Source organism: Macrotis lagotis, chromosome X (genome assembly GCF_037893015.1).
Source record: "Macrotis lagotis isolate mMagLag1 chromosome X, bilby.v1.9.chrom.fasta, whole genome shotgun sequence".
In the NCBI taxonomy this organism is placed as follows: Eukaryota; Metazoa; Chordata; class Mammalia; order Peramelemorphia; family Peramelidae; genus Macrotis; species Macrotis lagotis.
The window spans coordinates 231,767,041-231,839,129 of NC_133666.1; the positions used below are offsets into that span (position 1 = coordinate 231,767,041).

Genomic DNA, 72,089 nt, shown 5'->3' on the forward strand with positions numbered 1-72,089 from the left:
TTCTGACAAAGGAATCATTTCTAAAATATACAGAGAACTGAGTTGAATTTATAAAAAACAAGCCATTTCCCAATTGACAAATGGTCAAAGAATATGCAAAGATGAGGAAATCAAAGTGATCCATTGTCATATGAAAAATGGCTCTAAATCACTACTTACTAGAGAAATGCAAAACTTAAAGCATCTCTGAGCTACCACCTCATACCTCTCAGACTGACCAATATGACCAGAAAGGACAATGATAAAAGTTGGAAGGGATGTGGGAAATCTGGGACACTAATACATTGTTGGTGGAACTGTGAACTCATGCAACCTTTCTGGAGACCAATCTGAAATTATGCCCAAAGGGCAATAAAAATGTGCATACCCTTTGATCCATCAATATCACTTCTGGGTCTCTACGCTGAAGGGATCATGAAAAAGGGTGAAAACATCACTAGTACAAAAATATTCATAGCAGCCCTGTGTATGGCAACAAAGAATTGGAAATCAAGTCAATGCCCATCAATTGGGGAATGGCTGAACAAATTGTGGTATATGCATGTTATGGAATACTATTGTTCTATTAGGAACCAAGAGTGATGAGATTTCAGAGAAGACTGGAAAGATATGCATGAACTGATGTTGAGCTAGATGAGCAGAACCAGAAGAACATTGTATACCCTAACAGCAACACGGGGGTGATGATCAAACTTAATGTACTTGCTCATTCCATCAACCAGGGACAATTTTAACGTACCTGGGAAGGAGAATGTCCTCTATATCCTGAGAAAGAATTGAGGCACTTAAACGAAGACCAAAGTCTATTACTTCCATTTTTTTAAAGTATCTTGTGTAAAACCTAATTTTGCTATCTCTAATATTTTATTTTCTCCCCAAGGATATGATTTCTCTCTCAACACATTCAATTTCGATCAAGGTATAGCATGGAAATAATGTAAAGATTATCAGACTCCCTTCTGTGGGGGGGATGGGGGAAGGAAAGATAGGGTGGGGGGAAATTGTAAAATTCAATACCTTACCAAAAAACCTTGCAAAAAAACTACTATTGAATATAATCAGAAATCAAATAAAATATTATTAAAAAAGAGAGTGTAGGGCATAGTCAACAATCATTCATTCTTAGTAGGATTTTTAAGAAGAAAAAGAGAGAGGACATTTAAATACACTCAAAGTTTCTAATTTAGCCACAACTCAATGGAAGTAAAATCTAAAATATCATAATACTGAATTGTTCTGTATAGAACCTTAAATCATTCATAAATGCTACAGATGATAAGGTTTCTGTAGTCTTTGAAGACATACAACAATTTCCTCATAGCAACCCTTTGAAGTACAGTACAGAAAGATCTGATGATATGTTCAAAGTCACGTAATCAATATACTAGTATTGTTAAAGGTCCTAATATATATGCTAGGAACTGCAATAAGCAATTAAAGATACAAAAGAAAAATAAAACTATTTCTTCCATCACTGGATTTGCAATAATTCAAGAAAGAAGTCTTGTAAACATGTATTCATACAATAATATTATATGTAGCATTTAATAGAAGACAGTAAGTAATGTAGTAATTAAACACAGGGTAGTTTGGGGGAGAGCATAGAGCGTTCGGGGGATCAATAGGGACTGATTCAGAAGCTGATGTTCAACTTATATCTTGAAATAAGTAAAATTTTCTTTGAAGGAAGAGTCAGTAAGGAATTCATTTCCATCATCGAAATTGGCCATTTTAAAGGCACAAAGAAAGCTGATGGAATAAATAAACAGTCAATTTGACTTGAACATGAAATATGGGAAGGAAGCTACTCATAATAAAACTGAATTGATAAATTGAGTTAATGTTAAAGGCATTGAAAGCCAAAAAGAGGAGTTTATGTTTCCTAAGAAGCAATAGGGAGCCACTGATGCTTATTAATTGACATAATCAGTTTTGAATTTTTAAAATAATTTTTCCATTCCTTAGAGGTTGAATTACAGGGGGGGAAGGCCTGAGGCAGAGATATTAATTAGAGGGTTAATTAAATAGTCCTCAATTAAAGTGGTATCTACATGAGTAAAGAGAAGGGTTCTAATTCAAGTTATTTCATAGACGTAGAAACTTCAAGATTTGATAGAAAATTGGATATAAAGAAATGTCTGCCTCAAGTGTAAAAGATGTACCCATTTAACCCATATCCTTTAATTCCTAAGTCAATAGTCTGTCAACAGATGCTTTTTTTCCCTCTAAAAAGAATGATCAAAATAGTCACTTACCATCATATACTATTAAAAGTAAAACCTCAGTGTATATGTATACATGCTGTCTGGGTATGTGTGCAAATATGCATGTGCATGTGATATATATGGGAATATAAAACATTTCTGCATATATTTATATATGCTTATATATGCATACACACACATATATATATATATATGTATGTATATATATACTTCCATATGTATATACATATATATATGTATGTATATATATACTTCCATATGTATATACAAAGCTTTTATACTGAATGTGTTGAGCCTATAAAAGGGGGTTTTTTCAGCAGTGATTGGTGGTTAAATGGATAAATGGGAAAATATTTTTTATGCTAACTAGTAGTAAAAGATGAATGTCTATTGCAGTGAAGATACATCAAAGCATTTAAACAATTCAAAAATATTCAACTCTATGTGTAATAATACTTGATATTCAAATAATACTCATTTCAACTGTTTCAATTTCATATAACAAATATCTTATGCACCTAATGTGTCTAACAAAATAATCTTTGATCTACAGAATATTTTTATAATTTTCTATCATCATACTCTTCCATTAGAATGAGAGGCATTTATGAGAAAACAAAATGTATTTTGTTAAGAATTAACATTATCATAATGATGTATATTGCATTTTACCTGAAATGTATTTTAATTCCATTGTTATTAATCTTGAATTGGAAGATAGGAAACATTGTGAAGCAAATCTCTGATTGGCACTTCAGAATATAATCATTTTCAGCCCTAAGATTTTTAAATATAAATCTAAATGAGTTACAAATACTATTGAAATTATACTTTAAGCTATCATTAAAGGTGATATTCAGGCATTTCAAATACTTGACCCTAAAGTTACCTTTTGAATTTCCCCAGAATTGAAACTTAAGAGCATCTCTCTGTCCTTATGGCAATGGATATATTTCCATTTCAAATATACAGCTCTAAAATGGAGATAATCTCTTATATTAGATATGCTCAGCTTCACAAGTTAGTAACAAACACTGAATATAAGGATTAAAGTTTTCTATTAAGGGGTCTAAAAATATAGCATCATTGAATGGAAGAAAAAGAATATGAAAGTTAAGCTTATCATTTCTAAATCAGAGCTACTTTTACCTATTGTTTTCTATCTAACTTCAAAATAAGGTCAAACTTCTTTCATCCAGATTTTGCAGTTCTTTTAGTCATTCTTAGTTCTTCCCTCTTCTCTCTGCAAAACTATTCACTTGTCAAGTTAACTAGATTTTTCTGTCTGTCCAAGTTACTTCTCATATTCATCCTTCTTTTTCCATTCACATTCAGGCCCTCATAAGTATTACCTGGAAGATTATGATGGCCTTTTAATTCATATCTGGCACCAGTCACTCTTCCCACTAATCTATGTTCTACAAAGCTGTCTAATGTATTTACTTAGAGCTTTAACATCTGCTCAAGAAGTTTTAGCGACTCCCTATTGCCTCTGGGGCAAAATAGAAGATAATTTGCTCTACTTGTCACTTAAAACCTATATAACCTGGATCCAGCCTATGTTTTCTGGTTTATTTAACATTCTTCTACTATTACCCTGAATTTCAGTCAAATTGGCCGACGTACTATTCAGTATACACAATACTCATTTACCTGCTTTACTTCCTTCTTGGACCTCTGTTCAATTGTGTGCTACATCTCACCCATTCTGATCTTCCAGTTGCTAATATCCTGAACAGAATACATTTTTATCAGAATACATTGATATTGTCTATAGAGCATAAGGAACACACTCAATTCAGCACTGTTTAGATTGTTTATTATATGATGGTGTGAATATTTGAAGACTGAATTGTTAGAAAATGAATTTGTCACTTATTCTTTTGCATTTGTCAGCTTCCTTCATAGAAGTAACCACAGTTTATCATATAGGATACTGGCTTTTAAGCCTCTAAGACCTGATTTCATGTCCTGCCTCTGGTATGTGGTGTCAATGTGACCCCAGTTATCATGTTATCTCAGTGTACCATGCATCATAAAACTATAAACTGAAGGAAAAGTGTCATCATTAATATAGTTTCTTCCCTAAGAAATTGTTCATATCAATGGAAAAGTCCTATACCTATCCTACTTCAATTTTTTTGTCTCTGTCTCTATTAGCACTTAAAATGTCATACGATCAAGAGGGGAAAATGAAGAATAAGATATTCTCAGGAATCTGAAAGCACAGTGATATGTCTACTAATTCATAGGGCTTTTTAAAATGATGATAAATACTCTAGGACCAGTCTTGCTAGATTTGGATGTCTGAGTGTAGGGATGACAGAAGAACAAAAGACTACCTGGTAATTCTGCTGTATGTTTTGTTTGTATATTTGAGTGAGAGTGACAGAAGAGAGAAGAGTGAAACTGAACAGAGTTTAGTGGGATGGTAGTTTTGATAGTCACATAGGAGAAGAATGAAGAAATGAAATAGTATATTCTTAGGCAAGTATAGAACTTAGCATTTGTCATCATGCTGTGGAACTGGGTGTGAAAAAGGTACTGAACAGAGGTAAGGCTGTGACCTGACTGCTGGTGCCCGGAAGCAAATTCCAGTAGAACAAACTGTGTTGATGAAAAGGCTACAAGATAAGATTCGTTATCATAAAACATATCTGAGTCATGAACTACTGAGCTCCCCTGAGATTTTGTTTCAGGAAAATATTTCCTCAGGACAGATAAGGAAATGGTTTGCTCAATTGTTCTATAAATCAATAGACAAGAAAATATATGACATCCAGAAACTATAGGAAATTGACATAAATGTATATGAAAGATACTTTGGGCCCAATAAAGAAATATTCAAAAAAGTAAAAAAAATTCTTGAAGGACATATTAATATCTTTAAAGGTTTTTTTTAAATCCTTTAACAATAATAGAAAAGAAAATTAAGTCAAATTGAAGCTATCATTCATTAAACTATTAATTTAAAACTATTATCATTGTTTATTATTATTTTAAACTATTTACTTAAGCTATCATTGCTTTTTGCTGGGAATTTCACCCCCAACAGATTGTAATCCTTTTACATCCTAGTAAATGAGAGGGAGAGATATAGGTATTATGATGAATGTAGTAGGTGGCTTGTGTTTTTTATAAATCTGACTCAGTTCTCTGTATATTTTAGAAATGGTTCCTTTGTCAGAAATATTATTTATAAAAATTGTTTCCAAATTTGCTACATTTCTTTTTATATTGGTTACAGTGGTTTTGTTTGTGCAATAGTTTTTCAATTTAATGTAATCAAATTAGCTAGTTTGTTTTTAATGATGTTCTGCATCTCTTCCTTGATCATAGAGTGCATCCCTTTCCATAGATCTGACAGGTATACTACTCCTTGATCTTCTAGTGCTTACAATATAGTTTTTTTAATGTCTAAATCCTGTATCCATTATCTTGGTATAGGGTGCGAGGTGTTGGTCTAATCCAAGTTCCTTCCATACTAACTTCCAGTTTTCCCAACAGTTTTTATCAAAGAGAGAGGTTTTTTTTAGTTTTTTTTTCAAGGCAAATAGGGTTAAGTGCCTTGCCCAAGGCCACACAGCTAAGTGTGGGAAGTGTCTGAAGCTGGATTTGAACTCAGGTACTCCTGACTCCAAGACCTGTGCTCTATCTACTGCACTACCTAGCTGCCCCTAAAAAGAGAGTTTTTATACCAATAGCTGGACTCTGTCGGTTTATCAAACAGCAGATTACTATAATCATTCCCTGCTATTGCACTCAAACTATTCCACTGATCCACCACTCTATTTCTTAGCCCATACCAGACAGTTTTGCTGACTGATGTTTTATAATATAATTTTAAATCTTGTAAGGCTAAGTCACCTTCCTTTGTGCTTTTTTTCATTGAATCCCTAGAAATTCTTGACTTTTTTATTTCCCCATATGAATTTACTTACAATTTTTTCTAACTCATTAATGTAAGCTTTTGGAGTTTTGATTGGTAGGGTACTAAACAGTTTAGTTTTGGTAGAATTATCATTTTTCTTATATTAGCTCAAACTATCCATGAGCAGTTGATACTTGCCCAGGTATTTAAATCTAATTTATTTGTGTGAGAAGTGTTTTGCAATTGTATTCAAAAAGTTTTTGAGTCTGCCCTGGCAGACAGAATCCCAGGTATTTTATATTGTCTGAGGTTACTTTGAATGAGATTTCTCTTTCTATCTCTTTCTGCTGTATCTTGTTAGTCATATATAGAAATGTTGAGGATTTATGAGGATTTATTTTGTATCCTGTGAATTTTCTAAAGTTGCTAATTATTTCTAGTAGTTTTTAGATGATTTGGGGGGATTCTCTGGGTATACCATCATGTCATTTGCAAAGAGTGAGAGTTTTGGCTCTTCCTTCCCAATTCTAAGTCCTTCAATTTGTCTTTCTTCTCTTATTGCTGAAGCTAACATTTCTAACACAATAATGAATAGTACTGCTGAAAATGGACATCCCTGTTTCACCCCTGATCTTAAAATCTATCCCCATTGCAAAGAATGCTTGTTGATGGTTTCAGATAAATATTGCTTACTATTCTAAAGAACAATCCATTTATTCATATACTCTCTTGTGCTTTTAAATTGGTGCTGTATTTAGTCAAAAGCTTTTTCAGCATCTATTGATATAATCATATGATTTCTGATAGGTTTGTTATTGATATAATTAATTATACTAATAGTTTTCATAATATAGAACCAACCCTACATTCCTGGGATAAATCCTACTTGGTCATAATGTATTATCCTAGGGATAACTTGTTGTAATCTTTTTGCTAAGTTTTTATTTAAGATTTTTGCATCTATATTTATCAGGGAGATAGGTCTATAATTTTTCTTTCTTTCTCTGTTTTAACTGTTCCTGATTTAGGTATCAGCACCATATTGGTGTCATAGAGTTAGACAGAGTTCCATCTTCAACTGTTTTTCCAAAGAGTTTCTGTAGAATTGGAACCAATGCTTGATAGAATTCACTTGCATATCCATCTTGCCCTGGAAATTTTTCTCTCAGGGAGGTCAATGATGGCTTGTTGAATTTCTTTTTCTGAGATAGGATTTTTTTAGTTTTTTTTAATTTCTTCTTCATTTAATCTGGGCAACTTATATTATTGTAAATATTCATCCATTTCACTTACATTGCCAAATTTATTGGCATAGAGTTGGGCAAAATAATTCCAATTTATTATGTTAATTTGCTCATCATTGGTGGTGAGTTCACCTTTTTCATTTGTGATACTAGCAATTAGGTTTTCTTCTTTTTTTTAATCAAACTGACGAGAGATTTATGAATTTTATTTTTTCATAAAACCAACTCTTGATTTTATTTATTAGTTCTATAGTTTTCATGCTTTTGATTTTATTAAGTTCTCCTTTAATTCTTAGAATTTCTAATTTAGTATTCAATTGGGGGGTTTTTAATTAGTTCTTTCTCTAATTCTATTTGCATATTTAATTCATTGATTTCCTCTTTCTCCAATTTATTCATATAAGCATTTAAAGATATGATATATACCCTGAATGCCATCTTGAGTGTATCCCATAGGTTTTGGTATGTTGTTTCATTATTGTCATTATCTAGGATGAAATAATTAAGTCTTTCTATAATGTGTTGCTTGATGCACTCATTATTTAAAATGAGGTTATTTAGTTCTGGGTCTGTATCTCCCTAGCCCAATTTTACAAGTGATTTTTATAGCATTATGATCTGAGAAAGATGTATTGACTATTTCTGCCTTTGTGCAATTGATTATTAGGTCTTATGCTCTCAGACACAGTCAGTTTTTGTGTAAGTGCCATGTACTGCAGAAGAAGAAAAAAAGTACATTCCTTTCTCTATCCCCATTCAATTTTCTCCATATGTCTATCATATCTAGCTTTTCCTTTAATCTATCTATCTCCTTAACTTCCTTAATGTTTATTTGATGATTAGACTTATCTAAATCTGAGAGCAGGAGACTGAGGCCTCCCACTAGTAGAGTTTTGCTGTCTATGTCTTTCTTTAGCTCTTTCAACTTCTCCTTTAAGAATTTGAATGCTACACCATTGGATGCTTACATATTTAGTATTGAAATTACTTTATTGTCTATGGTACCTTTTAGGAGTATATAATTTCCTTACTTATCTCTTTTAACACTATCTATTTTTGCAGCTGCTTTTTCTGAGATGAGGATTGCTACATCTTCTATTTTTCACTTCAGCTGAAGCAAACCATATTTTGCTCCAACTTTTTTCCTTTACTCTATATGTATCTAATGCTTCAAATGAGTTTCTTGTAAGCAGCATATTGGTTTTTAATCCACTCTGTTATTTACTTATGTTATAAGAGAGAGATAATTCCAATCATATTCAAAGTTATTATTGCTATCTCTTTATTGCCCTCCATGTTATCTTCCCTCTGTTTGTAATTTCCCCCCTTTTCCCTTTATCTATATTCTCTAGTATTTTGTTTCTGAATCTCGCCGCCTTCAGTGTGTTTGCCCTTTTATATCAACCCCCTCCCATTTCTTTTCCCTTTACCTTTTCCCCTTCATCCTTCCCTTCCTTCTGTTAGTTCCCTTTTTTCTCTCTCTCCCTTCCCATCCCCCTACCCATTTCCTCCTTTTAATGCTTGAAAGATAAGGTAAGTTTCTTAACTTAACTGAGTGTGTCTAAGTTAACTTTAAGCCAAGTATGATGAGATGAAGATTCAGGTGTGTTTCACCTCCTCCCTTCTGCCCCTCTATTTCAATAGGTCTTTTTGTACCTTTTAATGTAATGAGATTTACTCCTTTCAGTCTTCTCCAGCCTCCTGTCTCCTTACTGTCCTCCCCTTTTAAGGAGGTATTGTTTTTAAATAATTCTGAGTCACAGAAAAGTCAAGAGTGCCCATCACTTCTGGCTAAGTATATTCTCTCCAAAAGAATTGTAAATCTTGAGAGTTATTAGAGTCTTTCTCCCAATTTCATCTTATTGGATAACAGTCTCATGGATAAGTATTGAGTGACTCTCAGTTCTCACTAAATATATTCTCTCTAATTGAGTTACAATCCTCAAGAGTTATGAGAATATTTCTCCCTGGTGGGGATATAGCCAGTTTTATTGAATAGCAGTAATTTTTTGCTTTACCCTTTTTTAAAACTTTTTCATGTGTCTCTTGAGCTTCTTGTTTGATGTCCAAATTTTCTAATTAGCTCTGGTCTTTTCATCAGAAAATGTTGGAAGTCTTCCATTTCATTAAATGTTCATCTTTTCCCCTGGAAGAAAAAGCTCAACTTTGCCAGACAGTTAATTCTTGGCTGCATTCCAAGATCCCTTGCTCTTCGGAAAAACTCATTCTAGGCCCTTCAATTCCTTAATGTTGATGCAGCCAGGTCCTCCATGATCCTTACTGTGACTCCTTGGTATTTAAATTGTTTCTTTCTAGCTGCTTTTAGGATTTTCTCTTTTATCTGATAGTTCTGGAATTTGGCCACAACATTCCTTGGTGTTTTCATTTTAGGATCTCTTTCCATAGGGGATCAATATATTCTTTCAATAACTATTTTGCCATCTAATTCTATGATATTAGGGCAGGCTTCCATCACTATATCCTGTAATATTAAGTCCAGGTGTTTTTTTCTCTTCAATGTTTTCAGGAAGGTCTATAATTCTCAAGTTGGTCCTTCTTGATTGATTTTTCATATCAGTGGTTTTGCTAATGAGGTATTTTACATTTTCTTCTATTTTTTCTATCTTTTTGGTTTTGTTTATTGAAATTTTATCTCATGGAGTCATTAGTTTCCCCATATTCCATTCTTTTTTTCGAGAGGAGTATTTTTTTCATTTAACTTTTGTAGCTCCTTTTCCAATTGTACAATTCTATCTTTGAAAGATTTTTCCATTTGCCCAAGTGTAGTTTTGAAAGAATTGCTTTCTTTTTGCATTTGCCCAATTGAGGATCTGAGAGAATTAGTCCCAGTTTGTATTTGACCAATTGTATTTTCCAAAGATTTCTTTTCTTGTTATGAGTTGTTAATTTTCTCTTGAGTTTCTTTTCCCAATTTTTCCTATTGATTTTTAAACCACTTCCTTATTTCTTCTAGAAACCCTTTCTGGGATGGACACCAATTCAAATTCTCCTCTGAAGTGCTAGATCTCTTTGGGATGAAATCTATATCTTCTAAGTATTTCTTCATGGGCCCCCCTTTTCAATGGCCTTTCTTCATTTTCCTAGGTTCTTGTGTAGGAGAGGAGCTGGCTCCCTGAGATTTGCTTTTGATGCTTTGTTCACTTGCTTTAGTAATCCAAGGGTCAGCCAATAGGGGTCAATGGTTGCTCTCTCTGGAGCATTTGAGGCCCTCAGCAACACAGGGAGGGGGAAGGAGGGGGAGCAGTGCTTAACTTTTGTTCTGGGAAGAGGCTCTGCAAAAATTATGGAGCTTAGGTTCCTTGCTGAGCTGGTCAATTTCCAGGCATTCTCTGGATCTCTCTATGTTGTAATTCACCCTTCCATCATTCCTCTCCCCCAGCCAAAGATTCTGTGGCTAAAGTTGGTCCTTGGTACTACTCACTAAAACCTCTGTGGCTAAGGCGAGTCCTCTGACTTTACCCCACTTCTGTCCCTGCACTGGCCCTCTGCTCTCTGCTACTGGTTCACCCATGGTTCCTTGAGTCAGACCTTGTTTGTAGTTGTTCTTCTTCTAGCTTCTCTTTCTGAGTTATGTCAAGCAAATTTCTGTTAAGAGGTTTCTTTCATGTTATTTTTGAGGGGGAGCCAGGAGTACTTAGAACAGTTCTTGTCTTCTCTCTGCCATTTTGACCGGAAACTTTGTGTTTTTCTAATAACTCTAGAAGATGGTAAGAGGGAACTAGATGTCATAAAGAACAGTGTTAGACTTGAAGTCAGGAATACTTGAGTTCCAATTCTACACCAGACTATTATTAGTTGTGTGATGTTGAATAAGTCACTTCAACTCTGTACCTCAGTTTCCTTATCTGCAAAATGAGTCATTCAATTCAATTATTTTTAACTTTCCTTCTAGCTCTAAAGTAAGGACCTACAAACAAAAGCCATTTTGGGTCAATAGTGTCAGGAATAGTGACACTATTTCCTTTTCCACAAGGTTTGCTCCTCTTTCTGATGGCTTGAAGCTGGGATAGAGTCAGGATAAGTCTTTTACCAGAAGGAGCAGTATCTGCTATTCCCAGGGCTCTTGAGTTCAGAATCCTGTACTATTTCTTCTGGGATCTGAGAGATTAAAGTGGCAGTATTGTGACCCTTTTGGCATGTCATCTCCTATCTTTTCATTTAGGTATCTTGTTAAATCAACTAAAAGAAACTGTCAACCAAATATGTCTATCAAATGCATGATACCAGAAAGCTTCAAAAGTCATTCCCCAATAACTAAGAAATCAGAGGATATGAGAAAACAATTCAAACAAGACTTTCAAATAATCAACAATTATTTGTGTTTGCTCCTAATCTCTGATAAGAGAACTTAAAATCAAAATAATTCTGAGATCTTATATCACATCAAGAAAATTGGGGAAAATTACCAAAATATAAATATAGTCAGTGTTAGTGGGCTTTTTGGAGAACATGTTAATACATTACTGGTAAAAAAAAATTGGGACATCTATTTTGGAAAATAATCTGAAATTATAAGTCTAAAGTGCATCTAACATTTTTGTCCTAGAAACTCCACTTCTGTCCAAATAAATCATCAAAAAATCAAGAACATTTAGAAAGATGTCATATATAACAAAAGATTCATGGTGACACTTTGTGGTATAAATAATTAAAAGTAAGGTAGATGGCTATAAAAGAAAATGAGATGGATAAATAAATTGTAGTAGATACATGCAATGAAAGATTATGTGCCATAAGAAATAGAAAATATAGTGATTTGAAAGAAATGTTGGAAGATATGCCTGAGCAGAAGACTGAATGAAACAGAAACAAAGTCATCATACACATCAACAATGTTAACAGAAAGAAAAACAAGATATAACTGAACATTGGGCAATTTAAAAAATTTTTCTTGACTAGAGGAAATATGAAAAGAAAAAATAGGCCTCCCTATACTGGTGATTTAAAAGTCAGTCACTATGTTGTAATATAGAAATAAAGGAAAAATAGATAAAAGATCAAAAAAGATGACAAATCTGGAACAATGGCATGATGCATAATGAGTTATAAAAATCTCAAATTATCCAGCAAAATTTTATATACTCCTTTAAGGGGAAAAATGGAAATTGGATGAAATAATTGACCTAAAATGGTAAATTTTGATGAGTTATCAGTATCATCTTTCCATGTAGGAATGGAAACAGTTTAATCTTATTAGGTCCCTGATTACTTCCATTTTCTGTTTACCTTTTTATGCTTATATTCAATTTTGTCAAATTTTCTATTCAGCACTGGTAGTTTCATGAAGAATGTTTAAAGTCTTTTATTTCATCCAATTTCCATTTTTCCCTTGAAGGAGTATATGCAGTTTTGCTGGATATATGATTCTTGACTGTGATCTTACTTCTATTATCGCCACTCTACACTGTAATATCATATGTTTTGCCCTTCAACCCTTCAACGTAGAAACTGCTAAATCTTGTGTTATCCTGATCATGATTCTAATATACTCAAACTGTTTCTTTTTGGCTAGTTGCAGAATTTACTCCTTGACCTAGGAACTCTAAAATATGATTATAATATTGCTGGGAGTTTTCATTTTAAAGTCACTTTCAGATGAATGGTGAATTCTTTCCATTTCTATTTTTCCATCTGTTTCTGAAATGTCAGAGATATTTACCTAGACAATTTCTTGAAAGATAATGTCTAGGTTATTTTTTTGATCCTGTCCATCAGGTAGTCTGATAATATTTAAAAGATCTCTTCTGGATCTATTTTCAAGGTCAATTGTTTTTCAATTGAGATATTTCACATTATCTTCTAGGTTTTTTAATTCTTTTTCATTGTTTTTTTATTGCTACTTGAATTTTCCTAAAAAAATTGGGTTCCACTTTTACAATTGTAACTTTTAAGGAATTATTTTTTTCAGAGAGCTTTTACACAACTTTTACCATTTGGCCAATTCTGGTTTTTAAGGTGTTATTTTCTTCAATATTTTGTTGTTTTCTTTACCAAACTGTTGGTTCTTTTTTCATGATTTTTTGCATCATTTCTCTTCCATTTTTTCTCTACATTTTTTTACTTATCTTTCAAAATTATTTTTGATTTTTTTTATTGTCTAAATCCAATTCATTATTTGCGGAATGCAAATTTAGGGGGTTCAAATGAATGACAGAAAGAATCCTCTGTTTCAGGAACAGTCAAACCCAGGGGACAGTAGGTACTCAAGAATGCTATTCTGAAGACTGAAAGGGAAATAACAATGAGGAAGAAACTTGAAATTTATCTGAAAAAATTAATGTGATTATTTAGTGAAACCACCCATAAATCACCCATAAAAGAAATGTTCAGAAAATGGAAGACAAGATAGTTTACAAAGGATGGATATAAGAATCTTGACATGGTCATGTAAAAATAGTGTCAGGAATACTAAAGCTCAAAATGAGCTGAGAATCCTTGCTTTCAGTCAACAGTTATGAGGACTAATAGAACTATCCATTTATTATTTTCCTTCTACTTAACTGATAATGAATTAATTATCTTTGAACTAGAGATGACAGAACACAAATATCTAACAGAGAGCTAAATATACAAAATTAGTAAGTAGAATTGGTAAAAGAGCATCCCACTGCTCTTGACAAATTCAAATCACCTGGTCCAGATAAACAAACTTTCTATTTCCTTGGGTACTGAAAATAATGACTGATATGATAGCAGAACCACTTTTACTGATATTTGAGACATTATGAATGACAGGAGGGGTATCATAATATTGAAGGAAAAAAGTACCTATTTTCAGAAAAAAATAAGAGAACAGGGAAAGATTTAAAACAACTAGTCCACTTTTATAGTTAATATCACTATGCCATCATACAAACAAAAAAAATTATATGATTTCTATGAAAAGATCTAAAGTGGGATGAAATAACTTAAGAAGAAAAGAATAATAATGTACATTGAGTAAAAATGTATCAATATGATAGAAAAGTAAGTAAAACAAAATAACTATAGGAAAGGATTTGGTAATAGAGAATAAATAAATTGTTATTGACATTTTAAAATTTTCTTGCTTTTCAATGAATATATAAATAATTCATATTTTATATAGATTCATAGATTTTTCCATAATTTATTTATTTACATATGTTTAAAGTATTACTAAGTTGACTTTTATAAACAATAAGTATATAATAGCGACCATTATATAATAGTGACCATTTTATAAACATTCATTAAAAAACAGTTTAATAATCAATTCATTTGACTTCTCTTTCCCTTGAAATGACTTGGACAAATTAATTAAAAGTAATTGGTTGTTTTTTTGTTACAAAGGAAATCTGCCTAGTATGAATTTCATTTTCAAAAATACTTATAGAGCTATAGCATAATAATGTCCTGAAAATGAAAGTCTTACCTGTAGGTTTCATATGGCTCAATGGGATGAAATATGGTAATAATGAAACTATACAGATATAGATATATAGATTTGTGTATATATGCATATATCTTTAGACAGTGGGGTACAATTTTATATTCTTTTCTCTTGTACAAAAAATTACATAGAAAGCTGTCTCACAAATATGTGCTGATGATCATGAAGGTGGGCAAGTGAGAGATTTGTGGGTGGTTTAGCACAAACTCTACTGCTAGAAAAACACTTCAAAAGACATGTCATACAGGGGGTAGGTCAGCAAATCTTATAAACCAAAGACAATAGTCCCTAATATGCCATTTTTATGGATTTTTTAAACAATTATTTTTCAGCTGAAAACTAATATTTCATTTATTTCCCACCTCAAAAGAATGACTGATGTTAGATTTCACCATGAAATTCTCAGCTGGATAACTATCTGACCTTCATGCTGGAGACAGCTCAGATAAAGCTCTAGTCTAGAGGACTGATATAGGGAGATTCCTTCTAAACTTATCATGGTAGTTAAAGGTTAGTAATGATTGGAGCACTGCCCCACTCATTCAGTTCATTATCAGGCACTCATCATTTCTTGAGGATGGAAAGCAAATTACTAACACCAGCATCATAGAAGAAAGTTCAACAATGTACTCCAGTGAATCTCTGTACAATAACCTTATTTTAGAGAGACAATCCGCCTTTCTGACTTTAGGGATAACACCATCCCAAGTTCCCAGAGGATAATTAGGTTTAATGTTTCCAACTTTATCTCCTTGGTTCTTAATTGATTTAAAGCTCAATTGCATTTGAAATATCTTAATGATAAAACTAGTGCTACTGCTATTTTATGTCTGGACTAACTAATTAATCTGAAAAGGAAGAAGGATAAATCATAGAGATGTAAGGGATACTGATGATCTGTGTCAAAATAAAGTGGATTCCAGTCTTATATAACCATCTGAAACTTTTAGGTAACATTTCTGTCAATGAACTTGAACAGGTTACTTGATTGGGAAACATGCTGGCCCTAATAAAAGCAGAGACTTGAAGAAAACTAAGACTGAGACTGAGTTCTCAGGCATCTGGCAACTGAGATTGAAGACAGTTGCCTGGCTTGCCTTGTCCTACTAAGACAATTTTCCCTCTGGAAGAATTTTAAATAGATCAGAATTTAAACAATGAGAAATATTAATTATAAGAAGAAAGTCAAAAGCTAGTTTCTGAGTATATGATAACCAGATGAATTGGGAATGACCAGTGGTAGAAATATAAGCAGACGTGAGATTTAGATGTCATCTGTGTACTACAATATGAGAGAAACTCCACATATATGATTTTAGGATTTAGTATTTGAATATTGCATTTAATTTTAAATCTTTATTTATTTATTAGCAACTGAAATAAATGGTGTCTGTTGTACAACATGGGTGGTGGGTATTTTATATTCTAATACAAATCATTTGTAAATAATATTAAAAATTTTCCTTCAATTACCAAACAAAAAATTGTAACAGATTTCATCTGAAGCATCAAAAGGACAACAATATCAAAGGAACTCATGAAAAAAAATGTAAAGGAAGGTGGTCTACCTCTACCAGATCTAAAACTATATTCTAAAGCAGCAGTTATCAAAACTGCCTGGTACCTGTGAAGAAATAGAGTAACAGATAAGTGGATTAGTATAGGTTCAAAAGAAACAGTAGTAAAGGACTACAATCATCTACTGTTTCACACATGAAAAGATATTAAGTTCTGGAATAAGAACTCACTATTTGAGAAAAATTGTTGGGAAAACTGGAAAATAGTAAGGCAAAAGCTAGGCATAGACCACATCTCACACCCTATACCAAAATAAGGTCAAAATGCATACAGGATTTAGACACAAAGGGTAGCACCAAAGATAAATTAATAGACCAATTGATTACTAAATTAATAGACTCTATCTTTAAGATCTTGGAAAGGGAAAACTTTATTACCAAACAAGAAATATCATACATTATAAATTGCAAAATGAATAATTATGACTATATTAAATAAAAAACTTCTTGCACTAAAAAATAAAAGCTGCAAAAATTAGAAGGAAAGCAAGAAACTAGGAAACAATCTTCACAACTAGCTGTTCTGATAAAGGTTCCATTTCTAAAATATATATGGAGATTTGTAACAAATTTTTATGTTGAAAGTCATTTCCCAATTGATAAATAGTCAAAGGATTTGAATAGACAGCTTTCAAAGGATATGAATAGACAGTTTTCAAATAAAAGTTACATATAATCATATAAAAAGTGCTCTAAATCATTATTTATTAGAGAAATGGAAATTAAAACAACTCTGAGGTAACACCTCAAATCTATCAGACTGGCTAAGATCACAGAAAGGGAAAATGGTCAGTGCTGGAAAGGTTGTGAGAGAATTGGGACATTCATGCATTGCTGGTGGAGTTGTGAACTGATCCTACCATTCTGGAGCATAATATAGAACTATGCCACAAAATAAAACAATTCATACCATTTAACCTAGTGATTCCAATTCTTTTTTTTGCAAGGCAATGGGGTAAAATGGCTTGCCCAAGGCCACACAGCTAGATAATTATTAAGTGTCTGAGGCCAGATTTAAACTCAGGTACTCCTGACTCCAGGGCCAGTGCTCTATCTCCTGTGTTGACCTAGCCACCCCGTGATTCCAATTCTTGATCTATAACCAGAATAAATCATAAAAAAAAATAGAAAAAGTCCAACAGGTTCCAAAATGTTCATAGCAGCTCTTTTTGTAGTGGCAAAGAATTGGACATTGAGGGAATGCCCATCAATTGGGGACTGGTTAAACAAGTTATGGTACATGAATATTATGGAATATTATTGTTCTATGACCGGACTCTAAAGAAGCATGGAATGACTTACAGGATCTGATGTTGAGCAAAGGGAGCAGAACCAAGAGACAATGCACACATTAACAACAACATTGTGAGATTATCAACCCTGATGGAAGCAGCTCCTCTCAGTTCAGACACCTAGGACAACCCTATTAGACTGACTATTGACATTGCTATCCCATCCAAAAACAAAAGTCCTTCAGATGAACACTGCATTCACTTTAAAAAATATCTCTTATGTATTTCTTTCTTTTAATACTAATTCCTCATGCCAAAAATGATTGATCTGTAAACATGCTTAATACAAATATGTATGTACAATATTAACCCTACTGTTCACTGCTTAGGGGAGGGAAGTTGGAAGGGAGAGTGGAAGGAAATTTTGCAATTTAAAAATGTACATAGGATGAATGTTGACAAACTTTTATAACATGTATTTATAACAAGTATTTTGTAACATGTTTAACATGCAAGATATCAATAAAAATAAAAGTAAAAAGCTCCAATTCTTTTTAATTTGTTTATAATTTGCAAAATTATTCTGAAAGCAGAATATATATGTATGTATATATACATATGCATTTATATATACATGCACACGCACAGATCTTCAGAGTGCAAATTTAGAATATGGTAAGTCTTTTACAAGTTGCATTTTCAAGACCATGTCCACTGTGACTTACATCCATCATCATTTTTAAATCATAAAATATTTTGATGCCTGACTTCTTTCCTACCATTGTTTTAAATAGAAAAGCATTTTGTAATCAATTGAAATTAAAGGACTATTCCTACTAGAAAAGAAGAAAGTTCTATTACTTTGGATGTTTTGGTATCCCCTAAAAAGATATAGATTTTTTATATCTTTTTAATGGCTACTCTGGGCTTCATTTAGAGAATAGTTATATGCAGGTGGTTTCAATGAGTATTCAGAAATTCAGTGGACTGTTAAGTGCTCCAGCTGCATAATTCAGTGAACTGCTTTGCCAATTTCTACACTGGTTTGACTGGGTATAATTAAAAAATGAAAAGTTTACATTCATTCTATTATTCTGGAGTTCTGTGATAGCATTTAAAAACACCCCAATGGAATGTCTTCCACAAATTATGTTAAAGTACATTTTTTCAAATAGTTGCTAATAGATTCAGGATCTAGTGGCTCTAAAATGCTCAAGCACCAAATGGCAGAAATCAGAAGAAACTATAAAGAGATTTCTGGGATCCCCAAGATAATTGCTGAAGAGATTTTGGAATTCCTGTTTTTTTTTTTACTGACTCAGAGTTCCAACCAATATAAGCATGAAAGTAGACTCATCTTTATGATTTTCCACAACATTAGCAGTAAATGGCAAATACATTTCAATACTGTGCTCATCTTCATTGGGCTGCAGAGGTATGTGCCTGAACAAACCTGTTTTTCATAGCTCTTCATATCTTTTCATCAACATGAAGGTTATATAGAGGTGATACATCATACATATATACATATTTACATATGGTGGAAAGTGCACATTGAGATAGGGGCACATAGCTAGATCCACTTGTTTATAAACATGAATAGCCCAAGACCCACAGTAAGTATATTCTTCCTAGGAGGCAATCATAGCAGGTCTTTTTGTGGATTATAGTTGTGAAAATCAGCCTACTAATTGTGCATTTAGTTGAGGACCTAAGGTTGTGTATCTGCTTCTGAAGTGACTGACTTCTCTGAAAACTATCAGATGGAATTTTGGAACCTGTGCTGCCTCTGGTGCCAGAGGATAAATTAAGAGGAGGAGTTGGCTGCAAGAACAGCTCAAGGAGGGGAGGAGGCACTTGAAGGCCCAGCTCAGGAGGAGGCAGCTGTGATAAGGGATCAAATCCACCCAGAAGGAGATGATGGTGGCAACGGCAATGGACTGTGCAGAATCACTATTCTTGTGAATGACCACCAGAGGAAGCAGCCTGGAACAGCCTCCCAGACTTCATCAGAAACCTGGAGAGGAGTTAAACCTTGAAGATGCCACTTCTTCTCCTAGGAGGCAAAACAAGCAGCCTAGTCAACCTAACACCCTCCTATTTAATTATAGAAAATCAATTAATTTTATATTATTAGTTATATATTTTATTTATATATATATATATAATTCATTATTATAGACAACATTAATTCATTTGAAACTAGATTATAAAAGGAAAATCAGTCTTTAGGGCAAAGCAAAAGCAGGACAATAGTGTTGCTAGCCAACATCCAAAGAAATTCAAAATGCATAGTGTATTCAAGTAAATGCTGATCAGGTGATTGACAGAGATCAAAACAGCAGGGAATTTGATAATAGAGGAAGTGAGTGATTGCTATCAAGGACTCCAAGCAGCAGCTATGAGGAGTTCAATCACAAGGATGCTGAAACAAGTGGAAGAAAAGAGGGGGAAATAAAACAGAACTTAGAGAAATGGGATGAAAGGCAGAGTATCTCATGACCCTACAATTGAGGAAGGAACCAAGTCCCTCGGAAACTGAAATGCCAAGATCAGAATAGAAGAGATGCTTAGGCTAAATTGATAAGGAACGAGTAAACTCTCATCTTTAGATTATAAATTCATTTCCATGTTCAGACTTGGTTTCAGACTTCGGATTCAGGAATAGGAATAAACATATAGAGAGGGTATAGGTTAAGTAAGGACTGAATAGCATTGGAAAGGCAGGGTATACTGAATAGAAGGCAAACCTCAAGACTATAAATAGTAGAAGAAATGTAAACCTCCATTGATAGAGGAAGTTTCCTCATCTGAGAATTCTTAAAACCAATGAAACCAGTTGGGGAATGGGAAGGCATGGGAAATCTTAAAGGACTTATGGGTAGGGGGATGCTTTAAGAATTGACTAGAGTAGAAACCTACAAACTATGATGTAAAATATAGATGATATAAAATCCAAGTGTCTAGGCAAGCTCACATATTGCATAATATTTGATTTAATTCTCTCTTATACTCTTCTAAAAACCAATTACGGATACTTTGTCCACATTTATTTGCAGTATTTTGCAATGGAAGCCTAGGTCATTTGCAGTGGATATTGCTTAAGAAAGATTGTTAGCAACCAAAGGGTACAGATTGCCCAATCATTGAAGTGATAGCAGTAGAAAAAGAATGAAAAAAATCCACTACATCTTCAAGAAAACCACTGAAACTTTCTGACAGCCCAATGAACTAGAATCTAAGTAAGATATATGAGGAGGCAGAACAAATACATACATAAAAGTCTTGAAGGCCAGAATTTATAGAAAAAACAAAATAGTATCAAAGTGGGGAATGAAGACTTTTCTTTATTGATGAATATGTTTAAGAAATGTTTACACTTCAGGAGCACTTTCAGCTTTTTTCCAAAGCATGCTCTGGTGGAATTCAGAGAAAGAATAGGAGGAGGTCATTTTTTGGCATCTTGTAGAATGGTCTGAAAATAAATGATAAAACTAAAAAAAAATACCGTGTGATATACATTGATGGTAGGTATTAATAAATTCTATTAAATTATTTGCTATAAACAAAATTTCTATTTATTATTGCAAAAAAAGGATTTAAAAGACAAAATTAAATGAGCCAATGGAAAATGAAGATAATATAGATTTATCTGAATGACTGAAGGAAAAAAAACACAGGGAAAATCATTTAGATCAGCTCTTTTTATTACTCTAATTTATAATTTACTCAGCAAAAGGGGCAGCAATGGTATGATGAAAAGAGAGTCGGCCTTAACTCCTAAACATCTGGGTTCAATTTCCACCTCAGACATATTTATCAGTTATGTGACCCTGAATAAGAGTCACTTAAATTCTCAGGTCCCCTAAGAACTCTCTAGGACAATAAATTGCAGGTGTGCATTGATAGAGGGAATTTCCTTATTTGGACTTACTTATACCAATTAAATCACAGGATCTATACCTACCTACTTCTTATCCTAATCCCTAATCCCACAAAATACTGTGTAATTTTACAATCCCAAACCATGACACCTGCTGTTATTGCTTTAGGGTTGAATGGAAAAGTCCATTCCCTAGAGAATAATATCTATTCCAGGACACCATTGCTAGCAATTCCGGTCAGCTGCTACCATATAATATTTTTGTTTTTAACTTTTGAATGGTATTTTATTTTATTTTATTTTTACCAAGTACCTACAAAGAAAATTTTCAACATTCATTTTTTGTAAACTTTTGAGTTCCATATTATTCAAACTCCTTTCATCCACCCAAATCAATGAATGATATGATAGGGGTTATGCATGCACAATCATGTGTGACATATTTCCATATTAATCATATTGTGAAATAGAATTAGAACTAAAAGAGGAAAAAATGAGAAAAATAACACAATTTTTAAAAAAGTGAAAATTGTATATTTTTGTGTGCATTCACTCATTTTTTCCCTCTAATACCATATGTTCTCACAGATTTTTTGTCTAAGCATACTGTCTGACTGGTATAATAATAAGAAGCCAGATTTCTGTGTGAGTCTGTGTGCATGTGTGGGATTACTATCAAAGTAAATTCAGTAGAAAAAATAAAACAACCTCAATAATTAATGATTCTAAATAGAATAATAGATATAGATATTTCAGGACTAGATTTAAAGCAAAATAACACATTTTTTTGCGATCTTAAGTTGACCAAAAAAAACTTCCCTCACACAAATCTTATGATGTAAATATGATTATTATTAGAAGCAGAATACTTTACTATAATGAACACTGTTAGAAAATATTAATAGCATAATTCAATTCAACAAATGTTTAAAGATTTGAATTTAAACTTTGTTATGATCTCAACTTCTTATTTTGAAATAAAGTAGCTAGTATTACAATGATACCAATACTTAGAGTCAGCCTCTCAAAACAGGCACATCAAAGGGATTATTTTCACTACCACCATTACCACCATGCCAAGAATACATAATTCAGTCACTTTTCTGCATATGAAATCAGAGTAATAAAATGCTGTGGTAGAATCAACACAAATAAATGAGTGTAACTTTAAGAATAATCTCGTTAAAAAACAGGCTTTCAGTGTAACTGTGGTATAAACTCATACTTACCATTTTGGCTTGTTTCTTCATTCTTTGTGTGGAGTCCTTAATTAGCTGCTTACTTCTCTCACAGAGAGGAATCCTAAATATTACCTCTAATAATGAGGTCTCAGGAAGATCATGCCTTTCCATTTGCTAGCTGATCAACTCATTTTAAAATTCCATAGTTTTACAGCTGGAAGGAACTTAGAGATCTTATAGCCCAACTACCACTTTCTTCAGATAAGGAAATGACATTTGAAGAGCTTAAATAACTTTCTTAAGATGTCACAGAGAACAAAAAATGAATGGCATTGCTCATGCTTTCCCATTTCCAGTTCAGCATCCTCCCCCCAACCTCCACTAGACAATATTGACTTATGCCTCTATGATTTTAATTGAATAAATACCATCATAGAAAGGAAATGGCAATTTGAGGGCAGAGGCTATTTCATTCTGGTCTAGCACAATCTAACAATAATCCAGTCTGGCACATAGCAGGTATTTAATAAATAAATAAAGAGATAAAGAAATAAACAAACAAACAAATAAATAAATAAACAAACAAATGAATGAACAAATGAATGAATGAATGAATAAAATTAAAATTTAATAAATATTTGTTGAATATAATTGACTTTAGTATCTCTATTATAACGATTTTTCCCCAGTTGAGAAAAATTCAAAATAGATCTTGCCCTGGTTGACTTACTATTTTGATTTTGGGCTATGTATCCAAGTCAGTAGTACATTTAACATTTTGTAGCTTAGACAATTCAAACCATCAAACATTAATGAAGTACTGCAATGTCATATTATTCTCTTCATAGGTAACATGTTGCCACCACATTTGGCAATATCTAATATTATGGTCTCTTTTGTGCTGCATATTAGACATTAAAATAGCCTGAAATGCAGTAAAGATGGGAAACAATTGAGATAGAATAAATGGATCAAGAGCTTGCCAGTACTTGAAGGGACGCAATTTTTAAGATTTCATGTGATTGGGGCAGCTAGGTGGCGTAGTGGATGAAAGCACTGGCCTTGGAGTCAGGAGTACATGGGTTCAAATCTGGTCTCAGACACTTATAATTACCTAGCTGTGTGGCCTTGGGCAAGCTACTTAACCCCATTTTCCTTGAAAAAAACTAAAAACAAAAAAAAAAAGTTTTCATGTGATTGAATCTCTACACTTCCCTCTTCCAAAGAAGGTTATTGAAAAATCAATAATGACCCATAATCCTACTTTCCCAAAATAGTCACAAAATATTGAAATAACAATTTATATACATTTGACTAGGGCATCCTCTGAGAAAGGAATAAGCAAACTTTTATAAATCATGTGAGCTACAATAAACTACATCTTTAGATACATAAATGATAGGAAAGTATATAGTTAAACTCATCAATACTTATTATTTGGCAATACTAAAAAAACAGACAATAGCAAAAAATGTACTCCCTCAAAAGATGACTCACACTCATCCACATGGTAACATCACAGTTCCGTTGATAAAGACAAGAGAAATATTTATGGTGGAGGGGAAACCTTGAATTATTTGCAACAAATGCAGAAAATAGAGAGATACATGCTTTCCTAGAAGGTTTGTCCTTCAGTTGAAATGCAAGAGGGGTTCTATGTAGGTAATGAGATCCTTCAGATATTTTGGTTTGCATGTACCATTTTGCTGATAGTGTCATCTTAGATCACATCAGAGTTCCTAAATGAGATCTATAGTCGCTCAAAAGTTGACACCACAAGCCTTCCATTGTCTAGGTTGACAACCTCATTGTCAACCTTGACTCCTGACTCTTATCTTTTATATCCAATGACTGTCAAATATTGTCTATAAAAGCATCTTTTATAAGGACTCTTTTATCTCTAACATTGCCACTACTTTGGAGAAAATCTCAATCATCTCAAGCCATCTCAAGACAATCATAATTGTCTTCTGATTGGTTTCCTTACCTCAAGTCTCTCCTTACACTCAGTTTTTTAAATGACTTTTCTAAAGCACAGATCTTACCATGTCACCAGGATCAAATACAAAATTTTTCTGACATCTAATGTTCATTTTAATTACCATTACATATTCTGTTTTTCCAGAAATACTGGCCTTCTTAAAATTCCTCTCAGAAGACACACCACCTTGCCACCTCTGTTATTTTCACTATCTAATATGACTGGGATTATCTCCCTCTTCATAGCCATCTCCTAGCTTTTCTGGATTCCTTCAAACCACCATTAAAATGCTACTTTCTACAATAAAATTTTTCCAACCCAACTTAATATTACTGCCTCCTTCCTGATTATTATTATTTCTAGCCTCTCCTATATGAAGCTTGTTTGTACATAGTTATTGATTATTTCTAGACTTTCATATATCTAACTGTAGTTAGATAGATATCTGATTTTCTCCATGTGAATAGATAGATTTAGCTTCCTATATATAGGAATATATATATATATATATATATATATATATATATATATATATATATATATATATATATATATATGTATACACACACACACACACACACACACATATATATATATATATATATATATGTAGCTTGTTTGCTTGTACATAGTTGCTTGTAAATAGTCTTCCCCATTAGATTCTGAGTTCATTGTGAACAAGAACCATGTTTTTCTCACCTTTCTTTGTATTGCCAGCACAGTGCCAGCGAAGTCATAATGATTAATAATTACTTGTTGATATAACTGGAAAAGAATTCATACTTACTATCCACAAAAAATAGAGAATAAAGGAGGTAAAGAATGTCTTTGGTTCAGTTAAATAGAAAACCAATAGATGCAATCAAACAGTAGATACATTTTGGAAAGCATTGAAAACATATAGATAAATATTAATAGAGCAGAATATGAAGGTAAAGCTGGATGGCATATGGGAATTTGTACAATGATTTTATTGACCTCAAACTTCTTTATAAAGCAAAGATTGTTCTTATAAATCCCTTTACTCTGTCGGTGATATTACTTGACTGTATATCACAGAATTCCACAGTCTCTGAATTAAAATTGAAGTCTACCTAACAGGCATTACAAAGTCTCATAGTATACAGGAGGAGGTTTGAGTATACTACTGAGAATTACATAGGAGAAGCAGCATAAAAGGTAGTATTGAAGAAGCATTCAGTGGAAAATGAGATGATCCAGAGAGGCTATAAGTAAAACAACTGGTTTGTAATACACACAATATCAAAACAGAATTAGTGTATTTTGGAAAATACATGGGAGGAAAGTGAAAGAATAGATCTGGCTGACAAAGAATGATTGACCATCAACCTTTTTGGATGAAGTACTCCCTTTGCTGGAGTCAGAGATGCTCCAAAATATTGAAGTCTTTGCTGTTTCCCTACACAGTAGGGAAATTGTAGCTGCAAAGTACAGTGGAACCTGACTCCAGGTCAAATTCAAACTTTGTTGCTTACTACTTCTTTTACTTTGAACTGTTCAGTCCAACTCATTGAACCTGCTTCTCCCTCTATAAAATCAATAGATTGGATTTGACCTCAAAGATCCTTTTAGTTCTCAATCTATGATGCAAGTTCTAGCATTTTCCTGCCTCGGCTTTGTGATTGATAGAATCTGCTTTTAAAAGTACTAAACCTTACCTTCTGGCACTTTATTAGACATATTACAACTTGATTTAAAAAAATAGAGCACAATACTATATTTTAAAACATTCAGAAGTTCAGGTTTTCTGCAGTTGGATTAAGCAGGATGAATCTCATGGTAATTATGTATCTATATAAAATGAGATACTTTATATAGCTATGTACAAACAAATATTTTTTTAAGAAAGGAAGAGTGAGAATCATTAAGAATATCAAGTTAAAACCAAATCATTTACAGTTTGATTTGGAATTCATCGGAATCAGTAAACATTTGAATGTCATATAGAAAGCACTGTACTGGTTATTCCTGTGTCCCTAAGAGCCTTATTTGGGTTTGATTATTTTCCATCCTCAACTTTCCTGAAACCATAACAGAGAAGCAAAAGGAAGAGAAGCTGCAAGAATCATATACAATGAAGTAATAGCAATGCTAAACATAATCACCAAAGAGAATAGCATCCAAATTATTAAAGAAAAAGTTAAATGAATTACAAACCAAAATCGACAGTAAAACAATGCTATGGGGGCAATTTCCTTTCTCGGAGCTAGATAACTCTGTCCATAAAATAAAGAAAGAAATTAAGGAGGTGAATAGAATCTTAGAAAAATTGTATACATTAGACCACTAGAGTGAAGTGAATGGAAAAAGAAAGGATTATACTTTTTTTTTCAAATGTACATGACACCTTCACAAAAAATGACTACATGTTAGATAATCCATAATATAAAAACAAATGTAGAAAAGTGGATATATTAAATGCAGCATTTTCAAACCATGGCACCATAAAATTACATTCAATAAAGGGCCATGGCATGGCAGCATACATTAAAAATTAATTGGAAAGTAAATAATCTAATTCTAAAAAAAATCAAAGAACAATTCATAGAAACAATCATAACATTAAAGAGAATGATAATAATAAGAAAAACAAAGCAAAATATGTGGGGTGCAGCCCAAGTAATATTTAGGGGAAATTTTATATTCCTATTTTTCTATCTATATTTATAATGTATTTTATATTTCTAAATCCTTACATGAATAAAAGAGAGAAAAAGCTGTAAAATGAAATAGTATACTTAAATAACCTTAGCTTAGGGGGAAAAACTGAACAATACATAAATTAGCTACCTAAATAAAAATCCCCAGGATCAAATAAAATTTTAAGTGAATTCTACCAAAAATTCAAGAAACATTTAATCCCACTATTATAAAACTATATGGAAAAAATAGGTAAAGAAGCATTCCCACAAAATTACTTTTATGACATAAATATAGTTTTGATACCTAACTCATCAAGAACCAAAACAGAGAAAGAAAAGTATAGACCAAAGTATAATTCTGGTTACATGAGATTGAAAGCAAAACTAATCTACACCATATTAGAAGGAAATCAGAAAATGAATGAATGGGGGAAGGGGGTATTTTACAACTCTTTTCTCTGAGAAAGGCTTCATTTATCAAGAATATAGAACAAACACTAAAAATAAGTATCATTCCTTAACTGATAAATGATCAAAAGATAAAAACAAGTAGTTTACAAAAGAAATTATGATAAATGGTTGTGATGAAATACTATGGGGTTATAAGAAATAGCTAGTAGTTTCAGAAAAGACATTTTTTCAGTTATGCAACCTTTTATTATTAGACGTGATTTAAGGGCAGCCTCTAATATGTCTTTTTATTTATTTATTTTTAATTTTATTTATTTATTTTCATATATATATATATATATATATATTTATATTTAAATTACAAAATTCCTTCCACCCTTTTTTCCACCCTCATTCCCTCAGCAGTGAACTGTCAGGTTAGGGTCATACAAACATATTTTGATGAATATGCTCACAGATTAGTAATTTTTAATATGAGGAATTAGGATTAAGGGAAAGAGATACATAAGAGATCATTTTTATAAAGGTGTTCATCAGATTCTCAAGGGTTGGGTTCAATATATTTGTTGAATAATCTTTTAAAATATAGAATACTCTTAATAAAAAGACTTTTACTATCAGCTACCAAATAAAAAGAGATGATAGAATATATTCCAAAAATCAGTTATTAGTAATGTCTTCTTATTGAAAAGATAATCTTTGTAGGAGAAAACTAAGTTTGAGGAGCCACAATAGGTAAGTGATATTTAACATAAGACTTCAAATTTAAAAATATTCAGAAATAGTTTTAATCTCAGACTGAAAATTACTGAGTCACAAAAGTAAAATGTTCTTTGTACAACATCTAGTCTTAAATAGAAGTGATTTTTAAAACTATTTTTACAAAGAAAATGATAGTTGATGTTTTGACCACAACCAATCTGGTAGTAAAGTGCATTTTTTATAATCACTATTACTTTAGTTTCGTTAATGTCAATTATATTTGAGACATTAAAAATCATTATTACAGTAGGTCTAGAAGCAAACTCAGAAAAGTTCAAAATATATAATATCAATATTTCAGTGATCAAATTAATTAATATTAGTCTCTGGAAAGCAAAGAATTTTCTATCTTGTAATAAAATTAGTAACAGTATTACCTGGATAGAGACTTCATATTCTTTTTCTGATATTGTATATTACTTGCTAATGGCAATAAGGAAATATGATATTGCAGTTCTTAAAAAGAAATTGGATTCATAGGAATAATATACTAATAAAGGATGGTCATAAAATGAATTAAACTATTCTATACAATGTCAGCATATTTATATTTAAAGTCATATTCTATTTAATATATAAATGGCATCAATCCACTTGCATAAGTATTAACCTAAATGATAATAATAGTTGCCAACAATTTATAGTTTTCTACTATTTTATCCTTTACAATATAATTGCTAATTTTAAATAAGAATAGTGCTTTAATAACTTTACTTTTAGATTTTTGACAGTGGATTAAAATCTTAAAAATTCAAATAACTTTTTCAAAGCCTTGTCTGATGTTTTAGGCATTTTTGGTTTCCTTTATGATTGTAAATATTCTACCTTAGGTTGCTAACATAGAGAATTATAAATATACTCTCCATATGCAGCTTTGCTTAAGACACAAGATAGAGAATTCAGAAAAAACAAAATCCAATTTTAAATGACTCAGAAAAATTTAAGTCCTATCTCTAAAGTTCTATCATGATGTATACTGACATATCATGACAAAAGCTATATATATAGAGTAGAAGTCTTGCTCATACTACCAAAATTAAAAGTTTTGAGTACCTGCTTGGTGACAAACATTATAAATCAGTCGAGCAGACTGATCACTTGATAGATCTTTTTTTAATCACTGCAATCAGTTGAACACAAACTACAAAATGTACTTCATATCAGGGTACTCCCTGTCTATTTTCACAGGAATTGTGGCAAAGTTGTTGATGAGGTCTCAAAAGATGGTAAGACTTATAGTCCTTAGACTGCTGTTTATGAGATTCTCTGAGACCGTGTCTTTCTGACTCCATCTATCTAGCTATCTAACCTTCCCAAGTGGAAATACATAATCTACCAATACATTATTCCTTTCCAGAGACTGAAACAAATTCTCTCCATATGAAGTATCATAGGCAGTGCCTAGGCCATTATCTGTTTAGTTCTTGGGCTTCATGATGATCTTGTATCTCAATTCCCAAGTAACTATATCCCTAATTTGTTTCTTTTTGATTTAATATCTACAAATATTAAATGAAGTCTTATTACTCATTAGCATGTAATCTTTACTAAATAACTATTCTGATATGAGACAAGAATAATTATGTAACAAGAATGTTGACATTCTCACTATAAATGAAATCAAATTACATGAAACAGCTTCAACTCAATGTAAAATTAGGTGAGTTTTCCAAACACACATACACATGTGCACACTCACAAACAGGCACAAATTGTTAGAACTGACAGGATTGGTTTCACAAGACACACAAAGGTAACAAGATATATTATTTCATTGGATATTCAATCATTTTACTCTTTAGCACTCACAATGAATGTAAGCCAACCTGCCTTCATTTTGAAGGAGAAATAGGAACCAATAATACATGTGTAAGGAAACCTGAAAATCTCATATTAATTTAAATTTAAAATGTTAGTGTCCCTGTTTTATTGCACTTTTGCTTAGCTTGTTAAATATTGAATTTTGATCTGGTTTGGTCTATACTTTGGAAAGTCATGTGGCATATGTTTGACTCCTCTGTTTTAGAGAATAATAACATTTTCTGAAAAAATCAACAAGACCCTCTAAATTAAGACATTTAGTTAAATACCTAATTATTTTGTTGGAAAACTGGTAAAATTTGCATTTGTTTAAATTTGTGTTAAAAAATATGATTTAGTATTAAGGAACCAAAAGATCATAAAATACTTAGAAATGTATAATCAAAAGCAGAGACCAGGAAGAGAGCTGAAAAGTACTGGCTTTCCTGAGCAAGTAAGAACTATATTTAAAAAAGCATTAAGTTTCTATTGATTTATATTTAATGAGAAGTTGGTGATGCAGAAGTCATTTTAGAATTGATAGTCCTTGTACATTTGAATCTCTATTAGAGTAATGGGGAAATTAGATGAAATTCCAAATTAGACAATTTCAAAATTAAAAAATAATAAAAACTCTTTACTTGAGTGTATCAACTTCACCCTCACCTGAATTATAACAATACCAATAACACCACCAAAAATAGTAATTTAGAAAAAGAGAAATTGTCAATAATTAAACACTGTGCTTTTTAAAGGCATAAATACCACATACACACACACACACACACATATATACATATATTTATATTCAATATATCTGCATGTTTTACATATATTTATTTGTATGTATATATGTGTGTGACATATATATGCATATTGACATTTGGGTGTAAATATTTTTTTTTCTTTTTCTTACCAGGAAATAATACTGAAATTGTAGAAAATTCAATTTAGAGACACGAGTATAAATAATAAGTAAACATTTCTGACCCTCTGATATTACATCTTAATCAAATATCCTTGTACTTCATTCTCTAGTGACTTCTAAACAAAGAAATGTTATACCTAGCAAAGTATGCAGCTACTAATGAAAAAATAATTTATATGTTCTCTTATTTATAGGTAAGAATATACTTTAGATGATTTTATTATTTTCAGTATTTCTGAAAATACAACTATATAAAACACAAATGTATTATTTTTGGCCAAAGTATCCTCTCCCCTTGAGGCAGGTGGTGCGCAGTAGTTAGAGCACTTAATCTGAGTTCAAATCCAGGGCTAGGTGTCACCTAGCTATGCGACCTTAAGAAAAATCAATTAACTTCTGGTGGCCTGATAAATGGTCCAGGAAGGAAATGGTAAACTACTACAGTATCCCCCAAAACTCTAAATAGGGTCACAAACAGTAGGATACAACTGAACAATAGAACTTCTCCCTTTTCTATACTGCTTATTTCTAAACTAAACCAAACTCTTTTCCTAAATCATTTTCTAAATAATTCTTCAAAGATTTTAGTAAAGGATAAGTTGAAAACTCTTGGGAAAGGTACTAAAACTCTTAGATAAGATAAGGTACTATATTGAGCTAATCTACATAGTTCATTAAGCCAAGGTAAGGTTAAATCCCCAAACAAGCAAGAAGCAAGATTTCCTATAGGATTTTCTGCAGTTTCCTTGCCTACTATTAAAGATCATGAGCAATTTCTCTGACTATTAAACAACGATTTTATTTACATGGATAATTTCACCAAAACACGTCCCTTTTGATGGGGAGATCTGTAGTTAAAGAGAAAGACATTTTTAAAACCGTTTATTATAACCCAGTTTTGCAAAGGCCATAATTAAGATGATTAAATGTTAGAATTGGAAATGACCTAAGAGATCATCTAATTCAATCCTCTCATTTAATAGATAAGAACACTGAAACCCAGAAAGGTTAAGCTACTTGCACAAGGTCAAACAGTTGAGCTAGATTAAATTATAGAAATGCATTTACATGAAGAAATAGAATTTAATGCTGGCTACTAAGTGAGCAGAATCAAATGAGTGTGCTATAATAATAGGAGTAATAGTCTTATACTTCAACGTTCATTTACTTCATAATTTCCCCTTTCAAGTACATGAATTAGGCAGTGGTCAATCTTTCTTACCACAAATAGATTGCCTAGAAATAATAGGGGGACATGCCATGGGCTTTTGTTCTTGTTACAGTAAGAGAAAAATGTTTATATTTTGAACTGGAGCCTCTGGATTTCCTAAGGCCTCAGGATAGAGAAGACTAACACAACTATATATTAATACCAGATTGCCTTCTGAAAGCTCAGGCTTGGATAGAGAAATCACAACCAGACATTTTCCTCCTTGTCAATATAATCCCTGTCGCAGTGGAACTCTCCCTATTGTACTGTTGAAGCATGCTTACCACTTCAGTAAGATCAAATTGTAATGAAATTATGCTGAGTCCCATACAAACTGATTCCCACTAGCTCTAAATTCAGATCCCATTATGAGAGATCATACTTAATAGAAAAAAAGCATAGCAATTCAGAATGGAGTCCAGATAAGTATTGTAGAAGCAGGGGAAAATACAAGAAAGTCTATACCATTCTCTTTGCTTTGTTTCTTAGAAAATATGGATAGAATTAACTTCTTTCCACATATAGTCTACAATGAGAAAAGAGAAGGAAAGGAGGGAGGGAGGGGAGGGAGAGGGGAGGGGAAAAAGGGAGGGAAGGAGGGAGAGAGGAAATGAAAAGAAGCTTGATTGGTAGTGTTCCTAGTTGTAGCATGAAATAGATGTCACTTTCCCTCTGGACCACAGGACCAAAGGACAGGAGTTCCAGAAACAAATGGGATTAAGTCCTTCAGAGTTTAGTTTCTAGCTCAAGAACTATGAATGCTGATGTGAAATGGGAATTTGAAAGACAGGGTGAACTAAAGGCATCCCTCAATTCCAAAAATGGTAGTAATTGATATCTAACCTTAGGTAGAGGAATGATATAATAGTTCTGCTTATCCATATAATTTATGAACATACCTAGGTGAACTGCTTGGGGGGTTGTATGAATCTCTAGATTTCATATTCAGGGTTAATAAGAATAAAAAGAATTACTACAATTAGCATCATTGAAATCTCTATTTGTATCAAATCAGGGATGAGAACAGATTACCTTATAGTTGACTGTTTTGCAGGTCTTTTGGGGGTTTTACTCCTACCACTTGAAATATATGTATGCTCATTAAATAAAAAAAAAAGATTTTTGCTAATACATCTCACAGTGATTGGAAGCAAAACTTGCTATGGGTACAATCAGGTATATTTCAAAGTACCATAGATGATGGAAGGAAAAGAGAGTAAAATACCCTCCTTCCCCCTTTCTATGAAGAAATGAGAAGAAAGTCTCTCTCTGGGGCTGAGTTGTTGCTCTTTCATATGTCAGCTTTTTAAAGGGGACAGAAGGTATTTAACTAAATTTTGCCCAGACATCTTCTTTGCCTTCCTCCATCTGAAACAAGAAAATATTTTCCAGGCTTATAAAGAGATAACAGGATAGCAATATGTCTTTACTCTTCATTTACATACTAGTACCTGATTATGTGTTATCTTCCCCTTACTTTCTAGGCCTATATTAACTAATGGGGTGGGAGTAAATCAACAATTCATTTGGACCAAGAAGCTTCATTTCTTTGTAAATTGCATAAATGGTGCAAAAGTACAATTTTCCTTGCAAATCAGAGTTAAAATGAAGTAGTAGAAATAACTCTTGAACTAGAGTGAAAAAGAATCAATCAATTCAGCCTTAATACTTACTAGCTATACCTTGAATAGGTTGTTTTAACTATCAGATAAGTTCATTTGGAAGAAGAGGCCTCTAGAACCTCTCTCATGACATGATAATTTATTCTATCAATTTCTGGCTACTTGACATTCCTTTGCCCTAGGCTAGTAGTTACCAGAACCCTGTCATTCTGTACTATTACCTATCAAGACAAAATTCCCACATACTTATATTCATTCATTTCAATCTTCCCCCTTCCTAGTCTATATCTTCTTTTGTCTATCCTTTCCATCATGATCTCACAACTCCTACTTTATTGAATGAATTAATTTTTATTTAAAATTATAAAACATCAATCCTGGAACAAGCATTATGTTTAGTGCCTGGGATATAAACCAATAGCAAGATAATATTTGACCTCTAAAATTTAAATTCTGATAGAATGACATAGATAAGGGGTGGCTAGGTGGCGTAGTAGATAAAGCACCAGCCTTGGAGTCAGGAGTACCTGGGTTCAAATCTGGTCTCAGACACTTAATATTTACCTAGCTGTGTGGCCTTGGGCAAGCCACTTGACCCCATTTGCCTCGCAAAAAAAAAAAAACCTAAAAAAAAAATGACATAGATAGAGGAGCATAAAAATGGAGCTTTTATCAATTACTTATAGCCATTGTGATAAGCACTTGAAATAAAAATGCAAACAAGACTGTCCCTGTCCTTAAGGAACTTAGAATTTAATGAGACTAAAGAAAACAAAGTTAAGGTAAAATGAAAGCTTACTTATAAGAACCTGATATCCCAGGGGAATGGTGATCAGATTGGGAAGAAATCTGGATGATGAGTAGCCATGAGGGAATTGACTAACATGATCTTTCCAGTTGCAGTGGCAACATTGACATATTTATGGTTCTACAGTTAGACAGTAATTGGGGGTGAGATCCAAGAATGGCTGCAGGACTTATGACAGAATAAAAATGAATGGCAAGTGAAGCATAGAGAGAATCAGTTAGATATAGTGGGTCATGTAGCACACTCATCAATCAAAATGAGGGGAGTAGGAACCCCAAACTGGTTAGGTTTATTGCTCTAAGGAATGATCTCCCAGTTAGGAAGAGATGACAGAGGACAAGAAGTCTTTTATGACTTCAGTATCCTCTTCAACGATCTTTTATCACTTTAGACTCTCACTTGACTCGACTTCATGATGATGTCCATCAAGTCTACACTTCAGTTGACAATAAAGGGTGGTTAGACCTTATAAATCATCATTATTTCCAAACAGTTGGACTTTCATAATTCAAGTCTCTGAAGGTGAGCCAAAACTTCATTTTTATTGTTCTTATCATACTTCAGTTCTGCTCACTTTCTCTTTAACTCTTAGCACCTCCTTTTACATACTTGAAATATGTCTTTCTCTTGAAGAGACAAAATACCTCACCATATACAAGGATTTGGATGCTTCTTCTCCATTGTCCCCAAATTCATTAGTCCTAGAGGAGAAGCTGACATCGTTATTGCTCTCCAGAAGTTCCTCTAGATATCTGTTCAGCTACCTTTTCCAAATAACCTTTCCTCTACAGTTTTTGTGTACTGATATCATTCATTGTTTCAACCTTAATGACTTCTAAGAAACTTTCTTATCTTTCTCAATGATAGTCTCACAATTTTCCTTTCCACCCCAACTTGTTCCATAATCTTTCATGACATCAATAATCTTTTCAATGATCTTTTTTAATCACTTTATGCTCTCAGTTGTCTCAACTCCATGATGTCTGTCTGGACTCTATTTCAGCTGCCAAGAGACTGGTTAGACCATATATTTCAACATTTACCCCCCAAAGAGTTAGACTTTCAAAATTCAAGACTCTGAATTTATCCTTTTCTCATTGCATTTCTTCTCTCAAATCTGTATTTTGATCTTGAATCCTTCAATCTTTTCCTATCCTCTCTTCTCATTAACCTTATATTCTCCATTTCCAGTCTTGGTTCAATTAGCAAGTATGTCAGCAATGCACAACATTTAACTCTGGAATCCATTTGTCGCTTATCTCTGTAACTCATCAACAATGGTCCACATGTTTTTTCATTATTTTTACCCTGAGCTACAGAGTGTTGCTGTTAGAAGAAATAAGACTGAGTTTATTAAAATCACTAAAATTCATGGTGCTTCAAGAAAAATGGATGCATGTAGATAATGATAATTGAAGTGTTCACAGGTACCATGTTAGCAACTAGTCCACCGGGGTTTAAATGGAACCAAAGTGACCTGATTCATTGATTCCTTTTATACTGAAAAAATTTGCTCCCAAGACAAAATTTGTTTACCAATAATATGATTACTATATGTGTGTGTGTGTATGCACCATTTTTTACCAGTAAAAAGAAATTAACTAGAAGATAAGCTCACTATTGATATAAGCTTTTTTCTTCCAAAGTATGCTTAATTTTCTGTACAAACTGTCCCCTTACAAGTTTTGTAAGCCCAAGCTCTTTTTGTAGTTAATCACTAGAAAGCAGTGGTAATCAAGGTAATTAGATAGCACAGCTGGCTTCAGGAAGTTCTGAGTTCAAATTCAGCTGCAGAAACTTACTAGCTGTGTGACCTTAAGCAAATTTCTTAACTTCTATCTGCCTCAGTTTCTTCAGCTATAAATTGAGAATAATAAAACTACACCAAAGGTTTGATATGTGTATTATTTACACAATGCTTGGCCCATAATAGGTATTTATATAGTACTTGCCAAATTAATACTTATTCTCTCCCTTTCCTCAATACTTAATTTTATCCATTAATTACTGTCAGATGTAGGAAATTAGTTAAATGCTTGGCCATGTATTCCAGCAACTCCTGAGGACTTGGGGGAACCTTCAAACTCCCTGTGTTTATAAGAAACCTGGAAATTTCTATCTGTTTTGTCAGTGCCAGTACTTCTCTCCTTAGTATGAATTTCTCTCCTTAGTGTGATTTCTCTGAATATAATCTCTAAATTTCCATGGTGACCCACTGTGAAAATTACCTCAACTACCTTCATGTTGTATTCCAATAGATCACACATAATGAAAGTTGATCACTCACAATTGACTTAACTCCATACATTTTTGCATATATCATAAAAATGAATAACCAAATATAGGAAAAGAATTACTTCATAAACTGATCACCTGTAGCTCTTTCAAGAAACAGGCAATCTGGAACCAGGATATAGGTAAACTCAGGAAGGGATTTAGTTCATATGTGTGGACTCAGCTGCAGCCACCAAAAATTAGAAAGTTTCCTTCATCTTGCTTCCCTGGGGTAAAACAAATCTGAGTGTTCCTCATGTAGATTTTCCCCTCACAATTTTTCAGTGTCAATCTGGGACCCTAGTTTATTTAGAACTCAAGTCTCAAGGTAAATCTCATAGAAGAGTACCATTCACTGACCTTGAAGTCAAGAGAACCTGAGTTTAAATCTGGCTTCAGACACTTACTAACTGTGTGACCCTTGCCAAGTCAATTAGATTGATTACTTCAAAAAAAAAAGTCTTTTGTTATGCTGTTCTGTTTCTGTCAAGAGTCACCAATACTGTTTTGTGGAAAAGTTAATCTTTGCCTATGTTGTACAGAATCCTAGAGATCCTCACTACTTGTTAATTGAAATAATGAATTGAAGTCAGGGAAGAAATTCCTGTACCATTATTCTCTCTAGTTATTCACTACTTGAATATCTGCCTAACAGCAGTCATTGCCATTTTTGCACTATCCTTTTGACTCTGAATCTGGAGTGATAAGACCTGAGTTCAACCTTTATCTCTGATACTTAACTAGCTGTATGACTTTCTGCACATTACTAAATCTTTTCAGAATCTCTATATCCTCATTTATAAAATGAAGTGATTATACCAAACTTACTTATAGCAGAAATTTGTTATGGAAAAAGTGCTTTATAATTTTTTTAAAAATAAAAATATAATTTACAAAATAAATGTCATTATCTTTATTGTTTTAGATATATTAATTATTATTAAGAATAATTGATGATTATTAATAATAAAGAATTTACTTATCATGTGTATTGATGTAGCCAAGAAGAAATTTAAAATTAGAAAGAAAAAGTGACACACATATCCTGGTGGTCCTTAGGAAGACTGACTTATTTTCCATTGTGTTCATTTTATATATTGCTCATTGACAGAGAAAGCAAAGAAACTGAGAAAATGGTTTTTTAAAATGCTTTTCAAAATCATTATATTTTATGCTGGCTTTATGTAGCTATAATCAGTATAAATGCAGTCCAATAGAATTAGAATTTAAAAGTTCTACTACTACTATATGTAATGAGGTTCTATTGGAGTGTTGATATTTAAATATCCACATTTCATAAGCACCTTATTAGAAAAATAATTATAGAATATGGTGACTGTGCATTAGAAAATCTTATATTTTTAAAATTTTAATTGAATATTCAGGTACAAGCCTGACATAACTTTAAGAAATATTATACAAAATCTTAAGCCATCTACTTTCTTACTGACCTGAGAGAAGCAGAGTATAAATTTTTGGTCAATTCAAACCAACAAACACTTATTATAATTTTATTTTTTTAAATCTATTTTCTCTCCATCCTACCTTCTTCTCTCATGGAAAAAGAAAAGCAAAACCCTTGTAACAAAAACAAATACCTATGAAAATCAGTTTCCACATTGTCCACATTCAAAAAATAAATAATATTTGGCACCCTGAGTCCTTTACCTTTCTTGTAGGAATTGGGTGGAGTGCTTCATTATGTGTCCTAGATTACCATAGTTGATAATTGATCAATAAGTATTTGTTAAGCACCTATTATGTGTAAGAGAAATTAGTTAGCAATAAACATGTTTGTCTTGCTCTTCCTGCTCTCAAAAAAGAAATGATGGTAACCGTGAAGGTTTATACTTTTATAACATTTTATGCTAGCTATAGAACATTTACATTACATTAACCCTTCTAGGTCAGTAATATAAGTATTATCATGTCTGTCTTCTATAATGGAACTGAAATGTAGGGAACTAAATGATTCCCATAATGTCATGATTGGCATCAGTGTCAGGACTAGAACTAGGGTTTAAAGTTTTCATATTCTATCACAACAATCTATCAATAATAATTCATTCAGTGTTTATTATATGACAGGCACTAAGCTACCATTGGTAGTTTTTCTGGTTGAGACAAGATCATCATTTTAAATTGAGTATGTCATTGAGTGGAATTAAAAGTATAAGAAATCATTCCTCCTCTTTTGGACTTTCCCTGGTATAATAGATTTTTTTAAAAAGGTAGATACCATGAGACTAGACTCAAGAAACAATTTTCTCTGGTTACCTATACTAAATATACTTAATTTAAAAGTTTACCATTTCCTAAAAAAGTAAAACTCCTAAAAATCCCTTTGATCATCATATAAGGACTTGGAATACAGAAGAGAAAGGAAGGAAAGAAAGGAGGAGGAAGAAGAAGAAGAGGAGAAAGTAATAGGTCTTCCTGTGTCCTTGTTCAGACTTCTCTACTTATTAGGCAGCTTATAAAGTAACTGGGTGGTAAAGTGTATTTCAGCTAAAGTATGTAAAAGGGCTTAATTGTGCACCAGAAACTCTTCCTTCAGTAAAATACATCACTATTTGATGAAATATTATAGGATTTAGAAGAGAATCCTATCTTAGAGTCATCAGGTACCTGAGAGGCTATGATATTCAAACCTCTCTTTATTTTAGAGAATTCAAGAAAGTGAAAATACTAGTCTGAGATCCACCATGTGGACCTTGGGGATTTGAACCTAAGTTCTCTGATTTCAGATTGAGAGATTTTCTAAATGTATTCTGATTTTTCTACCATCTAAGTTCATCTGTATCTTATTAGAATTAAGTGAGATTTTGATTTGAAATTTTAACAAGTGTTCTGCTCAGGATAAAAGAATAATAACAACTGCTTGACTTTGTGGTAGAACTTTTGTTAGGTGTATTTTATCACAATTTCTTGTATTGGCAAGTGAGTTAATACTCTTTCTCTCCACTAACCTTCTGACATCATCTGCCTAGCCACAAGAAAAAGTTCTCAATAGCCAAGGAAATGGGTATCTTTGGTAGGCTACTATCCCTCCTGCATTTTTCCAGGGCTGCAAGAGACAAAAATAATACCAAACCAGTTATTGTTTTATTCTGAGAAGTAATTGCATTAGCTAATATCTTGAAGGGGCATCCCTGTTACATTCTTGGGAAACAAAAGAATCTCACTTCCCACCCAGTACTGAGCTGATTCTCTTCTAATTTTGGAACTAATTATACATGGCAGATCGACTTGTCAGGATCCTCCTTACAGCCTGTCAGTTCTTGTCATCCTTAACTAACAGTGCATAAGCAAAATTCTCAAACTCCTTTAAATGAGTTTCATAACAGGCTCATAGATGGATCAAAGTAATTTAAGGTAAGACATATAAATCAGCTCTCTGGAAATCATTTATAATCAGATTCAACCATATTTTTGGAGGAATTCTATCAAGCTGATGGTTTCAATTCACTAATCCTAAATAAGCATTGTCCTATTCTTAGAGTATCAAGTATCCTAACATATTAACATTATATTTTGTTCAGATTGATTAAACCATTAAGAATCTAAAATTCTATGATTCCTTAATAGCATTAATAGCCTATAAGTTTGTAAGTAGGCAATCCATTTCATTTCAGGCTTAAATATCAGATATTCATACAGCGCCTAAAATTATCCAATAGGAATTGGTTGAATTAAATTTGGTCATTCATTAAGCATATATTATGTGCATTTTGCTAAGTGTTTGAGATATGAAGGTAAAAGACAATTCCTGCTCTCAAGGATCTCAGTCTTATGAAGGAAACAGCATGTCATCTTATGTACTATAAACTTATATTCAAAACATAATAGAAATGAACAGAATGAAGACAATTAATCTTTAAAACCAAATTAAAAAAATTTTTTTCCAGTAGACTTATCATCCTCTCTAGCTATATTTCTCTTACCCTTTCTTAGCCTAGATCCAGGTGGCTAGGAGAGGAAATAGATAGACTCAATGGAGTATAGACATCTAGAGTAAGAAGGAGAGAAGGGGAGATAGGAGGAAGGGGGATGTGAGTGATGGAGGAAAGGGTGGACCAAGGGGGGAAGAGTGGTCATATATAACACATTTTCTCTTTTTCTTCTTGCAAGGGGCTAGGATTGGATGGCCTGTCCAGGACCATAGGGTCCGGTGGATGCTGGACCAAAGGGGTGGTATGTGGACTCAGGGCCTCTTGGCCCCAGGGCTGGGGATCTTTCTGCTGCACTACTCAGCTACCCTATAGCACATTTAAGAAAAGGGACAGAATGAAAGGAGAGAGAAAATATAGTATATGGTAGTGGAGAAGTACAAATGCAGTGAGATGTGATCAGCAATGGCAATGGTAGAAAATTATGGAAGTTGCATTTGTAATGGACTTATCCTAAAGAATGTGATCCACCCGCGACAGAGCTGGAGGTGTTGGAACACAGACTGAAGCACATTTTTTATTATTATTTGGAGGGGGGGCGTTGCAGGGCAAATGGGGCTGGGTGGCTTACCTGAGTATGCACAGCTGGGTGATTGTTGGGTGTCTGAGGCCAGATTTGGACCCGGATGCTCCAGGGCCAGTCCTCCATTTGCTGTGCTTATTATTATTATTATTATTATTATTATTATTATTATTATCATCATCATCATCATCATCATCATCATCATCATCATTATCATTTTATTTTGGGTTTTTTTTTGGTTTTGTAGGGCAATGGGGTTGAGGTGGCTTGCCCAGAGGCACAAAGCTGAGTGATTGTTGGGTGCCTGGGGCCGGATTTGGGCTCAGGTGCTCCTGGCTCCAGGGCTGGTACACTGTCCACTGTGCCACCTGGCTGCACCTACTCTTAGTCTTATTCTTATTCTTATTTTAAATTTAAATTTAAATTTTTTCTCTTTCCTTTACTTCATTGCTCATGTGGGGTCTATATTTTTAGGGGGGAGGGTGTATTATGTTTACTCTTAAAGAAGAATATTTTAGTAATGTATAAAAAACATCATTTGTACAAAAATAAGAATTGATTGATTGATTAAAAAATAAATATTTGATATTATTGACAATATTCTATTAGATATTCTTCCTCTCTGAATTTTTTATAACAGTACTCTTTCTGCCTTTGCCCTGTCTGACTATTCTTTTTTACTCTACTTCCTTTGTTCATAATTTTTATCAAACCTGCCCAAATATGAGTGTTCACCAAGTTTCTATTCTTGAGTCTTTTCTCCCTCTCTCCATCTTCTTTCTTGGTAACCTCATCTCCCCTCTTAAATCTTCCCTCTTTCAGATTTCCTTAATTCTCTCAAAGTCAATACCATACCTAAAATATCTCAAATTCTCTTCCTCAACCTACAAATCCAATCATTCGCCAAATTTTCCTAGCCTATCTTCATGACATCTTTCACCTATGTCCCCCTCTCCATTCACAAAATAAAAAAGTCCTCATAACCTCATTTTTATATTGTTACATCTTCCATTTGAGTCTCCCTCTCTTTCCTCCACATCACTGCCAAATAAGCTTCTTTAAGTCCTTACTTGGCAATGTGACTCCCTTACTCCTAGTCAATCAACTCCAATAGTTTCTAGTTACAAGGAGTATAAAATATATCTCATCTGTTTACTTTTAAATCCCTTTACAAGTACAACCCATTACCTACTCTCCACCCCATACATTCTGTGATGCAGTCAAACTGTCCTCTCTATTCCTCATATAGAACTCTCCATCTTCTTTGTCTGTGACTTTGCACTGACCAAACCACATTCGTAGAATATACTTCCTCTTTAACTCTCCTTCATAGATTCCCTTTTTTTCTTTAAGAAATAATAAAGGAGGGGCAGCTAGGTTGTGAAGTGAATAGAGTACTGGCCTTCGAGTCAGGAGTACCTGAGTTCAAATCCAACCTCAGACACTTAATAATTACCTATCTGTGTGAGCTCAGGCATATCACTTAACCCATTGCCTTGCAAAAAAAAAAAAAGAAATAATAAAGGCAAAATTATCTCTAAGCAGACCTTCTTCATCTCACCAATTTCTCTTCCCTCTCAACTGACTTCTTGCCAAACTAGCTTTTATTGATCAACTTTGTGTATATTTCTTTTTATGAACTTTAGAATTATGATGAATATTTTAAATGCATATCTTTTCTCCATTATAATATAAACACCTCAGAAGTAGGATTTATTTCATTTTTTATAATTGTATCCTTCAAATCTGGCATATAGTAGACATTTAACATATGGTGGTTGATTGATTCATTGACATTCAAGACTTTACCACTTCTCATCTGAACTAAAGGAACAGTACAGCATTACAATAATACTCTATTTTGTATCCAGTCTCTTCTCTCTTTAAATACCCTTTACACAGTTCCCAAATATATTAGTAAAATGCCATCTGATCACATCACTTTCCTGCTTAAAAAGTTTAAGTAGCTTCATTATCTTTAGGATCAAATACAGATTTCTCCATTTGCAATATAAAACCCTTCATAAAATGGTTCCAACCTCAACTTAACTAAATTCTCACATAGATTCAAACCTAAAATTATATTAACACTTTATGAATTAGATAACAACATTACATTGAAAATATAAAACCAAGAGAGAAAATCTAGCTCATTCATAACTAAGGTATACACATTTCCTCCAAAGAGCTGAACAATTTATTATCAGTCATCTAATCAATCTTCCACCTGTCCTTTTCAGACAGTTAAGATTTTGAACTTACAGAACTTTCAAATTGAAAAATTATGAAAAAGTGATATACTTCTGAAATCACTCAGAAAGTAAGAATAAAAAAAGTAGGGGATAGAAAGAATTGTCTTCAAAATGGCATCAATCAATGAAGTGAGAAAAAAACTAGGATTCTAAACCAGATACAATTTTATAACTCTGTCTTTTGGGTGACAGAGCATTTCTATTCACCTGACACAAATGAACAGTTCTGGTTCACTGGATGTTTCCAGAGTCTGGGATTATTAGTTCTTATCCTCTCCCACCAATGTGTTGAGAAGATTGATCATCTAAGTTTATAAAATATTTTAATCTCTTCTAAAAGAATAGAACATGAGCTGAATTTAGATTCCTATATAGCTTGAGAAGCCTAATTTTGAAAAAAGATAAAAGTTGATATTTTCTCTGAAACAGATGATATTTTAGACAAAATTGCTGAAAGAGAAATGGTGTACATCGACCAACTTTATACCACCTTCTCCCAATTTCCTAAATGCTGGTCCTGTTGTCTAAATTACTCTAATTGATAACTATAGAAAATAAAAGTTGATTTGACTAATTTTTCTTCTTTAGCTTTCCTGTGTTCCAACTATGGATTGAAGCATTCTAATTTGGGCCTAGATTTACAACTGGACCTAGATTTCAACTGACTTTCTGATTTTTTTATATTTAGGGATTCATCTCTTTTTTATCCCATTGCCTCAATCTGATGCCAGTTCTCTGCACTGAACATCATTCTTAGGCTATCATATAATTTTTGATTTTGTATATGTTTGTCTTTCCCCTTTTGGTAGTGACCTTTGGACTCTTCTCCTCTCTCTCTTTTTCCAAATGTGATCCTACTTACTCCAGTAATATAAAATAATATTGTCAAACATTGAACCCCACAACAATACTGAGTGTGGATAAAGAAAATTCTAAATTTTTCTCTTCCTGTTAATATTTTTGTTGACATTTTATGTTCAAAATAATATTGTTACTTTAGTGGAATTCTGGCACAAAAATATGAATTTTGTAATTTTAGCAAAGCTAAAATTATAATATTAATGTCATAATATTTCTATATAATTAGTTCATAAGACATGAGTTCCAAACATGACTCTGACATGAATTGACTCAACTTTAGTAAGTCCCTCTACCTTCCTGTGTCTCAGTTTCCTCATTATAAAATGAAGTGTTTGGGAATTTCTGCTTCTTCTGGTCTGTGATCTAGGATAGATTTTCTGTTACTTCTTGGATAAATTCTCTTCTAAACTATCAATTGGTGAAATATTTAACTTTCATAGTGAAATGACCACAGAACTAATATTTCAAGCATCAACAGAAATACTGACCTTGAGCACAGCACTTTGAAAAGTTCCCTTATTTTTATTCAATGTTCTCTACAAAGAATTAGAATTACAATACATTCAGGAGATGTGGTTGTATAACTAGGAGAATGGAGGTGGAAAGAAGGTACAATGAATTATTTGGGCTTTGAATGAATCAAAGACAAAGCTGTATCCATGATCTTCAGAAAAAAATCTCTGCATGGGTATATAACCCTATCTATTCTACCTACCTTACACAAAACATCTGTTATTCTTTCAAACAACTTTTACAATGAGATACTACCAAAGATTTATTTTCATGAACCAAGATATAATAAATGTTGTTTCAGTTTCAAAATATCATAATTCAAGGGCTGTTTGAGCTGAATCCCAGATCAAAGACTCTGTAGGTCAATATGAGTTTTAGCTTTTAGCACTTTCTGTATAGTTTGTCAGTGGAAATTTTTCCAGTCTGAAAAAGTGTCTGCTGGCTGTGCATACAGGAAGTCAATTTCCCTTCAAGAGTCTTTTTTTTTTTGGGGGGGGGGGCTTTCCAACTATGTCCAAATGGGAGCCATGGTTACTTCTCAGTCAGATAGCATCCAACAGTTTATTCACATAGTACCTCTCCTTGAAAAGGTCCTAAGTTACAACTGAAACTACTATTGATCAGAATGTAGTTAATGAAAATGTCATACAGCTAATCCATTGTCACTATTCATAGAACTTGCAGAGACCATCTATTTTTCCATTGCTCATAAAAAGGGACAATTTAATGAGATGTGTCTTTTCCTTCTCTTTTGTAGATTACTTTTGAAATGGGATGCATCTCACAGCTAATTCTTGGCAAAGAAGATTCATAAGATATTACTAGTTTATCATAACCTATCACTTATAAGACTCACATATTAGAAAACAAAATAAAGGAATATTGAATTGTATTGTACTACTTTTCTGTGTTTCTTGACTCCATTTGTCAGGTCTGTTGTAGAAAATATTCTTTCTCAGGTTTGGCTTGGACAACATGAGCTCTGAAGTCTCTTTGATCTCTGAGATTTTATACTTTTATAATTCCCTAGGAAACAATTCATTTACTAATTTATTTAATTGATTAATTGATTGATATTTAGTTTTGTTTGCACCTTGATTATGAATTCTGAGATTTATTAAATTGACATAAATCTGTGTCTTATTATGTCTGTATGCATCATTAGTTCATGGCTATTCAGCAAAATATATAGATACCTATATTTATATGCAGATGTATAGATAACTTTATGGGCATCTATATAGATATATTTCACTTCAGTATAACATTCCAATTTTTAATGGCTTACTATAATCTAAATCACAGTTGCAGTTTCATATGTTCCTTAGGTTGCTTATCCTTTATCCCTTCTAAGAAATTTCAGTAGCTTGAGAGTTCTAAGTACTGGAAAGTCATTGTCTCCATTACACAGAAAATTATTCTGATATTAAATTAAGTTTCAACTTGATGCAATGTTTCATAGAATTTCACACACATAGGATAGTTAGGTGGAACAGTGGATCGAACACTGTCCCTGGAGTCAAGAGGACCTGAGTTCAAATGTGATCTCAGATACTTAATAATTACCTAGTTGTGCAATCATGGGCAAGTTCCTTAACCCCACTGCCTTGCAAAAACAAACAAAAAGATTTCTCATTCAACCTCAGAATACACTGGAGGCTATAGTTATGATAAGTTCATGAATGATCCAAGATCACCTTTTCCTATACATTTGTTTTAGTACAATAATTCTTATAGGACATATATTTCTCATATAGCCCATAATTTCTTATAGCACAAAAATGTTCCATCACAATCATATAATTGCTTAGCTATTTCTCAATTGATGTACATCCTTTCAATTTCCAATTCTCTGCTACCACAAAAAGAAATGTTATTCCCCTTTTATATTTCTAAAAATACATAGAAAGGCATTCAAGAATTTTTATACCACCTTTATACCTTTAAATATCAATTTGATTTACAGTCAGTTTTGCAGGATGTAAAGGGGAAACATTTCTGAGCCTCTGTTATCTTAGTTATTAAATGAGGCATTTGGACTGGATGGTTGCTTCTGTCTCCAAATCATGGATTCTTAATATTTAATATGCTAATTGATCCCTATTCAAAATTATGTTTTAAAATATATAGGCCTTAAACGAAAACAAATTGTATTGAAATATAAATATCAAAATATTTGTTTAAAAAGTTTATGATAAAGAACTCATTCTCTATACCTTTGATCCCATAACATAATTGAGCATGGGGGGAAAAGTTGCCTTTGTCTGGAGACTGAAAAAGGACAGTGAATATGAATCACTAATAAGGACTTCTATATCAGGGAATACTGCATACTTTACTTTTCTCTGAAGTCTCATTTCCTAGACTATTATTGGTGGCAAGGTATAGTACTTGATGAAGCAATGGTTTGATTCAGTATGTCAGATTCTATGTTCTAATCCAGTAGACTGACACATACTTATATGAATTTAATTTAAAACGAGACAAATCAGGCATTCCTTTTAAAAGGCCATTTTTATGCCACATAGTCAATCTTAAACAAAAGCAGTTTTGTGGTTATCTGAGCATAAAAATACTTAGATAACTTTTTTTAAACTGAAAAGCTTTTTTCTCTTTAAAGTTATATAATTCAAGTAGCAGATTTTTTTTTCCCTCTGCTCTAAGAAATTTCTTTGCCAGGACTAGAAAAAAATGAGAAAGTACCCATATGTACACATTTTATATTACAATCTATAATTAATGCATTTTTCTTGAAGTACATTATTGTCTTTATTGTTTATTTTACTTTACTAGTAGCTAAATCAATAGGTATTGCCTCCTGTAATCTTATGACACAGACTTTCCTTTTCAGTTAAATAAATTTTCTATAATATCCAAGGTACTGAGCTTACAAAGATTAAATAAACAAGTACAGGAATAACTATAATACTAGAGAGCATGTGGGAAATGTAAAAGTGAGTTCCAATCAAAATGTCATGGGAAATTTGTATGAAGAGGGATAGGACTGAGTCAGGAAGGACTTAATGAAAAGGTTGAGATTAAGGAAGTTGGACCTTGAAGGAAGTGAAGGACTTTAAAAGAATTTATTGAGGTTGGAAGGAAGGGATTGGGGGTAGGGAACAAGCACATTTAAATAAGGGGTAGTAGTATGAAAGCAGTGGGCAAGGAGCAGATCAGTTTAATGGAAGGTATATGCAAAGGAAAATGGTACCTGGAAATGTTGGACAAGTAGAAGTACAGTCTAATATGATTTACAGCTGAGAGGGATCTTAGAGAAGACAATTTTATTCATTAATATATCAATGAGGCATTTGTAATCCAGAAAGTTTAAGGGATTTAGTTACGGTCACAAAAATCTGATTGGAGCAAAATTGTGAAGACCTTTAAGTATCTGAGTAAGAAGTTTACATATATATATATATACATATATATATATATATATACATATATATATGTGTGTGTGTGTGTGTATAGACATTCTCATATATATATATTTATATATATATATATATGTATATTTACTCATCTTTAAAAAAATTCAGTGTCTCCCCAGTGAGTACTGAAACTATATGACATAAGTGTAAGCAAAATTATACATATATAGACATATGTGTGCATTATATACACACCTACATATATAATATACAAATATATAGTTCAGAAGTGTTTCCTGCAATCAAAGCAGAATAGAAGGCTCTCTATATGCATAGGAGAAATTAGATTCATGAGACATTACAGGGATAGAAGTGACATAGCATCAATTGAGCAGATAATACAAAAAAAGTGGTGTATTCACATTAATGAAGAAAGAACTCTGTGGCTTCATATTATATCACTCACCAATGAACTTGGGATTAAATAATATGTAGCTATGTTTTGTTTTTTGGGAGGTATATTGTCCATGCCTGATATATCAGGAATATAGTGACTTCCCAGCAAAGAAGACCCCTTCCATGGAGATACCAAAAGGCAACTAAAAATCATAAAGAGTTTTCTGAGATATTGAGAAGATAATTGACTCTTCCAAGACTGACATAGCCAATATCCCATAAAGGGCACTTAAATTTACTGATTCTGGTTCTCTATTCACAAAGTCTTGCTACATCTGCAAATACTATAGTCAAACACCAAGCAAAAGAGCACAATAGACAGAATTAGAAAACCAATATACATGATGATTAAAGTGACGTAAATGACAACAATACTTAACAAAAATCCAGAGTCACTGTCATGACCAGTTTTGTTCCTGTAGCATAGACAATGAAACACACTTTTTCTTCTTAGATGATAGACTATGGGAGTAGAATTTTACATTTACTATCAGATGGTCAGCTTGGGGATTTTACTTAGCTATTTTTCTTTGCTCCAAAGGATATTTCAATGGTGCATTAAATAAGGAAATAGCTACAATATTAAAAAGACAATAATTGCTTTTATTTGTGTGACATGCAAGTATACTTAATTTTAATTGAAATATATGTAAGGGAATTAAGGTACAACATGAAACTCCTGAACTTGTACATGTTTTCAATGTGAATATAAAGAGAAAAAAAGAAAGACATGAAACCAATTCTCTCTCCTGATTTCTGCTGAACTTTTAATAATAATTTATATGTATATATATATATATATATATATTTATATTGAATTGCCTTTATTCAGATGAGGAAAAAAGGTAGAGACAGATACAAATCCTTAGAGAGAAGAATTCAATATTACATTAAAAGATTTCATAATGCTTTTATGTGCTTTTTAAGTGTTTTCATAATATTTTTCAGTGGCAATTATTCAACTCAATACAAAATTACATTTTCATGAATATAGTTCTGGCATATTTATCAGTGAAAAAAATATATTTGTGACAGTCTTTCTATATTACAAATATGGTTTTATAATGTGATGTTTTAGTTAATCAAATATTGTGAATAATAGATAATTGCTGTCTATATTACAATGGATCCATAACCATATAAAGGTAGGTACTTACTTCCACAATTAGATCATCACTCAACCAGAATTTCTTATCCTGCTAGATTCTTGTCTATATTATCCCATAATTCCTCCCCCACAAAGGTTCTGATCAATAATTTGCTAATGGTCTTCTCTAGACCTTTAATATTCGTAAATACAGTCATTCATCTATTAGCCCATCTTTTTTCCTCAATTAAATATTTTCTGGATGACATCTATAATGCTGTTTCTTGCACACAAATTTATCCTTAATGACGTTACAACTTTTTTATATTCAACATGGATCTTTTTATCACCCTGATTCATTGAATGCATCAATGAAAAATAATATAAACTGCTTTTTGTGGGCAAAGTATACTAAATTCTAGAGATCCAAATAGATAAGACAGTGCTTACATTAAAAAATTTCACACTCTGAGAGAGGCAACAGATAAAAGAGGATGCAAACTGTACAGTGGATGGCAAAGTGAGGAAGTTTTATGTCTACAACAATAGGACAGAAGGAATTCAATTGGAGAGTGTTTCAGTGGAGTAGATAAGACCTGAAAGAATTTAGGACACAGGGGCAAGGATTTTCTATCTTGCCAGAAGGACTGAATTGGTGAGTCCCAGTTTATCCAAACAAAATGAACTATCAAATCCACTCTGTAGGGGATGCATCCACCACCACTGGGATTGAGGGAGTAAGAATGTGATTTGACATAGAGTAAGGATGCTAGATTCCTTCCTGCTGATAAGGATGGAGAAATCACATCTAAGAAAAAGAAAAGGAGACGGTTGTTAAGAAGACCAGGAAAGCAGTCTCCAGTTGAGACATGTTATGCCATTGATTTCTGGACAATCTGATCTAGAAAAGAGGAAAAAGCAAAAAGGGGGACAACCAACACTTCCTCACAGATTGAAGTGTTCGATGATTTACATTCAAATAGAATCCCTGAGTAAATTTAAGTATAAAAACAATAAGTTGCTGTTTCAGAGCTATTTATAATTATTTTTTAAAAGTGTGGGATCATTTCTAAATCCAATCCAATCTATTCTTTTTTCTTCTATTCAGTGGAAAAAAAATACAGTTGGGTTAGTAAGTAGACATGCTTTGCTCCTGTTGCCTTTGTACCAAAAGACTCAGTATCATTCCTTCCTTTTAATATATGATCTAAAACTGACACTCTGTCTCTTCTCCCTAACCATTCTCCTTCCTAGTTCTTTCCCCCACTGAAAAAACTATCCTCACTATTAGGATATAGCCAGTCAGCATTTTGACAGGACAAAAGGCAACTCTCCCTGCCCCCTCATGTGTATGTACACAATTCTGAATATAACTTTGAATGTTGTCCCATTTGCCTGGATTTTTTTCTGATCCTTCTTCTATTCTATGCATAAAAAATTCTGCAATGATCCCTCTTTTATTTTCATCCTTTTTTTTATTGTCAACTCTATCTTCATCGTCATCCTCCTACTCTTGATCCCACTTTCAACATACAAATGATATGAGAGAAAAATAAAATTCTCCTATCAAATATGTATAGTCAAGCAAGACAATTACTCATGGGAAACTTTAAAATAAATTCTGTCTTGCAAAAGTCTGTGATAAAAGCAATGTCTCATTTGATTTAGAACTATTCCTGCTCAAATAATGAAGATGACCTATAAGACAAAATAAAACTGTACTAATGTGGATTAATCTTTGATGATTCAGAAGGCACCGTAAGATTTCACAGTGCCTCAGAATTATTATTATGACCCTCATTTATCACAGTACCAGAGATGTGAAGAAATGCCAGTTACTAGTATGTCAGATAAATCATCTTTTATTTCAAGTATAAGTCTTACATAGTGGAAAAAAATAATTCCTAATTTTTTGATAGTATGCAATTCCATAAATGATACTCTTTCTTTCTCATGGAACTATCTAGCAATTTTGCAAGATTACTACTTTCAATGAATCTACTGTTTTTAAAGTGTTTTTTAGGGGGAGGGTTTAAATCTTGTGTATCAAATGTGACAAAACTGATAATTCATTTAGCAAAATGCCTACCACCTAATTGATTTTTAATAAATGCTTATTCCTTTTCCTTCCCCTACACATGCATGAGCTTTCTCAAAAGGTACAAGAGCTCCATCACTTAGTATTGGTCATTCACTCACTCCCTCTGCAAACTCTTTAGACTAATCTGTCTCAGCACCCTCAGTTTGCAAGTCCTTTGGTCCAACACCATATCCTTATTTCAGATTGATGTAGGGATGTAAAATTGGAATTCCATTATGCAATATTAAATTATGAAAATGTCTATGTTTCTCACCCGGTATCATAACTGGAAATTTTCATTTAAAACAACAATGAGACTAGACACTTTAAAAAAACTATCTAGTAAAGTTTAACTCTAAAGACACTGTTTTTAATTCAACTGTCTTTAACCAGACCTCCAAAGGATTTTGATCTTGGGATCAGCCAGAATTAGTTCTGGAAAAATTTAGAGAAGAGTGAGAAAAGTTCCCTCATTGGTCTCTTTAGACACTATCAGTATCTGCTCTAACTCTGTCTCTCTTGTCCTCCCACCCTTCTTTCCCAATCCTACCTACCCCCTTAACCCCACACCAAGGTCTCTGCCTCTTCTAGAGCTCTCCAGCCTAAGTCCTGATCTGCCTTTGTTTCTATCAGTTTGGATTTCAAAGTAGTGGTAATATAGAAAACATTTAGCAAGACTTTATCACCATAATACTAGCTCTCTGTCTCTGCTTCTCTGTCTGTAAGCACAGGAAATGAATGGCAAATGTGATTTAGGGAAGGTATTTCAAGGAAAAGAAAAAAGAAAAAGCTCAGGGAGGTGAAGATCTCCATATAGGCATAAAGTGTCCTTCTTGGTAACTTAATAATCCAGATCCTTCTAGTGTACTTTCCAGTAAGGGGCAAAAGCTTTCATGACTACCTGCTCCTTTGTAAAAGAACTCCTTGGCAAAATGTTCTTCAGCATAATTACTTTCTGAATCCATGTGATGGGAATGAAAACAGACTTTTTAAGCTGCAAGATAAAATGTCAATTCCACATTTCCCCCCCAAAAAAATACACGATTTCTAGGAGAAATTGAATTTTAGTCCATTGAAAATAAGGGGGAAATAGAATTCTATGAATGCCAGTGTTTGTAGTTTCATAGTAGAATTTTTAATATTTTGTAGAACAAATTTAGTTAATTTCAACTTATTATTATTATTAATATTAATAAACTGCAGGATTGTTTAGAAACTTACAGTATCATTAAATAATAATAATAATAAATTTTTTACTCAATGAGTTTTTTATAAGTAGCTAAGTATATAAAATAAAAGACTGCATTCTGTCTAGCAATTTCCAATAAGTTCAAAGGAATCTTTATAATATTTTCTGGACTCCCTTTTCATTAGCCTGTGAACAGCAGTAAATAGAAGAGAATGAGGATGGGAAGAAAGAAGGAAGAAAGAATACAGCCATTCCTGTTTGATTTCTCAAAATGACTTGAAAATTATATTTGAGAATATACTACATCTAAATCTCTCTTAAAATGTGAGATTTTGAATTTGAGTATTCTCAGAGAGGCAATGTAATATAGTGGAAATGAGCTAGTCTTGGAGTCAGGAAGATCTAGTTCATCTCTCCCCTGAGATTCATACAGACTTCTTGATTTTGGAGAAAACACTTAATCTCATAGTGCCTCAGGCTGGTGGAATCAAACTCAACTAGAATTAGCTTATTGGCAGGCTACCTGTTGACTTAGAAAATCACAAATTAGCATTGTCTATGTTGTATTGTATTTTTATTTATTTTGTAAAGCATTTTCCAATTATATTTAAATCTGTCTTCAGCATACTCAGAAATTTTGCAAACAGCATGCTACATGTGACTCTCAAAGGGCCCCACTTGTGTCAGTAGAAAGTTTCTTCCCATTGAGCTTTCTGTATAACAATAAAATCACCAATCACTATGATAGCTGCAGTTGCCATTTGAAATTCTAAAAATCTCTTAAGCCATTTTCTTTATTCCTTTTCTTTGAAACTTTCTGCTGTTTCACATTCAAAAATTGCCAGTCTCTTTGGTTGATCTTCTGAGAGACACATAGTCACAGAGACAGAAACAGAGAGATCAGGACAGGTTTGTGATATGATTGTCAATATACCAAGATTGAAATACATATTCTGGTTGATGAATATTGTTTGAGTCAAACAAAATATAATCTAAAATACTCAGGTCAATTTAGAGTTGCTGAGTCCATCACTAAGTTTGTGAAGCAGAAGAAGAGGTCTTGAACTGGATCAGGAAACCAACATGTCCACTTCATGTTTCCTCAACTGTCCTTAACTTAGGGATTGCTCTTCAAGTTCACATCTCTAACTGGGGAGCCTGTGGCATAACAGTCTTTTGACTGGAAAAATCAAAAGGGGAAAAAATCGATTATTTTTCCAAGTTAGTAGATTCCATCCACGACTATTATTTTGACTTCTGGTCTTTTGCAATGTCAACCATCTCCACTAAGCCAGAAAAATGTTTAAAGTTGTCATGGAATTCTGATACCCCAAAGGGATATTGTTAAAGGCCTAGCAGCCAGACTGTGCAAAGAGGAAGTAGTGTTCTAGTGTGTCATTATCAACAAGCAGAATATTTGAAAAAAGAAAACAGATTAGGAAAGTGGTAAAAAGCACCTAATTCTAAAGTCAATGGCCCAGGTTCTCTGCAGGGAAAAAACTGCAACTTACACACTGATATATACTCTCATATCTTCCAGCTATATATATAAAAACACACAAATAGACAGACAAACAGATAGATAAATAGATAGATAGATAGATAGATAGATAGATAGATAGATAGATAGATAGATGTCACTTGCATGGACATAAGCATATTTTTGTTTATAATATGTGTAGATATGTACATATTAATGTGTGAGCCTATGTGAATGTGGGTATTATATGTGTATTTAAGTGCATATGTATTAATGTATATGTAGCTAAAAGAGATATATTATTTTGGGTGCATATATTTTTGATACAAGGATAATGCCATATGTCCTATACTGCTCTGTGGAATAGTAGAATATGGTTTATCTTATATTTTCAAAACAAGAAAATAGGCAATTAAGATACATGATGTTCTTGGATGGAAGAGGGAATAGAAGCATTCAAATTGGTTTGTTTATACTTGAAATAAACTTTTCTCCTTTCAGAATTTCACACATCATATTAAATTTCACATGGCAAAAATAAATCAGATTTTCTATGCCCTTTCCAGAGAGAGAACAAATGTTCAGGACTAGTGAGGAACTGAATTACATTATAATATTGCTGGCTCTCATAATACATTTAGAAAGCAAAAAATTAGACTGAGTTGTTATGGGAACAAAAAAATAGTACTTACTGCATACCAGATATAACATGAATTCAATAGAAGAAGTATCACATAATGTAACAGGCCTCTTTAATACTAACATGTAGAGCTGGAAATTCTCAAAATTAAAGCAGTATCAGACTAATGGCAGGAATACATTCAATTTCCTTCAGACTTTCTGCTGTGAGTCTCCTAAAGCTTACACTGTATGCTTTACTTGTGTGCAAAATGATCATTAATACTGATAGGGAAACCAACATTGATCACCTAAAGTAAAATTTCTTCCAAAAATGTAACATTCTTCCTAGCTCAAGTTGTTTTAAACATGTTTAAGTCCTTGAATCTCGTCAGATAAGTTGTGCTTATACAATTCAAAAGTAGAAAATATTATTGAAAAAAATCTCATCCCATATAATAGAACATTTTCACAATTTGTACATTTTGCAGTAAATTTATCCTGATCTTTAGTTTTTCCTTGTACCCCTATACTTAATACAAGGTAGACTTTTAATAAATATTTACTAACTATTTACTGCTGACATAACGAATAAATTCTCAAGGCAAGAGAGAAACTTCTACTTAATTTATTAAAAACAAGACTTAGAAATAATCCTTCACAGTTCTAATAAGAGTAAGATAAATTGCGTCTTCTCTGTTTATAAGCAGATAAGTAACTTATTTATCCTTTGCAACAAGGACTATAAATAAGAATCTTACAGAAATGGAAAAAAGGATGGCACAAATGAGCTTAAGCAATTAAACACGTCTATCTTTGAGAATACTAGAGAGTAGGTGATAAGGATTAGATCCATGATTTAATTAACATGGAGAACTCATAGAAGAGAACATCCCCTTTATCAATGCAGGTCAGCATCTTCCCTTAATTTTGTAGTCTTAGACAACTGCTCATAATACTAAGAGGAAAGTTTCTTGTCTAGAGTCATATAATCAGTATAATTCAGTGACCAGACTTGAATCTAGGTCTTCCAGCTTCAACTTTTTCTCTTTTATTACATGCTACCTTGAAAATGATAAATGTCCTGACTAGCTTTTGATAAATACTTTTGGACTGGGATGTTACACAATTGAATATATATAAATGGCAAATATGGGTAACTAGGTAGAATAGTTGATAGAGCAGTGGGTATGAAGTCAAAAAGAGCCTGAGTTCATATGTGAGAAAGTACTTAGCCTTGTTTGCCTCAGTTTCTTCATCTGTAAATTTAAGTGGAAAAGAAAATGGCAAATGACTCCAATATCTCTGCCAAGAAAACCCCAAATAAGGTCACAAAGACTCAAACATGATTAAAACAATTAAACAGCAAAAATTCATTTTTGAAGAAGTTGGTCCAACTTGGTTCAATTACAACTTGGTCTACCTACTGTGTTGAAGCAATTTTAAACAAATCATTGACCAAGTCATGTTTTGCTTTGTTTGACCTTTAGCTGACTATACACGGGAGGATTTTTTTGAAGAAAGGAATATTATCAATCTGCAGTGAAAAGATTAAAAAATAAAATAATTAAGGAGACAAATAGAATAAAATAAAGTTCAGATGGAGAAACAAATTTGTGTAGTATAGCATCACATTCAACAAAAACTTAAAATATATGTTAGAGAAGTTCTTATTTTTATATACAATCCCTCTTTTGGGGTCTGGTAGAACATCTATATTCATTTTTATTATTAATTTCCTAATACAACAGATATTGTTTTAAAAATTGCTCTGTTAATATGGGTTAAAGTAAACCTAGCAACCAAATAGCCCAGAAAATAGCAGATTAGAGTTATAGTCAGGAAGTAATGAGGATCAAACAAAATAATATATATAAAACCTTTTCTAAACATTAAAGGGTTAAATAAAGTCTTATTATTATTATTATTATTGACAATAGATTGATAAAAGCAAAGACTGATGGGAGATTAATTGCCAGAGTTCATGAAAGAAATACTCTAAATTTGAACTATTGAGTTGGAGGCTACATTAGTTGGAAGAAATAGTTTATTTTTAAAGTGTTTCTAGAACTTGGTAACTATAAGATTTGGATTGAAGTAGAGAAAGTTAAAGATAATTGAGATTTGGAGCCTCAGTGGGAGAAAAACCATCATTCATTTGCTGGAAGCAAATAAGTCAAGAGAAATAGGTATTTTGTGAAACAATAGATAATGATAATGGCAATACTCCCATGGATTTAATCACCACTTCTATTTTGATAAGACTCAGATCTCTTTTTCTGTCCCTAATTCTCCCCTAATCTTGTCTCCCATCTTCAACTTCATATTGAATATCCTGAACTGAATATCCTGTTGATTCTTTCTTCATAACATTTCCCATATATCCCCTTTCTCATCTTTGCCACTGCCTCACACTACTACAAGCCCTCATTGCCAGACACCTGGACTATTGAACTAACTCTTTGCTTGGTCTCTCCTGACTCTTGTTTGTCAGTTGTTTTTGATCAAGGCTGACTCTTAATGACCCCATTTAGACTATCTCTTAATGGAGTAGCTTGCCATTTCCTTTTTCAGCTCATTTTACAAATGAGAAACCTGGAGCAAACAGGGTTAAGTGGTTTGCCCAAGGTCATACAGCTACTAACTGAGGTCAAATTTGAACTCAGGTCTTCCTGACTCCAGGTCCAGAACCCTATCCATTGTATTAGCTAGCTGCTCCTAATGATTCTAGCACATCCTCTCTTCAGCATCAAATTGATCTTTCTTAAAAACAGCTCACAACATGTCGTCCTCTCTTCTATAAACCCAAGTGGTTTCCCCATTACCTTCAAGACCAAATAAAAAATCCTTTGCTTAATTTTGTACTGTTCATAATTTTGTTTCATTCTATATTTTCAATCATCTAATATCTTACTCCCTCCACAGGAACCTTGTACTCTGCAGTCCAGTGACACTGATATTCTTATTATTTCTTAGACAAGACACATTTCCCTACCACGGATATGCCCAGAATTCTGTTTTTTCTCGTCTAGATATTTTGGCTTCCTTCAAATTCCAACCAATATCACCTACAATAAGTATTTTACAATTCTCCTTAATGCTAGTGCCTTTTCTCTGTTGGTCATTTCCAGTTTATTCTGCATATATCTTGCTTGTGAATATTTGTTTGCAGGTTCTCTTCCTCCTCGAGGACTGAGGTCCTTGAGAACATTGGTCTTTGTTTATTGTTCAGCGTTTTCAATATAGTCCCCCCCTCCTTAACACACACTCTGAGAATTGGAATACAAGAAATTCCTCCTGACTGGATGGCTTACTAGTTGGGTTCAGTAGTGTTACTGATATAGCTTTTGAGCATATCTTTCATATAGGAAAAAGATGACACTGATCCACCATCACTAGGGTCTAAGCTTTGAGTTTTTTCTTGTTCATTTGTTTTCCTACAGTGGAATGAATTTAGACAGATGAATTTATACTCTTGCCTGCTGAGATAACCAACCACAGACTTATTACCCCATTGTTTGCTGTTTTCTGCCATCATTCAACAATGTCCAAAAGCAAGTACCTCCAATACATGTGATCACATAGTGCCATGACTCACTGTCACAATCTTGTCACTTAGAAGTAAACATATCCTAATCAATTCTGTACAGCATACAACTTTTATTTACTCAGAACACATCAGCATCTTTCTGAGGCTCCTAGAATTTTATATCCAGAAGTGATAATGATATACTCCCAAGGTTTTCAGAAACAATAAGAGAGAATCAGAATTCAGGGTGACAGCTTCTGCATCTATTTTTTTTTTTGCATTCTACTATATAGACTGCATTTTCATCAAATATAATGAAGGCATCTTTTTGGTTAAAGGTGATTATTTTCCATATGTTTTCACCTGCATAAATTTGGTTTCCAGCATATGTCTGCATTGTTTTCTTTGAGTATATAAGATGAGCCTAAATATAATAAATTTGTTGTTCACATTCTCATGTTGAATCATTTCTATCATTTCAAGATTAATTCTTGAATGCAAGCAAAATAGATTTTGCATACAAGATTATCTGCCACAATGTAGGAGTAGTAGCTAATAAGTATTTCTATGCATTTAGAATACTTGAAGATTTGAAAACTACTGGTAATTTTTGAATATCAGAAGCAAAAGTCATAGATTAAATTGAGGGTAAATAATTACCTTCCTGATCTCCATGAAATCTATGTTAGCCCTTCAAATGGGAAAAATAAATATTTCATGAAAACACTATGTGAAGGGCGGCTAAGTGGCATAGCGGATAGAGCACTGGCCCTGGAGTCAGGAGTGCCTGAGTTCAAATCTGACCTCAGACACTTAATAATTACCTAGCCATGTGGCCTTGGGCAAGCCACTTAACCCCATTGTCTTACCAAAAAAAAAAAAAAAGAAAAAAGAATAAAAGAAAACACTGTGTGATGTTGCATAAGTCATCTCATCACCTAGGACTTCCATTTCTTTATAAATGAAAATTGAAAAGACTTGAATAGACCAAAGTCTTCTAACTTTTTTTCAATATTATGACTTCTTTTGGTAGCCTGGTAAACTTATAAACTACTTAAACCTATAAACTCCTCCTTCGAAAAATGTTTTAAAATGAAGAAGATAGGGAAAAAAACACAATTTATTGAAATTCAATTGGTTTTTAAATAAATCATGGAACCAACATTAAGAATTTTTGGTGTCCTTTTGTATGTAGAATTGTATTTTTTTCTTGGAATTGATGTACCTTTTCTGAAAAAAAGCAGTCAAACATGCTTTCTTTAGTATTATCATTCAATTAAAAACAAACAGATGCGATTGACTTAGACTCCCAGTAGAGTCAAAGTCATCCATTTTGTTTCATTCTTTTAAGAGGTAGGGGATAAAGACCAATATTATCATCAATTAAGGTAAGGTAATTTTCAGTGTGGAAACTATTTCCACTATTTCAGAGAAGCTATTATTACTTGTATGTAGTCTTAGAGAGTTGCCTGGTGGTACTTGGCCTCAGACACTTATTAGCTATGTGACCCTGAGTAAGTCACACAACCTTGATTGCTTCAGTTTCCTCATCTGTAAAATCAACTGGAGAAAAAAATGGCAAATTACTCTAACATCTTTGCTAAGAAAACCTCAAATGAGGTCACAAAAAATGGGACACCATTGAAATGACTAAAAAACAAATACACATATATAAATGTGTATGCATAACATATTATTTACAAAATATGTCATATATGTGTATGTATTAGACAGAGTGATTTTCATATCTTAGATGCTATAAATGAAAATTATGAATTTGTATGATTTTTAAAAACAATTAGAAAAAATCAGAATTGGGAATGCTTTATTCTTTCTGGGGTAATACTGTGTCTTGTCTTGCTATTATAGAAACTTTTCATTTTTATTTCCCATAGTCATACTTAATATGTGCCAGAAGCTAGACTTGAAACCAGGTCTTCCTATCTCATTATGCAATATTTCGTCTCAGTGACCTATTGGGAAGTTAAAATATATTTTGATATATTTCAATAAACTATACATCTGGCACCATTATTATCTTCAAAGGAATATATAAAGTCCTAATTCTACAAAAGAATAGAGCATAGATTTTATTTAAAGTAAAATTATGTTTAATAATCCATAGATTAGATAATCCATTTATGTAAAATGATTGCTTTATATCTTACAGCTTTTTATTACTAAATACCTAGAAATAAATGGTAATCGAAGTAGTCTATCTGTTCAATTGAACGGGCATCTTTGAAAAAATGACTTTTCTTAGAATTGGAGAGAATTTTTTACCCTGAATGCTAAGAATTAAATTTCTATACCAGAGTGGAAATCATTAAGAAGAAACACATCAAAGATACAAATAGAGAAGCTAGCCATGTTGAGTTTAAAAACAAATCTTCAAATGATAATTGTCATAAAGGAGAGAGTGGGGGATTATGTTGAGGTTTTTGAGATGTAAAAGAAAGGAGAAAAGTGAACTAATGACAAGTGGCCTCAAATTTCTCAATAGCATATGATATGAGGTCCTGTTATGAAAGAGTGAGAGGAGAAAGTAATAAGTATCATTTATGTAGTTTTTTTAAAGTTTATCAAGTGTTTTCAGTAAGTTAAATCAATACTTACTGTACCAGGCACTAAACAAAGCACTAGGAGTCCAAATTCTAGTAAAATAAGAATAAAAATGAAACAGTCTACTCTCAAGGAGATGACACTCTAATGAGAAAAGATAACACACAAAAGGAAGTCTGACAAATCAGAAAGTCCAAAGAAGTCTAAAATTATAAATACTTTTGCATATGTGTGTATATAAATATGCATGTCATAGATAGATAGATAGATAGATAGATAGATAGATAGATAGATAGATAGATAGATAGACAGACCGATATAGTTGGTGGGAAATGGAAAGAAAATCAAGTTGAGTCTTTTTCTTCTTTTCTTTTTTTTTTAATGAAAGAAAGATTTTGTTTTTTTGAGTTTTATAATTTTTCCCCTAATCTTGCTTCCCTCCCCCCACCCCCCCACAGAAAGCAGTTTGTTAGTCTTTACATTGTTTCCATGGTATACGCTGATCTAAATTGAATGTGATGAGAGAGAAATCAAATCCTTAAGGAAGCAAAATAAAGTATAAGATAAATCAAAATTACATAATAAGATAACAGTTTTTTTTTTTTAATTAAAGGTAATTGTCTTTGGTCTTTGTTCAAACTCCACAATTCTTTCTCTGGATGCAGATGGTATTCTTCATCGCAGATAGCCCAAAATTGTGCCCGATTGTTGCACTGATGGAATGTGAAAGTCCATTGAGGTTGATTATCACCCCTATGCTGCTGTTAGGGTGTACGATGTTTTTCTGGTTCTGCTCATCTCACTCAGCATCAGCTCATGCAAATCATTCCAGGTTTCCCTGAATTCCCAACCCTCCTGGTTTCTACTAGAACAATAGTGTTCCATGACATACATATACTGCAGTTTGTTAAGCCATTTCCCAATTAAAGAACATTCACTTAATTTCCAAGGAGAAAATAGAAGGGTTTTTTTTAAGATCTAGGATGATTATAAAAGATAATATATTAAAAAGAAACAAATAGATTCCCATGTTACACTGATATTAGATAGCATTAATCTGAGGTAAATGCAGTAATCATGGTTTCTATTCTATTCACCATCATTCTGTACACATGAATCAAAGGGGAGTAGTAATGGCAGGAGAGTCCAGTTTGAGGCTTTTGCACAGCATGAATAAAATCATATGAAAGGAAAATAGGACTATGAAATTCAACATTAGAAAATAATATGATATTAAAGTTATTAACAATAAAGGTAGTATTGAGAAGGGAGGAAAGGGAAGCCAGAATCAGAATAATGAACTGGGAGAATGCTGAGGGGAGGAAGGGAGGACAAAGAGTATATTTAAATGGTCTGATATATAAAGAGATGTTACAGATGATTAGAAATGATGGACAAAGGAATTTCAAGTAGCTTGATTGGGATAAAATAAAGTACTTTTGCACACTGGAAAAACCAAGAGTATGACTTTCTCTAGGAGTAACTGATTTGGAGTGATACTTGGTATTAATGTTTACCATATTGATGAAAATACTGTATGGAGAGATAGATAAGAAATCAGGAAATCTGGGTTCTAGTCCTTACTTCCCTGCCATTTAATTAAATTACCTGGGGCAAATTATTTGAATTCTTCGAGTACCAGTTTCATCATGAATGGGAGGATTAGTTTAATATAAAAATTCAGTCAATATATAGGTTTGAATTTTTTATCAATCATGTGGATGAAGAAAAAGATGGAATCCTTAAGAAAAGTGAGCTATGAAGTAAAACTGAGAAAGCTAGCTAATAGAATAGGCAGTCAAAAGGAAAAGATGATATTTAAGATGATATTTAACAAGGATAAACATACATTGTTTAAATTTGATTCATATTTTCCCAAGTATACGATAACAGATGGTAGAGGTGGGACTAGACAGCAGATCCTCTCCCCACAAAATCTCTTTTTTAAAAATGTAGTAGGATTATAAATTCAAAATATGTCTGCATTGTCATATGGCAGTCAAAAAATGTAATATTTTCTGCAATAGAAGAGTGAGGACAGCTAGGTGGCACAGTGGATAGAGCACCGACCCTGGAGTCAGGAGGACCTGAGTTCAAATCTGTCCTCAGACACTTAATAATTACCTAGCTGTGTGACTTTGAGCAAGTCACGTAATCCATCCTTACAAAAAATCAAAAAAAAGAAAATTTTTAGGGGCAGCTAGGTGGCACAGTAGATAGAGCACCAACCTTAGTGTCAGGAGTATCTGAGCTCAAATGTGGCCTCAGACACTTAATAATTACCTAGCTTTGTGGCCTTGGGCAAGCCACTTAACTCCATTGCCTTGACAAAAGAAAAAAAACCTAAGAGAAAAAAAAGACACCATACTTCTAGAACAGTGAGACATAATACTGAGAATGAGAGAGATGATCTTCTCAAGTTATTCTAGTGTGATCAGGTTTCATCTAGAGAATTATATGCAATTTTGAGAACCACATTTTTGAAAAGAATAGAGACCAGGATAATCAAAGGACTAGAGACCAATAAAATGCCTCCTTTTAAACTATTTGGCATAGGAGCGCCTAGGTGGTGCAGTGGATAAAGCACCTGCCCTGGAGTCAGTAGTACCTGGGTTCAAATGTGGTCTCAGACACTTAATAATTACCTAGCTGTGTGTCCTTGGGCAAGCCACTTAAACCCATTTGCCTTGCAAAAACCTAAAAAAAATTTGGCATAGGTGTTCAGTGAAAAAATGTTTTTCCTTCTGAATTAATAGGGAAGAATTCTCTTTAGGCATATGGGTGGCTTTTCAAAAAGTTTTTTCTTAATATCTTTATTGTCTCGGTGGGTCATTGAAGATTTCTCCTAATAAGATTTCAAGTGAAGACCAATGACCATTTGTTGATGATGTCACAGCAGGGGTTTATAGGTAAAAGCCAGATATCAATAAATCACTAAGCATCTTTTGGTACATTCCATGTTTGACTATGAGATACACAGTGGGTCTACAGTGAAAAAAATCTAAGTCCCTGTCCACAGTAAACTTGCATGCTATCAGGGGAGATATCATGTATAAATAAATAAATATATAAACGAAATTTTGGGAAGGAGGCACAAAATGCCAGTTGGCAATCAGGGTGTTCTTCACTTAGAAAATGTTTCTTCAGTTCAGTCTTGAAGGAATCAAGAATTTCTAAGAGATGAGAGTAGTATCTAGGAATGGAGAAGTACAAAGTCAAAGAAACCCAAGATGGGGTGCTGAGTATGATAAAGCAGCAGGATAGATAAATCAATTGAAATAAGGGAATGGAATTAATAAATAATAAAGCTGAAACAAAGGTTGGGACCAGGTTATAAAAGGCTTCACATGGAAAATAGAGTAGTTTATAGTTTATCCTATTTGTAAAAAGAAACCACTAAAATTTATTAGCTATTAATTAGCAGAATGACATGATCATAACTGAATTTTAAGAAAGTTGCTTTGTCAGATAATTGGAGAGAAGGGAGCATTGAGACACGGGCTCAATAAGGAATTTTGAAACTGGGTAAGAGATAAGGAGAGTCTAAACTGAGATTGTAGACATGTAAGTACAGAGAAAAGGTCAGATGTAGAGGTGTTGATAGTGAAGCAAAATTTGACAATTAAATGGCATTATGGAGTAAAAGTGAAAAGACTAGCTTGCACCTGGTTATTAAAAGAATTTTTCTTTTAGCTTTCTGTGTGAGTATTTAAACCTCATTAATAATCAGAACTACAAAACAAGGATAGACTTATTGTTGAATATCTGGACTTAAGAGAGTGATGGGGGGACCGAGCCAAGATGGCGCTCTCTGATAAAACTTTGAAACTAAGGACTCTAACTAAACTTTCGAGAGACAGAACTCACAAAGGGATCCAGAGAGGCAGTTCTCCTACTCAAGGTAACCTGGAAAAGAGCAGAAAGGCTCTTCCCCCCCAGGGGTCAGAGATACAGTCCACCAGAGGGGTGGTGCACCAGAGTGAAAGAACTTCAGCCTCCTGGAGGCAGCCCCAGGGCGCTGGGAGCCTCAGCTCACAGCAGCAGGGGAGCCTCCTGAGCTGCATCCCGGGGAGCGCTGGGCATAAAGTGGGGGAACAGTGGGGGACCTCTGCCAGAGTGAGCACGTGGAGCCCAGCCCTCAGGGCACACAGCAAGCAGCTTGGTCTTTCAGCAGCCCAGATCTGGAAACAGAAGCAGTTGGAGCTGGTAAGCAGGAGCCCCCAGGGCATGAGCCCATTGAGCTGAGGGAGGGGAGTGAAGAGAGAGAGACTGCCCAGCTCTGTCCTCTGCCCCTGGAACAGGACTCTGGAGCTCTGACCACATTCAGTTCCTGATCCCAGTCTAGGCCCCCCCCATAGAACAACAGGGCCCCCCAACCTGAGCCCCGTGGCAGAGGGGGGTGCTTATGGTCATTCACAGACCAGGAAGGAGGACAGAACCTCACACACTGAGACCCTTGTGGGAGTGTCCCAAAATCTCAGGAAGCACCCCCAATAAACAGGTTTAGGCTGGGAAAATGAACAAACAAAGAAACAAGAGGAAGACCATTGAGAAATATTTTGCAAATGAGCCCAAGAAGGATTAAAATACTCAGTCTGAAGATGAGGAAGCACAAGTTCCTGCATCTAAAGACTCCAAGAAAAACAGAAATTGGGCTCAGGCTATGACAGAGCTCAAAAAAAGACTTTGAAAATCAAATGAGGGAGTTAGAAGAAAAACTGGGAAAAGAAAGGAGAGAGATGCAGGAAAAACATGAAAATGAAGTCAGAAGCTTAGTCAAGGAAATCCAAAAAAAATGCTGAAGAAAATAGCATGCTAAAAAACAGCTTAGGTCAAATGGATAAAACAGTTCAAAAAGTTATTGAGGAGAAGAATGCTTTAAAAAGCAAAACTGGCCAGATGGAAAAAGAGATAAGAAAACTCTCTGAGGAGAACAAATCCTTCAGACAAAGAACAGAATTCAGGGAGATTGATGAATTTGCCAGACATCAGGAATCAATACTTCAAAACCAAAAAAATGAAAAATTAGAAGAAACTGTGAAATATCTCATTGAAAAAACAACTGATATGGAAAACAGACTTAGGAAAGATAATTCAAAAATTATTGGAATACCTGAAAGTCATGATCAGGAAAAGAGCCTTGACATCAAAGAATTACTACAGGAAAATTGCCCTGATATTCTAGAAGCAGAGGGCAAAATAGAAATGGAGAGAATCCACAGATCCCCCCCGAGAAAGAGATCCCAAAAAACCAACCCCTAGGAATATTATAGCCAAGTTCCAGAACTCCCAAGTCAAGGAGAAAATATTACAAGCCCCCAGAAGGACACAGTTCAAATATCGTGGAGCTGCAACCAGGATCACACAGGATTTAGCAGCAACTACACTGGAAGATCATAGGGCTTGGAATACAATATACCAGAAGGCAAAAGAGCTTAGAATGCAGCCAAGAATGAACTACCCAGCAAGGCTGAATGTCCTCTTCCAGGGAAAAAGATGGACTTTCAATGAACCAGGGGAATTTCAAATGTTCCTTTTGGAATGGCCAGAGCTGAACAGAAGGTTTGATCTTCAGATACAGGACTCAGGTGAAGCATAGAGATTGGAGGAGAAGGGGAAAATATGAGGGGCTTAATGATGATGAACTGCATGTATTCCTGCATAGAAAAATGACACTGATAATACTCATATGAACCTTCTCAGTTATTAGAGCAGGTAGAGGGAGCTTTTATAGTTGAAGCACAGGAGAAAGCTGAATTCGAAGATAAAATATGGTGTAAAAATGGAGTCAATGGAAAAAAAGGGAAATGTGATGGGAGAAAGAAAAAGGAGAGGGGGAATAGGCCAAGATATTTCATATAATAAGATTTTTTTATTACAATGAGCTATTGCAATGATATGGAAGGGGGGAGGCAAAGGGGAATGAGGGAACCTTTGCTCTCATCAGAGGTGGCTAGGAGAGGAAACAGCATATATACTCAATGGGGTATAGACATTTGGAGTTAGAAGGTGGGGAGCAGGGGGAAGGGGTGGGGATGTGAATAAAGGAGGAGAGGATGGACCATGGTGGGAGAGTGGTCAGATATAACACATGTTCTTTTTTACTTCTTGCAAGGGGCTGAGATTGGAAGGCCTGTCCAGGACCATGGGTCCCGGTGGATTCTGGGCCTAAGGGGTGGTATGGGGGCCCAGGGCTTCTTGGCTCCAGGACCAGGGATCTGTCTGCTGCACCACTCAGCTACCCTACAGCAGAGAGTGAAAGGAAAGAGAAAATATACTACATGGTGGTGGAGAAATAAGAAAGGAGGGAGTTGCAATCAGCAATGGCAACGTTGGAAAAATATGGAAGTAACTTTTGTGATGGACTTATCATAAAGAATATGATCTACCGTTGACAGAGTTGTTGGTGTTGGAACAAAGACTGAAGCACATTTTTATTATTATCATTATTATTATTCGGGGGAGGGTGCAGGGCAAATGGGGTTGGGTGGCCTGCCTGGGGCCCACATAGCAGGGTGATCTTTGAGTGTCTGAGGCCGGATTTGGACCTGGGTGCTCCTGGCTCAAGGGCCAATGCTCTGTCTGCTACCCAGCCACCCTTACTATTATTACTATTTTATTATATTTTGGGTCTTATTTTTCTTCTTTTTGGTTTTTACAGGGCAGTGGGGATCGGGTGGCTTGCATGTCACACGGCTGGGTACTTTTGGGGTCTACAATTGTTGGGTCTATGGGGCCAGATGTGGGCTCGGGTGCTTATTGCTCCAGGGCTGGTGCTTCGTCCATTGCACCACCTGGCCATACCTACAATTATTACTATTAATTTTTTTATTTTAATTTTTTTCTCTCCCCCTTTATCACTCAAGCAAGTCTATATTCATGAGGGGGAGGGGGTATTTTGTTTACTCTTAAACAAGAATATTTTATTAATGTATAAAAAAAATTTGTACAAAATGAGAATAAAAAAATAAAATAAAAATTAAATTAAATTAAAGGAACTTATAACCATATAAAAAAGAAAGTGATGAAGAAAATGTTAATATTACAGATGAAATGAAAAATTTGTCATTCAAACGTTTTAAAAGAGCCAATTGCAGCCAGATGTTGTAGTGGAAAGAGTACTGACCCTGAGTTCAAATCCAGTATCAGACACTTAATAATTGCCTGACTGTGTGACTTTGGGCAAGTCATTTAACCCTATTGCCTTAAATAAATAAAAATTTTTAAAAAAAGAACACTGGAATCCTGTGCTGTGAAATAGTGGTCAAAAAAAGGGAAGAATAACCATGAAAGTGAGAAAGTTCCTAAGAAATGATTAGGAATGTTAGAGCTAAAGAAATGTCAAGAAAAAAATAAAACTTATAAAAAGGTCATCAGATTTAGTTTTTTAAAAAGTCAAAGGGGTAATTGGTAAACTTTGAGAAGGGTAATTTTAGCAAAGGAGTGGAGTCTGGAATCAGATTGGCAAGAATAAAAGAGGGGAAGGAAGTAATGTAGACTATTCTTTCTAGAAACTTAGCAGCAAAGTGAAAAAAGAGATAGGAGAACAGTATGTAGGACAAGAAACTGAAGAGATAGCAGGATCAGGGAAATGTTTTCTTCAAAATGGTAAGCAAACTTTTGTAGGTATAAGAAGGAAGAATGATCCATGCAAGAAAAAACTGGACAAACCAAACCAGAAGAGAATACTGATCTGGCAGTTTATCAGACCTAGGGTTAAGTTCTGATTTTGACTCAGAATAAATATAGGCAAATCAATCATCCTGCATTTGTTTCTTCCCCTTTAAAATGAAAAGATCAACATTTTCCCTACTTAAATTCTGAGGAAAGTATTTTGTACACCTATAAGTACCATATTAATACCAAATGTTTATCACATTTTTCTTTCAAACCAATCCATTTTATGGAAAAATATAAAAATATAATGTAATCTTAAGGAGTGTCAGGAAAAAAAAAGGGAGGGGGGAGAGGATTGACCTAAAAGAACAGTAAGTTTATTGTCCATTATGGCAATGTTAAAGATAATAACTTCTTAATCAGAAATTGAAATATGCACATTTTCAAGTACATTGGTTTTTATGGACCAAAACTATCTACTGTAGATCTTTCCTGGATTGGCAAACATTTGTACAAGTTGACCATTCTAAATTCAAGTTCTCCGAGTAATTTTTTTTTAACATAAAACTTTCAGAGTTGACTTGAATTAATATGCTTTCATTTGCAACTTTCTAACAAAATAATTCATTTGAGTTTCTGCTGGTGATTTTCTGTTTATTTTCATCTTTTGTCTGTCTCCTGAATAATTATCTTTTGTTGTCTTGAAGAGATTGGATTAAGAGCAAGTGAGTGGGTGGTTAGGACTTTGCAAGATTAATTTAACTATTGTTGGCTAGTAGAGAGAATCCAAATCAGGGCTTGCTAATTAGTTAGGGCCAATTAAACCACAGTTTGACCAGACAGACAAGTAGGATGTCTTACCAATGAGTAATTAACAGAAGCAACATAGATGAAAGGGTGAATGCAGACCAGGATCAGTGAGGCACAGGTTAAGATTCTACCAAATATCAATATAACAAAGAAAATTTTAACTGAAAGAGAGATAACCAAAATCTGAGCATGAGGGTGATAATGACTCAGTATATGAGTCATCATATTTCTCCATTTGTACAGGAAAGTGGAATCATAGGCAGAAAGTCCAGCCTGCTTTGTCAGATCAGCAACTGTACCTAAATTCTTGGAGGAAGTTCAGTGAGTACCCCTCTTGTATTATCTCAATGATACATGGTTCAGCTGCTTGACTCAGAAACAAACAAATGTAATTTTCTAAGTCTCTCCAAATTTTGTAAACATTTAAAATTCTGATATTGTAAATAAAAACTCATACTCATAATGTGACCTGAGGGTTGGTGGTACTATAGACCTGTGACAAATATCCCCCAACCAACATAGGCAAAGGAAAATAGGGACAGATTGTTTTCTCTTTCCCATAGTTCACAAGTAAACTCTATACCTACAATGCCATGCTATGAATTGTCAAATTTATAGCTGGAAAAATTCTATTGGAATGCATATCTTACTGAACAGATGTATTACCAGAAGTTTTTTTTTTAAGGAAGACAAAATTTTTTTTAAATGTACAGATAATATTTGGTAGGTGATGTGGCTAACTATATTTCTTCAAATACCTGAAGAAAAAGAAAAAGTTGGGGTTTTGCTCTTCATGAGAAGAAGCAATTGCAGACTAGAGAGAAGGATAAAAGTAGGATAGAAGGCAGTTTTAGGTGTACGAAGGAAGAAAAATGGCTTAAAGCTTTGATAGTCTGGTAGGGAAAAAATATGAGAAAGAGCAAAGGATCTTAGGTATAATGATCAGGGCTAAGTATTTAGGGCTTTACCTTCCTCTCTAGAGGCCAAGGTGACTGAGATTAGAAGTGAATAACCTTGTTGAAATAAAAGTAGAAAGGATAAAAGCAATAGAAACAGTGGAAAAACAAAGGCTCAGGAGGAAAAAATATCTAAAAGGCAGAAGAAATGGAAGGAATATGAACTATGCCATAATCATTCATTTCTCTTTATGAATTTTTCAGAAATTAAATTAATAAAATGATTAGTTACTCCTCAGAAGAAAGATGCTATATAAATAGACTTTTCTTATTAACTGAATAAATTGATTTGGAATAAAGCTATCTAATTCCCTAGAAAGAATCTCATGATTGACTTCTTAGATTAAACCATCCTTATTTCATGAAGGCATATTGGCACATCCAAAATTGCTGCCCTGGGGCTCGCTTTTGAACAAAAAAAAATCCAACCATTACATGCGTCATATTGTTTAATTTCAAGGTCATCTCACATAGTAATCTTTGTAAATTGATCTTGAGGTTGAATTTTCAAATTTGCAATAATTTTAATGCTTCAAATACATCTGCCAACTTAGTATCCCACAGTATGAAGTGTCTCAAAAACTTTCAACCTACTTATATAATTAACTAATTTCAAACTTATTGCCAATTTGGTGAAATTGTCATTTTTACCTAACCAATGAGAAGTAAATAGCTCAAAGTTGCAGTGAGAAGATCTAATTATCAAATCAATTCTGCAAATGTTTATTATCTAGTTTCAATCACTCCATTTGCTGGCAAGCAGTCATCTTTACATGAAAACTCTACTGCAAATAGCTCATCTTATATTAAAGCATTAAAGAAAATAGATTTTTTCAGCCAACTTGCTTTTGTTATTACCATTCCACAACCTAAAACTGTGCCCACTAGTCTGTTCCTCATGAAAATAGATCTGTACTAGACTGTATGCTCATTTAAGATGAGGACATATCTTATTTATTTCTATATTCTGGCCAGTCCCTAAGATAATAATATTTTATTGCTTTTCACATAAAAGGAGCCTTAAAAATGACTTTTCAATGAATGTTGACTTAATTATTTAATGGAAAGCAAATAAAATCATTTACTGAAACTAAAAATGAAACTAAGTCTTCTTGATACTTATAAGAG

The 72,089-nt window shown here is 33.3% G+C and overlaps 1 pseudogene; it reads right to left on the reverse strand.

Annotated features, from left to right (window-relative positions):
* Nucleotides 1-18,552: 18,552 nt before the first annotated feature.
* Nucleotides 18,553-35,550, reverse strand: LOC141498981 (protein MEMO1-like; annotated as a pseudogene).
* Nucleotides 35,551-72,089: the final 36,539 nt, after the last annotated feature.